This window comes from Lissotriton vulgaris, chromosome 1_1 (genome assembly GCF_964263255.1).
Source record: "Lissotriton vulgaris chromosome 1_1, aLisVul1.2, whole genome shotgun sequence".
Taxonomy (NCBI): Eukaryota; Metazoa; Chordata; class Amphibia; order Caudata; family Salamandridae; genus Lissotriton; species Lissotriton vulgaris.
The window spans coordinates 738,382,279-738,454,367 of record NC_141685.1 but is presented as its reverse complement, the minus strand read 5'-3'; the positions used below and the strand labels follow the sequence as shown (position 1 = coordinate 738,454,367).

Below are 72,089 nucleotides of genomic sequence, written 5' to 3'. Positions count from 1 at the left end.
AGTAGGCTGGGCAAGCCGTTGTTGTCGTAGCATGAAGAGTTTACGTTGATACTCTGCCTCATGCAGTGAGCATCAACATGAAGCTCCAGTCAAGGCCTGTTCTTCGTGCTACAGTGACCACCAGCGACGACCGCTAATGCAAGATTTGCACTTCACTCTACAGCAACAACAGCCTGTGGTGACTGCCGGCGCAAGGCTCCAGCAAAGACCATCCATGGTGACTGACCAACTCTTCGAGCTACAGTGGAAAAGAAGACTGAGAGATCTGTGGAGGAGAGACAACTCTTATTGGCTCATGAAGCGAGTCTTGAAGAGCTGGGCCCAAAGACCAATCAGCACACAGAGTCCAGCAGTAATGGTGGTAGCAACAGCACAGTATCCAGTATAGAAAGGAAAGTCTACATCCCTAAATAGCTGGTGCCTATCTATGTGGTGGGGGTTGACATTAATACATTGTTTTTAGCCTATGAGGTAACTCTAAGGATGCACAGGGTCCCAGAGGAGAATTGGGCGGGGTCTGGCGAGTCTCTGGTAACACATGCCTACAGTGGAGAGGGACACCCTGCTGACAGAAGTTGAGAACCAGATGCTATATGGCCCAATTAAAGCCATTATTGTCACCAAATTTGGGCTCGCCCAAGAGAGTTCAAGTTCAAGTTCAAAGATTTGTATAGCGCACTACTCACCCAGAGGGTCTCAAGGCGCTTGGGGCGGGGGGGGGGGGTGCTTTATTTGTCGAATAACCAGGATTTTAGCTGCTTTCTGAAGGAGAGGTGGTTCTGTGTAAAGCGGAGGTGGGTGGGGAGAGAATTCCAGGTTTTGGCTGCTAAGTAGGAGAAGGATCTTCCCCCCCCATGGTGGATCTATGGATGCGCGGAATTGTGGCGAGGGCTTGATTGGACGATTGTAATTGGCGGGTGGGGGTGTAGAAGGATAATCGAGTGTTGAGGCATTCGGGTCCTAGGTCGTAGAGGGCCTTGTGTGCGTGGGTGAGGAGACGGAACGTTATTCTCTTGTTGACGGGGAGCCAGTGGAGGTCTTTCAGGTGACCGGAAATGTGAGATTGACAGGGGATGTCTAGTATGAGTCTGGCTGAGGCGTTTTGGATGCGTTGGATTTTTTTCTGTAGTTTGGCTGTGGTGCCGGCGTAAAGGGTATTTCCGTAATCCAGTTGGCTTGTGACCATTGCATGGGTGACCGTCTTTCTTGTTTCCGTGGGGATCCAACAGAAGATTTTTTTGAGCATGCATAGGATGTTGAAGCATGATGATGAGACGGCGTTGACTTGTCTGGTCATCGAGAGGGAGGAGTCCAGGATGAAGCCCAGGTTGCGTGCATGATCTGTAGGTATGGGTGCTGTACCCAGGGCCAGTGGCCACCATCAGTCGTCCCAGGCAGAGGGGGATGATCCTAAGATGAGGACTTCCGTTTTGTCCGAGTTCAGTTTTAAACGGCTGTTCTTCATCCATTCGGCTACTTCTTTCATTCCTTCGTGTAGATTGGTTTTGGCGGTGTTTGGGTCTTTAGTGAGGGAGAGGATCAGCTGGGTGTCGTCTGCGTAGGAGATGATGTTGAGGTTGTGTTGTCGTGCGATGGATACGAGGGGACTCATGTAAACGTTGAAGAGGGTGGGACTGAGTGATGATCCTTGTGGAACGCCGCAGATGACTTCGGTGGCCTTTGATTTGAATGGGGGGAGGCGGACTCTCTGGGTTCTTCCGGCGAGGAATGAGATGATCCAGTCCAAGGCTTTTCCTTGTATTCCGACGTTGCTGAGGCGTTGTATAAGGGTGTTATGACAGACAGTGTCGAAGGCGGCGGAGAGGTCAAGTAGGATGAGGGCAGCTGTTTCTCCGTTGTCCAGAAGCGTTTGGATGTCGTCTGTAGCTGTGATGAGGGCGGTTTCGGTGCTGTGTTTGGCTCGGAAGCCGGACTGTGAGGGGTCGAGGGATTTGTTGCATTCAAGGAAGGCGGCGAGCTGATTGTTGACGGCTTTCACGATGACTTTGGCAGGGAATGGGAGGAGCGAGATGGGGCGGTAGTTCTTGAGTTCAGAGGGGTCCGCTGTGGGTTTCTTCAGAAGGGCGCTGAGTTCGGCATGTTTCCAGATTTACGGGAAGGTAGCGGAGTTGAAGGAACAGTTGATGACATCGGGGAGATGGGGTGCTATGATGGAGTCTGCTTTGTTGAAGATGTGGTGGGGGCACGGGTCGGTTGGCGATCCTGAGTGGATGGAGTTCATCAGGCGGATGGTGTCTTCAGTAGTGATTGGGTTCCAGTCGCAAAGGATGTTAGAGGGCGGTTTATGTTCGGGGGTGGGTGGAGTTGGCTGGTCTTCTGACTGGTTTTCAAAGCTGTTATGTATGTCGGCGATTTTGTTGTGGAAGAATGAGGATAATGAGTCGCAGAGTTCTTGGGAGGGAGTGATGTCGTTGGTGCCGGCGGTGGGGTTGGTAAAATCTTTAACGATGTTGAATAGTTCCTTGTTGTTTTGGGCGTTGTTGTCAAGTCGATCTTTGAGTGCTGATTTCTTGGTGGATCGGATCAGTTGGTGGTGTTTGCGGTTGGCGTTCTTGAAGATGGCTAGGTTGTCAGTGGTTGGGTTTTTTCTCCAGGATTTCTCGAGGGTGCGGCAGAGTTTCTTGAATTTCTTAAGGTCATCGTTGAACCAGGGGGCTTTATTGCTGCCTTGCTTGATTTGATGGTTTTTCAAGGGTGCTAGTTCGTCGGCGCAGAGGGTGATCCATTGTGTGAGTTTGGTGGCTGCTTGGTTTGGGTCCGATGATTTGGCAGGAGGGTTTAGGTGAAGCGAAGAGGAGAGCTGGGCGGTGGTGATTTGTTCCAATTTCTTCGGGGGATAGGTTGTGGGGGGTTGTGGGTCGTGGTCTTTTTGTAGTTGAAGTGTATGCAGCTGTGGTCCGTCCAATGGAGAGCTGTGGTGTGGTCGAAGGAGATGTGTTTGCTGGAGGTGAAGATTGGGTCGAGCGTGTGTCCGGCAATGTGGGTCGGGGTGTCCACAAGTTGTTTGAGTCCGAGATTGGCCAGGTTGTCTAGAAGGGTGGTGGTGTTGTTGTCGTTATTCTTTTCCAGGTGGAAGTTGAGGTCTCCCAGTAGTATGTACCAAAGGAGATTTATTGTCAGCCAGGAGCTGTCAACCCAGTTTTGGATGGATTTCCTTGATGGCTCCAGTAAGGCACTGAGTGGTTGGGTGAGGGGAAGTAAAGTGAATGTTTTTATTGGGCTGTATGATCTGATTTTGAGGGGCGCATATGCTCATTACTTGCTTTACAGAGTTGTGCCAATTCCTGATTGATAGCAATCTCACTTCACCTGCTGGTGTTACGCCGATCGGATGCTCGGACACTGAAGGACTGGAAACACAACAGGATCTATATGCTTCCAGGAGATTGTTGGTCCTGCAGTTGAGATCTTGGTAAATCCACTCATAAGGAGGGAGTATAAACAGATTGACCTGGAATCGTTGGGCACAATTTAATAGAACATTCACGACTGGATTTTCTATTTGGAGTGATGGTATCACTATAGTAAAGGGTGGACCCACTTCCCCACAAGGACTATTTACGCCTTTAGGACACTCACCACAGTTGCTTGGGTATTTGTCTGAAGATTTTAAAAGGAGAGGCACATTATATTTGTCTTGACAAAGGTGGCCATTACTCTGCGAACACCACCGAAACGCGTCAACGCTTGGGATAAACTAAATCCAGTGTACCAGCCAGTCATTGTGACAAAAACACTTGGACTGCATATATGTCTGGCATTTGAGTTTTCAAGCTGTATTAGTCCACAAACCACTTAATAAGTGTACTGTCGTATTTGTTCTCAGTCTCTCTCTTTTTCAGTTTTATTTTTCTTTATAATTTTTTTTTTTAATTGTTAATACATGGTTACGGTGTACGTATTATTTGCAGGATTTATATATGTGATACAATATTTGGTTTGAAACTTGATGAATTTTTGAATCATCCTCTTCATTAATTGATAGGCTGTCTATGTAATATATGAAATTGAATAATGATATATGTTTTTTAATAATATTTAGATTTATGAACTCTGCATGATGAACAATTTCTAATGGTTTTAACATTTTTAATAAAATACAGGTGGCATTTCCTTATCTTTCAGTGGCTGTCTTGTGGCATTACAAATATCGGCATGTGGATTCTTTTTGTATAATTGATATGAATGGTTTGTGGTATATTTGAGATGAATGGTTGAAAAATTATCTTTATTTGGTTACCAAAGGAATTTTATATTCTTCTTTGGCTAAGGAACTCCATCCCAGCCTTAAGGCTGAAAGTGAGGCCTACCAAAGGCCCCCGCCAAGAGCCTCCACCTGGCAATGAATGGCCTGGACCTGGCTCTTCACGCTGACAGTTGTCAGTGGCTTCTGCTGGTTGTTGTCCTTATGGGTAGAATTTTCCCTGGGTTGGGGACAGAAGACTGATCCCAAGCGCGGAATCAGCCACATCACTTTGTTGGCCATAGTGGTACTGTCTGCCTACTGGGATGCATCTGTGAGTAAATTAAGATTTGGAGAGTCACATATGGAGTCCTCCGGTAAGGAGAAGGGTTCCCAGTGGGTCAGTCCAGTGACTCAGGAAAGTGTTGACAGAGGGATACAGCTGGGTTAAGAGGGGCACAGTACTAACAAGTACCACAGCAAAAAAAGGGCCATGTCCATGTTCTATCGCCTAAGCAGGTAAACTTATCAAGTTATTGATAAGTCTACTCTAGCTTTTGGCTGGAGGAGGTAATGCTTGACCTGGTCCTCTCTGAATGTCACCCCACACATTTTGCCTCTGCCATACTGTTTTTGTGAATTTGTTTTTGTTGGACTTAGGACTTAGTGCACGTTATCACTGCTAACCAGTGCCAACGAGTGTGTGCTCTTCTCCCAAAACATGGTAAAATTGGCCAAACCCCGATTGGCACATTTGATTTACTTTTAGCTCCCTAGTAGATGGTACTATTTCTACCCAGGGCATGTAAATTACATTCTACTAGTGGGCCTGTAGCACTCATTGTGCCAGCTGCTCAAGAAATACTTTGAAACATCTCAGGCCTGCTATTGCAGCCTGTAGTGCTGTTTTAAACTGTACTAACAGTTTTAGGACACCCCCGCGCCGCACGGCCACCAGCTGCGGCGTGTGCCTCCCCGTCCTCTCTGCCTCGCTGCCTCGCTGCCCCGGCTGCCGGCGAGTGACCACGCCCCCTGCATCTCGCAGCGCGATCCGTGGCCGCCCGACCTGCCCCTGCTGGTTATATCTTGGTCTTGACCTTGCTTAAGGTTTTGTACTGCCTGGTTGTTGTATTTTGTATTTTATTTCTGTTTTACTGCTGTTTTAAACCCCCTTCGTCATCCCTCCCCGCTCCCCGCTTCCCGCCACCGCCGCTAAACCCCGCCCATTTTCTCTTCTGTACCCTCCCCGCCTCCCAGCTGCTCCGCCCCCCCGCGCACTTGGCCATATATGGCGACCGTGCGACGCGGGTGAGTGTGACCTAGTTTTAGGACACCCCCGCGCCGCACGGCCACCAGCTGCGGCGTGTGCCTCCCCGTCCTCTCTGCCTCGCTGCCTCGCTGCCCCGGCTGCCGGCGAGTGACCACGCCCCCTGCATCTCGCAGCGCGATCCGTGGCCGCCTGACCTGCCCCTGCTGGTTATATCTTGGTCTTGACCTTGCTTAAGGTTCTGTACTGCCTGGTTGTTGTATTTTGTATTTTATTTCTGTTTTTCTGCTGTTTTAAACCCCCTTCGTCATCCCTCCCCGCTCCCCGCCACCGCCGCTAAACCCCGCCCATTTTCTCTTTTGTACCCTCCCCGCTCCCGCCTCCCAGCTGCTCCGCCCCCCCGCGCACTTGGCCATATATGGCGACCGTGCGACGCGGGTGAGTGTGACCTAGTTTTAGGACACCCCCGCGCCGCACGGCCACCAGCTGCGGCGTGTGCCTCCCCGTCCTCTCTGCCTCGCTGCCTCGCTGCCCCGGCTGCCGGCGAGTGACCACGCCCCCTGCATCTCGCAGCGCGATCCGTGGCCGCCCGACCTGCCCCTGCTGGTTATATCTTGGTCTTGACCTTGCTTAAGGTTCTGTACTGCCTGGTTGTTGTATTTTGTATTTTATTTCATTTTTCTGCTGTTTTAAACCCCCTTCGTCATCCCTCCCCGCTTCCCGCCACCGCCGCTAAACCCCGCCCATTTTCTCTTCTGTACCCTCCCCGCTCCCGCCTCCCAGCTGCTCCGCCCCCCCCCGCGCACTTCGCCATATATGGCGACCGTGCGAACGCGCAGCGGTCACGTGCAGCGGGCGCGCCGATGGCGCGCCAAAGGGAAGCCCGTCTACGCCCGTCCGCGCCTAGACCGCGCCCAGTGCCAGGACCCCTGGCCCCCGAGGACCCCGACCGACCCGCCTGACGTACACCGCCGCCACCCTCATCGCACTCAACACCGGCCGAGTCCCGGGATGCTGCAGAGCCACCCCACGACGCGTCCACGGACCCTTCAGCTGCAACACCTGCAAGTTCACCTGCATCCGGACCTGCCCGACACCAGGACCTGCACCCGCCAAGCCGAACACCAGCAGCAACCACCTCAAGTGCATCCTGCTCAACACCCGCTCCGTCCACAGACACGCCATCGAACTCTGGAACCTCCTAGACGCCACAGCCCCTGACGTTGCCTTCATCACGGAGACCTGGATGAACGCCTCCTCAGCGCCCGACATCGCCATCCCAGAAGGCTACAAGATCACCCGGAGGGACCGCAACGCCAACCAGGTGGGAGGAGGCATCGCCATCATCCACAAGAACACCATCCGCATCACGACCAGCACCGACAACACCCCACCCTCCGCCGAACACCTGCATTTCCAGATCCACACCGACCCGAATACCACCCTCAGAGGCACCCTGATCTACCGACCTCCGGGACCACGCACTCAATTCAGCGAGGACATCGCCGACTTCGTCAGCCTGCACGCCCTCCCCTCTGCTGACTACATCCTCCTGGGGGACTTCAACTTCCACCTGGAGAACAACAACGACTACAACACCAGCACCCTGCTCGACAACCTCGACAACCTTGGACTCAAGCAGCTGGTGCCCACCCCCACCCACCTCGCCGGACACACACTCGACGCCATCTTCTCATCCAGCAAAGACATCGCCTTCAGCCACGCCACAGAACTCGACTGGACGGACCACAGATGCATCCACGTCACCTTCAGAAGAACGACGATCCACCACCACCACCAACAGGTTGCTCGAAGAAGCTGGACCAAGATCACAGCAGACCAGCTCGCCGCTTCCCTGAGCCAGCACCCTCCGGCCAGCTCAGCAAACCCCAGCCAGGCCGCCGACAACCTCACAAAGTGGATCAGCAACTGCGCGGACGAACTCGCCCCTCTGAGGATCCCGCCCAGCAGACCCGGCAACAAGAGAGCCCCATGGTTCACCGACGAACTCAAGAGCTCCAAGAAGAAATGCCGCGCCCTCGAGAAAGCCTGGAGAAAGGAACCCACGCCGGACAACAGGACCACCCTGAAGCTCGCCACCCGGAAACACCACCAACTAATCCACACCGCCAAGAAAACGGCTTTCAAGAACCGACTGGACAACAACGCACACAACTGCAAGGAACTCTTCAACATCGTGAAAGAGCTCTCCAACCCCAACGCCGGAAACAACGACATCACCCCATCACAAGACCTCTGCAACTCCCTCGCCTCCTACTTCCACAACAAGATCGCGGACATACACAACAGCTTCAGCACCCAACCGACGCACGCCACGACCGCAGCAACGCCACCCACCACCACCCTCCGCGCCTGGACCCCGGTCAACACCGAAGACACCGTCCGCATGATGAACTCCGTCCACTCCGGATCTCCGACCGACCCCTGCCCTCACCACGTCTTCAACAAAGCCGACGCTGTCATCGCACCCCACCTGCGGGACATCATCAACACCTCATTCGACACCGCCACCTTCCCCGAGAGCTGGAAGCACGCCGAACTCAGCGCTCTACTCAAGAAACCTACAGCAGACCCCACCGAACTCAAGAATTACCGCCCCATCTCTCTACTCCCGTTTCCAGCCAAAGTCATCGAAAAGACCGTCAACAAACAGCTGGCCGCCTTCCTCGAGACGAATGGATCCCTCGACCCATCACAGTCCGGATTCCGTGCCAACCACAGCACCGAGACAGCCCTCATCGCCGCCACTGACGACATCCGAGCCCTGATGGACAACGGAGAAACAGCGGCCCTCATCCTCCTAGACCTCTCCGCGGCTTTCGACACGGTCTGCCACCGCACCCTAGTGCAGCGCCTCAGCAACGTCGGAATCCAGGAGAAGGCACTAGAATGGATCGTCTCCTTCCTCGACGGAAGAACACAAAGAGTCCGCCTACCACCATACAAGTCAGAGGCCACCGAAGTCATCTGCGGCGTCCCTCAAGGATCATCGCTGAGCCCTACTCTCTTCAACGTCTACATGAGCCCCCTCGCGGCCATCGCACGCCAACACAACCTCAACATAATCTCCTACGCCGACGACACCCAGCTGATCCTCTCCCTGACCAACGACCCCGCCGCCGCCAGAGCCAACCTGCACGAAGGGATGAAAGAGGTAGCCGAGTGGATGACGACGAGCCGCCTGAAACTGAACTCAGATAAGACGGAGGACCTCATCCTGGGCTCCTCGCCCTCCGCCTGGGACGACTCCTGGTGGCCCCCCGCCCTGGGCACCGCACCCAAACCGACGGACCACGCACGCAACCTGGGGTTCATCCTGGACTCCTCCCTCTCCATGACCAGGCAAGTCAACGCCGTCTCCTCGTCGTGTTTCAACATCCTGCGCATGCTGCGGAAGATCTTCTGGTGGATCCCCACTGAGACCAGGAAGACCGTCACCCAGGCCCTCGTCACCAGCCGACTGGACTACGGCAACGCACTCTACGCCGGAACCACCGCCAAAATCCAGAAGAGACTCCAGCGCATCCAGAACGCCTCAGCCAGACTCATCCTCGACATCCCACGACACAGCCACATCTCCGGACACCTTAGAGACCTACACTGGCTCCCGGTCAACAAGAGAATCACCTTCTGCCTCCTTACCCACGCACACAAAGCTCTCCACGATCAAGGCCCGAGCTACCTCAACAACCGCATCAACTTCTACGCTCCCAAACGCCACCTCCGATCTGCCAGCCACGCCCTCGCCGCCGTCCCACGCATCTGCAGAGCCACCACAGGAGGAAGGTCCTTCTCCTACCTGGCCGCCAAGACCTGGAACTCCCTCCCGGCCGACCTGCGCCTGACCCAAGACCACCTCTCCTTCAGGAAGAAGCTCAAGACCTGGCTGTTCGAGCAGTAGCGGCACCCCCCACCCCCCAAGCGCCTCGAGACCCTACGGGTAGGTAGTGCGCTCTATAAATGTCTTTGATTGATTGATTGATTTTAGCCTGGCCAAATAAACCTTTTGCCTGTCCTAAACCTTTCTGTTTAATACATATGAGTCACCCCTAAGGTGGCCCTAAATGCTCATAGGGCAGGGTGCATTCTATTTATAAAGTAGGACATGTGGTTTCAAATGTCATATGTCTCGAGTAAGCATAATTTTAAATCTCGTCTTCTAAGTGCGGTGCAGTAGATGAGGGGAAAAAACACCCTAAGCCCTCTGGGTGGACACCAAAAGCCCACATTTCTAATCTACACACTGGTCTAAGCACACGCTATTCACATTTCAACTTATTTTTAGTATAAATTTGTTCATTAGTATACACAATAAAAGAACATGGTTAAATGAGCTCTTCAAATAATCAAAAGTCACTTCTGATGTTCTTGTGTTCTTTTATTCTAACGATTTTGCCCAGCCAACACGTGTTTCGTCATGGGGAAACATACTTGACTTCTTCAGAGCTATAAAAATAATAATCATATGCAAGGAATCAGTCAATCCAGCATTTCTACCAAGGTAACCACCAATTTCACCCAATTGTGCACATTGCGTGACTGCCCAAACTCGACAAGGATTACCCTGCTGCCAGAGGAATGCCCTGCAGTTAAACGACTGCCTTACTGTCTGAAAAGGAAGACTGATCCTGCTTACTTCCATTCTAGGATAACCTGAGTGACTCCAAGGGTCAATTGACTGACCTCCTGTTTGAGCTGTAGGGATATAACATGCTCCAAAGGCATCTCTTCAAATGCCTAGCTGACCTGCTGAAACTAGACCTTCTTTGGACCTGCTTGAGCTCTTCTGCCTCGGCTGGAGTGAGTTCCTGATCCACAAAAGATGACCATTCCTCCTTCCTGTCCCCCCTCCCACCAGGTCTTGGAACTTTGCTTGGCATTAGTCTGAACTCCTCCCAAAGAAGTGAAATGGCAAAATTCTGAAGTTTAGGCTCATTGAACCGCTAACTGGCTCATTCGTGCCAAGACCATGCCAGCTGCAATGATCTCTAAGGTGAAGCTCCGGTGAAAACCTGCTCTTTGTGCTCCAGCGATCGCCAGCAACACAAGTTCTGCACATTCGCGCTAGAGCCTGCAGTGACTGCCAACCTGAAGCTCCACCAACAACAGTACACAATGGCCAACCAGCTCTTCGCACTACAGCGAAGACAGTGCATGCCGCCCAGCCTGCTCTTCACACTACATCAATGACCATCTGTGACGTTCTCCTCGCTCCTCGCGGCCTACTCCACCATAAACTGAACTCTTTGCTCCGGTCTTTGAGAATGTGGCTCTTTCTGCTGGATTAACCTGGTCCTGGAATCAAACCCATGCTCCATTGTGGTAGGACTAACCTTGTGACTTTTCCCTGGTCTATTACAACCAGATGACTGCGAGTGTCGCTTTGTGCTTTTAGGCACTATATGTACTGGTATCAATTTATTTATTAAAATGTACTCTTTTTTTCTAAATTGGTTTAGGATTTTTCTTGTATTGTGTTGTCACTTTACTGCTGTTTTTGTGCTGCATAAATACGTTACACATTGCCTCCAAGTTAAACCTGACTGCTTTTGTGTCAAGCTACCAGAGGGTTAAGGGGGGCGTGGCTACTGACCGTTGATGGCGGACGCGAGTTAGAGCCGCTCCGTCTCAAGCCCTGAACACAATCTGAATATCCTAGGACACCGGCGCTGAACCCCCCACAATCACATGCATGCAGGAGGCGGAAGACCCGGGCTGAGGTAGGAGGAAACTGTGAGCACGGAGGACGGCGGCTACTGCCAACCGGAACACCGGAGGGAGAGGCCTACCACCCTGAGCGCAGCCGGGGCCCGCAGTGAGTGTCGAGCCGAGCGCTGCGAACTTCCGGGCGGCCGCGGCCCACTTCCGGGCACCGCTCGAGGGACGCAGGGAGGCGGTGGAAGTAACGGCCGCGGAGACCCTGGCCAGACTCTCCCGTAATTACAGAGGGACCCGCCCAGACCACGGATCGAAACGGGACGGGATCGGGGGCAGGCGGAAGGGCTCGAGGAAGGCTTGAGGAGGGAAGTGAAACGCGCAGGAGGAGTGACCACCGAGGCAGGGGGAGAGACACCCAGGACAACTGCCGTGAACAAAAATCACTCTAAGGGCCCGCCTGGACAGGCGCCATTCACCTGCGACCCTACAGCACACACCAGCCAGCTTTAGGCGCTACATGCGCATGAAAGTGGGTTCACCGGCGGACTGGGGCTGAGACCTGCGTTGTGAGACACTGCCTGTAACCGAATACGAAGCGATTCTGTGGTAGCCTTCTTCGGCTGGGGTCGGGATTGGGGTGCGACTGCCTGACGGTCCACACAAGCGGCGATCGTGCACTGTGGAAAGCCCAGGTGCGAGTCTCCTCATATCTGCAGCACAGCGAAACCTCGGAACTGTGAGGTGATACTAGGAGCACTGCTGAAACGAGTCCAAGTGGGGGTACACTGAACCGCTGCGGAAGGAACCATCAAGAACGGCGCAGAGAGGCACACCATGGTGAAGAAAAACCGGCAGCCGGACTCGGCGGTGCACGCTACATTGCGCTCAGCCGGCCCCGAAGACCCATTGGCATCCTCTAATAACAAAGTAATTCCACCAACGGGGAATGGGTCACAGGAGGCCAAACTGAACCTAATCCTGACCGAAATAAGGGCCTCGAGGGAAGCACTGGAGGCCAGGATGGACACGATTTCAACTGGTTTATCTCTGTTGAAGGCCGACCACAAAAAACTGTCGGACAAAGTCACGGAACATAAGTTGGCACTAGATGATCTGGTCCCACAATCCACGGAGCACTCCACGGAAATAGAGTCCCTGGAACGTCAGCTGAAGGGATTACGGGACAGGGTGGATGATGCGGAAGGACGCTCGCGCCGCAATAATGTGCGCATTCTCGGAATTCAGGAACGACGCGAAGGGACTAACCCGACGCAGTTTATGGAGGACTGGCTAAAGACGGTGGTGGCTCCAGAGGATCTCACCCCGATGTTCAGTGTGGAGCGAGCGCATAGAATACCACCGAGGCCGCCAAAGCCGGGAGCCCCGCCGCGCCCGCTAATAGCCCGTCTTCTACACTACAAAGACAGGGACACTGTCCTGAGGGCAGCAAGAGAAAAGGCGCCGATAAGGTTCGAAAATAAAACGATCTCGATATATCCGGACTTCACCCCGGCAGTACAGAAAGCAAGGTCCTCTTTTCTGGGCGTGAAACGTACCCTCCGAGAGCGCAACTTGAAATATGTCCTGTTCTTCCCAGGCACGTCTCAAAGTTATACACGGGCACAAGACCTACTTTTTTGACACACTGGAGCAAGCATCGGAATGGATTGAAGTGGCGCTCACACCGGACGCATCTCAAGATCCTATGGAACACGTGATGAGAGAGGAGGAGCGGGCGGATTTGAAGACGAGGTCAGAAACGGGGAAACAGAAGGACACGGAGTCTGGAGGGCCTGGAACACGCTCACCGAGTGGAGGGGAAGGAGGGACGGAGACGGTACCGCTGACGACGGACGCACTAGCAGCACACGACGCCAGGAATGACGCAGACACACTAAGCAAGGGGAGCTCACGTACACTGGCTTCGGAATCGGACACTAGCCTCCAGCTGTTTCCTCGCATCACAGCGCAGATGACTCACAACTTTTGATCAGCTACTCGAGAGCCATGGGGTGGTAATGTATGCCTACGCCTAAGCACTCTTTTTCTTCTGACATGGGGGAGTGAAGCATGGGACCCATGTAGCTATCAGGGCGAAAAGCAGAGAGACCTTTGACCGAGACTCTGAGACAGTATGGAGGGGCACGCCCCCCAGGGGAAGGCAATCTGAAAAAGTGGTTTTACCCCTGTTGGGTTTTGTTGTTTGGTCCCGGACAGTTAGAAGAAAGGGACCTTATAGTTGGGAAATTACGCACCAAGACAGCACACGAAATGTGCCACACAATGTCACACAGGCTGATCACACTGGCGAGACAGCAAGAAACACTAAATCAATGTAATGGCGACAACTACCAGATATAAACTCTGCACGTGGAATGTAAGGGGTATTGGGTCGGTACATAAGCGACATAGGATATTAGCTCAGCTACACAGAAGACAGATAGTAATTGCATGCCTGCAGGAAACACACTTAAACAGCGCGGAAGAAGCCAAGGTGGCCAAGAAATGGAAGGGGCAATTTTATGCCACTGAATACTCTGCATTTTCCCGGGGGGTGGCTATCTGGATAAAAAATACGGTCCTGTTTAAAGAACTGGAACACCGAATCGACAGGGAGGGAAGATACGTATTTGTTAAGGGATTGCTGGACGGAGCTATGGTAGTTCTGGGCTGTATCTACGCCCCCAATACAGAGCAGTCAAAGTTCTTTGATGCAGTCAGTGGGGTGTTAGCAGAGTGGGCTGAACATGTCGGGGTGCTTGGTGGCGACTGTAATGCAGTACTGGATCTGGAACTTGACAGGTCACATCCCCCGTTGCACGCAGCAGAGAGCAAAAAACAAGCAGAAGCGTTAGCAAGGTGGGCGTCTGGCTGGGACTTGGTTGATCCATGGCGCATCAAAAACACGCATCACAGGGAATACACGTTCTACTCCCCAGCACATAAATTACACACGAGAATCGATCGTTTCCTATGCTTTGCTACATTGGCAGGGTCCGTAGAGCTGATTACACACATGGGCAAAACACTGTCAGACCACGCCTCAGTGGAGCTCTCACTACTTAGGGGAAAAATCCCTACCCCGATTCCGACCTGGCGATTATCCCCTGAACTACTAGAAGACTCTGTTTTCAAGGAGACATTGCAGACCGCCATTTCCAGATATTTCATTGAGAACCACAACACAGCAGGGTCCCGTCAGATAGAATGGGATGCCTTTAAGGCGACCATACAGGGTGTAGCAATGAGCACAAGAGTGGGCATCAAATACTTGGTAATAGACAAGCTTAAGGAAGTGGAAGGCACACTAGCTATGCTTGAAAATGAGGCAGCAGGGGCAGGTGGCAATCTGACGCAACTGCAGGAAGCTCACATACGGCACGCAGAGTTGCTGGAGGAATTGCGCGTAATAGACTATAGGGAATTTACATGCAGGCAACACACACAGGCGGATAGATCCGGTCCCCTACTGGCCAGACTGGTGCGTAACGCCCCGCCGGCGGCCCCAATAGTGGAAGTGAGGGACAGGATGGGGGAAATAGTCCAGACACAAATGGACATCAACGACACGTTCAAGGAATACTACAAGGAGTTGTATAGCTCACATGCACCGTTGTCAGACGCAGACTTGGAGTCCTTCCTGACGGATGTACCCATCTCACAACTCACGGACGCCCAGCGGAAACAACTGGCTGGCAAAGTAACCCTGGCCGAAATTAGACAGGCCATCAAGGGGCTGCCTAGGAACAAGGCCCCAGGGACTGACGGCCTACCGGCCGAGTTCTACATGACGTACATTGACACATTGGCCCAGCGACTGCATACGCTATACACCGTATCGATGGAATCTCACACACTACCTTCTACCACATTACAGGCGCTAATAGACTCCCTCCTCAAACCTGGTAGGGATGCACTGCAGCTGGAAAACTATAGGCCTTTGTCCCTGTTAAACACGGACTACAAAATCCTTAGCAAGATTTTGGCTTCGAGATTGTCCCAGTATATCCCGGACTTGATACATTCCGACCAATGTGGTTTTGTACCAGACAGGAGCACTGCCCTGAACCTCAGGAGACTGAGCCAGTAATGAATCTTGAGGGTACCAGAAATAACAATGAAGGGTGCATCTCCCTAGACCTCAAGCAGGCGTTTGATTCCCTGAGGTGGGATTACATGTTTAGGATACTGGGCAAATTTGGCATTCCCCAGGAATACATTGATTGGGTAACACTACTGTACCTACACCCCACGGCGCATGTTCGAACTAACCGGTGTATATCAGCGCAAATAGAAATACAGAAAGGGACACGACAGGGATGCCCATTATTGCCGTTACTATTCATAATCGCCCTAGAGCCTTTGCTGAGTGAGGTGCTAGCGCAAGCGAAAGGGATATCGAGACACTCCACATCCCATGTAGTTTCGGCCTATGCTGTCAACATTATTTTATACATTAAGGACATGACGGAAGGCCTAGAGCCACTCCCAGTAATATTTGAAGACTTCCGGGTAATATCTGGACTAATGATTAAGGAATTTAAGTCATACGGTTACGGCTTTAACACCTCCTTAGACACCACACATAATAGGTTTCTACCGCACTCTTTCAAGGTGGCACCTACGACTTTTAAATACTTAGGCATACAGGTGTATCGGAACACCCAGGACCTTTTGGATGGTAACTTGGGTAAAGCGATTACTGCGCTTAAAATGCAAATAAAATTCTGGAACACACTACCCCTGTCAATAGCCGGAAAGGTGGCAATTACCAAAATGGTGGTGCTACCTAGACTGCTGTACTTCTTCACTAATCTGCCTATCGTAGTTTCATTGTCCTGTTTCAGATCTCTGAACACACTTGTGACGGAATTGATCTGGGGGAATGGTAGGCGCCGGATCAGTCTGGCTAAACTCTAGCTCCCCACAGACAGGGGCGGTATGGGGGTGCCAGATGTAATGGCTTACGGTTACACCTGTCAACTCCAGTGGCTAGCCTACTGGCTAGCGGGACGTAACCTACATGAAATAGGCATGACTGACATGGACAGGAATAGGGGCACTCTACATAGACTGCTGTTGCCAGACGCCAAGACACCGGCCACGACGCCATACCTCCTGACACTAGCTCTTAAGCATTGGAAGAAAGCGGTCAAATACACTAACGCAGCGACATCCTATGCTCCCTCTATCCCACTGCTGGGGCTACCAAGGGGAAAAGGTGTCCTAACGGAACGAGCGCTCCAGGGATGGCAGCAGGCGGGAGTCACCCAGGTAGGGGACTTCTTCGCGAAGAACATTATAATGACACACACAGACTTCACTCACCTGCATCATACCCCCGATACGTTCTTCCTGTTGCACACATAGGTCACACGTTACATTATCTCGACATGGGCACGGGATGGGGCGGAACCACCCACGAACTCGCTTATCACAATGCAGTATTTGATGGGCACGGGTAGCCATCTGACGAGGTGGCTATCGGCTGGCATCAGAGATGGAAGGGCGATCACACTGCAACCTACTCGAACACGGTGGGAGGGGTATATAGGACGTGCAATGGGAGACAAGGAATGGGAAAGTATACTTAAGTTCCCCAAAAAAGTATTCCGCAACCCACAATTCAAATGTATTCAATTGATGATAGTGCACAGGGCGTACCTCACCCCCCATGCTTTGCGTGCCATGTTCCCAGACGCTGTGGATTCCTGCTCCAGGTGCAAGGTGAATGATGCTAGACTGCTTCACATGTTATGGGACTGCCCCAAGCTAGGTTATTATTGGACAACTATCCACACAATTCTGGCGAAGGTGGCCCCGGCCAGACCGTACTCAACGCCATTATACAGTCTGCTAGGTATCGGACACAGGGAAAGGAAGAGAAGCGCAGCCTCCCGCTTTGCTGATCTGGCGCTCTTACTAGGGAAAAGATTGATAACAATGCGCTGGAAATCGCTCAGGCCACCGGACCCAGAGGGATGGTACAATGAGGTGCTGAGATGGAGCAAGGCAGAGGGTACGGAACTGAGGCGGGAGGAACGCAGAGGGCTGAGGAAAACATATATATCATTAGAATGGGAGGCGATATTAATAGAATTTGAGGCTTGTGCGGGCTCACTAGTAGACTTGGAAAGTGGGGAATAGGCCCTTGTATACGGAACTACTGGATTCCTACTATTATAGAAGTAATGTGTCAGCGGGATGGAAAGGAGGGTTGTAGGGAAGTGGTATGTCACATGATCAGGCGAAAGTACACACGTGAACAGAGAGGACGGATGTTAATGAGCAAAATATGCGACGCAAATTCTTGATTATGTTTGAATTGTAATGCAGAAACGGAGTTGTGTGGACAACGAAATGCTAAGTGTGCAAGAAGGGGGGGGGTTAAGTCTTTGTTTTGGGGAGTTCGAGAACAAAAATCAGAAAATTGTAAAATGTTATAATAAATGCGCAGAGGGCACAGAGATGTAAATATATTCAATGTATATGTGAGACCTATCAGCTTCTCTGTACTATGCATTAGCACAATAAAGAAATTTTCAACAAAAAAAAAAGCCACCAGAGGGTTAAGAACAGGTTATTTTGGCGACTTTTCTGGTTCGCCCTGACAAGGATCGAGGCTGTTGCTTGAGTAGGGCTTCCCTCCTCCCCCCAACCAATAATCTAATTTCTTACGTACGCCAACGTGTTATATGTAAACACAGCAGACCTGTCATGCAGGAATTGACATACAAGTAGGATCTGACACTGTAATGTCAAAAAGGATGCTCGTAGCCCTAACCTGCATATTCTGTCAGGTTCAAGGGAGTTATCTCTGCCTTTACAAGTCAGCCTACGTTTTACTCCTCTGAGGCACTTTGCACCATTTTGAGACCTATTCAAATGCTAATTCCTGGCTGGCAGAAGTGGGAGAGCAAATGCAAGTTTAGACTCCAGGAACTTCAAGCAAGGAAAAATTTACTTTCTAAAAGTTACTTTTCTGTAACATTTGTTAAAACCCCGACTTCGCCATTGAATTGGATTTTTAAAAACATTAGAAATAATGATTTAACTATTTTTCTAGCTAGTCCCATTCCCAAGATCCAGTATTAGGATTTTAATTTGCACTCTGGTTTTCTACATAGGACAACTAGGCCTGCCAGTGAAAATAGCTTTTGGGTGCTAGTCTCTGTAGGGACATATTAAAGTTACATTTCTACATGTCCTATTTGTAAATACCATGCACCCTTTTGTGTGGGAGATGTAGTGGTAGCTTTGTAATATTGAAAAGGGAGGTTTTGACCCTACAAAGCATTTATTTTTACAGGTTGAAATGCAGTTTTTGTATTGCCACAGTCAGGCTACACTGCTACACTGTTACATCTGAAGACTTGTTGAACCATGTTACTGTAGTGGACAATAGGTATATGCAGTCTACTAATCACATTTAACTTGAAGGTCCTGGGTACATTTCTTGTACCATATACTAGCGAGTTCTCAGTAAGCTAAATATACCAATGAGGAATTTGCCAATTCGATCATGTTTAAAGGGGTAGCACAGACACTTTACCACTGGTTAGTAGGGTTAAATTGCACGGAGCTTTAACACCACCAAAAAGTATAGGGTTCATCAAAAGGCGAAAAATATGGATGAGACTACCACTCAGAAAACGGGGATTTCCTACAGCCACCAGGGTAGAAAGAATTTTCATATCAGACCTAACGTGTTGTTAAGGTTGGTGGAACGGTCACACTAGAGTGTTAAGCATTACCATGATGGAAAATTGGGTTGCATCACAGTTTTGATGAATGCCATGGTAGAAAGAGCGGTCACATCAGAGTTGAAAACGCCTTTGAGGTAGATGCAGTGGTTGCATCAGAGTGGTAAACATCACTGTGCTAGAAAAATTGTTTATATTAACCTTTTGAAGAATGGTGGCAACAGAGATGAAAAGACTACCCTGATATGGACTGTGATTGCATTGCAGATATATTTTCATGCTACTAGTGCTACCCTAGGCAACTCACCCAATATCACAATGGACTGTCCTCCGTCCCACTTACTCCTCATCTACCACTCCTGAATTTCTTTCTGTATAATTCCAAGATAGTTCAGGGGATCAAACTCAGCATAGATTGCACTTGGTGAACAGACTAGGAACTGTTCTCACTGTAGAGATGCACCGTTTCTTGTAATAATTTATACTAAAGGAGAAGTACCCGCAGAAATTGCGCTGTTGGTCTTGCAGAGACCTTATGAACTGATCAGCTGATATACCTCAGACGCAGAGGTCAAGTGCATACTCGACTAATGTTTTTGGAAGCGTCCTATTGAAGACCATTACAGAGCCTCGAACTTGGCTCCAGGGTCGTTTACACTACTTAGTACATTTCAAAAGTCTCACATGAGAAACTTTTTGGGATGAATGAGATTCAAGCATATTTTACAGCAGCTTGAGAGTGGAATCAAATAATGTGTTGTAACACTTTAACTAGAGGTGTGCGGTGTTGGAGGCCATCATATAGGTATCATTATCGTCCTTTGTGCCCTATGTCATGCAACAAATATTTATTTCTGCCTTGTAAACAAATTCTCTTAGTGAAATCTTAAATCTTTCTTTCTTATGAATCATATTTTCAGCTGTGTCTTGTTTTGTCTGGTTTCTAAGGTCTGGGTTGAATATATTTTATTTATGTAGTGTGAGATTGGAAATCTTTGGTGTTCCTGCCCTTGTCGTAAAAAACATTATTCATTGCTTATGGCTCCTGTTTGTAAGCAGTGTTTTTGTTTGCTACTTTTTTTGTGAAGCCTCTGTTAGTGTGTGGAAGGAAGGTGATGAATTGCATACTCTTGGGGCTTCTGTTTAGAGGGGCAATCTGTGACGTATGCACTAGCCTTTTATAGCCTATGTCCTTGTTTCTGTTTGGAAGGAGAGGGCTCATTGTCGATTCATGGTTGGAAAGGTATCGGAGTATTGCGTGCTAGTTAGTCTGTTTGGTGGTGCTGCTGTTCTTGATTGGGAGTTCAACAGTGTATTGTGTGCTAGCTGTGTTGCGGGCTGTATTCCCGATCCATGAACCAAACCTAAATCGGTTGTAAGAATGTGAGGTGGCCTGAACCATTTCTATCTATGGTATCCTTGTTCTTGGTTGGAAAGAGTGTTTTTTTTCTTATTGTGTCTGGTTGAAAATGTGTTTTGGTATGAGTCTGGTGTAATTGTGAAGGAAAAGTTTGTTGTGTCCTGTGCTTTGTGTTTCTGAAGAGGGGTGTGTATTTTACTGCTTTTTGGGAGGTCAGAGTGAGTGGATGTTTTGTGATGTAAGAGAGTACTTTAAGAAGAAATGATGAACTTGGAGTAAGCAGGATTCTGAAGTTGCAGTTAGTCTTTGTGTCTAGTTGATCATCAGTTTACCATTTTACGCGATCCATAACTGGAACAAATGAAAAAACTGCCTTACTCTGCACCCTCTCAAGCCAGGTATCTTAGGCGACGGAAGGCCTTCATTTTGCTTCCCCCTTATACCTTTAATTGCAGAGTATAGTTCTACCCAAAATCCTGAATGTGGACATGTTTCTCCAAAAAACACTGTTAATTTCAGAAATCCCCTCTTGGAGCCTACCTTGTGACGAGTAACTCACAACCTCTTCTTTCTGCATTTCCCTACAGTCCTATTCGACTGCTTTGTTTTGCAGACCCTAAGTACATCAAAAGTATGGGTCTTACTGTGTATGTTGTTTTCTTGCCGTTCAGACAGGTGCTGGTGGTTAAATTGCCCAATGGAAATGTGCACTTCAGTTTCTGCGGCGCTGTTATCCGCTGGCCATGCTGCCAAGGTTCTCAATACCGTCACAGTTTGCATCTTGACACTTCTCTTTAGATAAAAGGCATTGTGCAGTGGTGTCCTTTTTCTACTTCATGTAGCCCAGATTTCTCCAGGCATGATGGGGAGGGATCCATCCTCCATCATCTGTTGCTCTACAGAGCCATTATTTACTAAATATTGAGCAGGTGTCTACGTGATGCAACGTAATTTAGTAGTGCACATGCAAACCTTTAAAAATCGTTGGTAAATGTACGATGCTTTTTGCGTCACCTAAGTGCCTGCTCAGCGTTTTAGTAAATAATCTGCCATATATTCCAAGTTTTGACGAGATGAATTGTAGTCCTTTGCCTTGTTATGTGTTCCATGAAAGCTCATGCATTATACCCTGTCTGTTATTACTCAAAAGAAGTGCAGAGCTAGAAAGCTGATTAAATAACCCCCAGCACCCGGAAATGTACAAAGTAGGTTCCATATTTATTTCATGTAGAGTTTTGTAACCATATAACACATCTCATGCGAGTGCACAGGAGCTGCTGCAAACACAACGGTCACCGTGACCAAGTTTTATTTTCAAAGACACATGGCAATAAATAGACAATTCATTTCAATATTTATCCAGGAAACAAGACGCTGACTTTTTGTCCGACTGTACAAAATTTACACAAGGAATAGTGCGGGGAGGGACGGCTGGGGTTGGGAGAGTGCTTGTGACTGTTTCGTACAATAGGGTGACCATGTGGATTAAACAGGGCTCACTTGAGCTACGGCCTGAAAGGTGCATAACAGAGTACTCAAGCTGGCCAGTGCAAATTCAGGATCTGATGTAGACATAGTTTCCCTTTTGTGTCTCACTTCAAAAATCGTCCAGATCTGTCTCTACGTTTAGTTCCATCAGAGGCCATATCACATTGCACATAGTCCTTTTCTATGTGGCACAATATTATGACATTTCTGCAAGTTGTCCCCAATCATCTGATATATAATGTAGTATACAATTTGAAGGTTTTGCTTGGTGGCTGTTTTCATGGTCGTATTAACCTGCTTAGAGTAGAACGCTTTGGCAGGTTCCAGATTCGTCCTAAGAAGATCGAACAGTTCGTGTTTGGGCTGCTTTACCTCTCAAAACTATCCCAGTGCCAAGAAGCTCAGGCCAGTATGGCGATTTATACTCTCCAGTGGAAATGATTATGGTTGATTGGGAAAATCTCTTAGAGAGTCACTGGCCTATGGTATTCTATCCTTACATGTAGGCCTCTTGTCTCTTTCTAGAGATGGCTAGAGTTTTTGAGGTGCGATGCAGATTAGAGATGGGTCCCGTATCTCTATTCAATAGCCATGACAGTTGGCACTCGAGCTATAAGAGATGTCTCTAAACGCTCTGTTAGAAAGGCAGTGGGATCTGTAGCATATCAACTCAATGTATGATGTGCTTCATGTGTCATCACTGGGACTTGGAAAACCCAGCACAACTTGTGAATGTTTCATTTGTATACCAGCGAATGTGGGGATGAGGTTGGAATTCTAGGTTTTCTTAGTAATGCCTCATGCCTCTTTATGCATATTTAGATTTCTTTATGCCTTACATCGGCAGAGAGTAGAGGGGCCTGTGGAATTGAGGTAAATTTTGTGAATGTGCCTTATGTGTGGTTGTGGCCACCAGCGATCTAACTGTATTTGTGAATTTGTAATTTGGTGACCCTGCCAGAGCTCATCAAGCCTTGGGTAGAAATAAGCTTCATTCTCCCAAGTCATAGTGATTGTAGACTGTAGAGATTTGCAGTCTTAAATTAATCTGTCGCCATGTTGTGGGACAGCCTGTCAGGGAAAGATCTTGTGCTAAGTTGTGGTTAATGCCTTGAGAACTGTGCCAAGGTTGGCTCGATTAACAAATATGTTGCCAATATGACACTGTGCCCACTAAGGATGAGCCTGGCCATCTGGAGAGGCAAGCAGCTAGATTGTATTTGACATACAGTCAAAGAGATCAGGTAGTCCTCATGGAGCTGCAGTCATGCAAACATTTGTTTAAATGTGAAAGATTACTAGCTCCAAAGACAACATGCTTATTATGTCAGTATGTATGTTTTACTACAGAAATCAAGTTAAGTAGTGTGCTTTTTTGATGATCTAGTACTCTATATGTGGAATGCATTTCCATTTGCTGCCTATAGTGAACCACCAATTCAATATGTTAAAGTGCATGTGTTTCACGTAAGCCATCCTGTTCCATGGTTCTCCCAAATAATTCACATCAGCAAACAGTCTATTTAACTGCTCACCCATTATCTTAAAACTTTTTATTTGTCTTCAGTAGTCTCAGCATCCCCCTTCTCATCTGTAACTCTCACTTGTTCTACTGTTGTAGCCTCAGCAACACCATTTTTACAGACTTGAAAATTACCACTGCCATTGGTCACAACCAATTATTCATGGATTTACTTGTCTACACTCCCCTTCGTGCTCCTCACCATCTCCACTTGATGTTCTCACAATCCCTTCCCCTGCCTCCACTCCACTCAGAATCCTTCTCTTTATCAGTGCTTATGAATCCTTATCTTTGGTGGTCATCTCTAACCTTCAGTGAGCCATTACCAACTACTCCCCTACATTGTGGGCCTCCTCATCACTACTTCAGTAGTCCTTACTAGCCAGCTTCTTCAGTACACCTCACCTTTCTTCCCTCTTAAGTAGACCTCAATAGTCCTGCTACTTGTCCCTAAGTAACATCCTCAATAGCATTTCTTTTTGGCATCTTTCTCCATCATTTTCCCTGATCATCCTTTTGCATATACATCTTCTTACCTGGTCCTCTCACAAAGACAACCCACTGACCACCATCTTGTCTGTTTTTGTGGATCTCACATGTACTTTCCTCTATGACTGTCAACTGTTAACCAACAACCTCATACCACTCAGGAGGGAGTATGTGATCGCAAACTTCCCCTTGACACTCTAAAGAAGATATTTAAGAACTTTACCATGAAAGTTCGTCAGAGGTACCAAACTTTCCTATTGCTTGCTGCAGTGGGTGAAGATGATGTACCATCAAACTCTGCTGTGATAACAGGAAATCTCATTGACAGCTGTAAGGGTAACACAAAGTATGTCATGAGCTCAGTGAGCTTGAGCTAATCCCAGGCTTCTATCCTCCTTATTCGGATTAAACTGCTTTTATGATGAGGAAACTTGTATGATTATGCCTATATTAATGTACCTACAGAAACTCAAGTTCATGAACACACTTAAAACTCCATCTAATGCTTAGCATGTGCCTTCAAGATTGGATCCCTCCTATTTATACATCATTGGAAGATCATTTTCTTGAAACCATTGACAGGAGACTTTCTGTATATATGTACGAAAGGCGGGTCCCTTCTCTGGAATGATAAAAGGAACAGTTCCTACAATAAGACACAATTAATAGAAGTCCCAGTGGATTGTCACCTATCCGATATCTTTCTTACGGGATCATTTGTAAATAATCCTGTGTACGGATTTTCTTATGAGAGATCTAATTTTTAAGATGTTGCTGTGAGAGAGGCTTCTTTGGATTAACTAGTTTGGGATTGATTTGGCGACTGTGTCTCTGTGCTTTCTCTCAAGTAGAAGGGTCTTTGTTGAAATTATCCCTCAAGTGATCCTTCCTTATTACATCAAAAATGACCCTGTAGATGGACTGTTCCTATGCAGTTCTAAGATTATGCATTTGTGAACACCAGTTAGAGTTCCCTCTTTTGTATATGGGATGATTCAGCCTCAGTGTGGAATAGTGGCAAATCCTGCTTAAAATTGGTGGTCTATTGGAATGTCTTTTTTTATATCCCATTGTAAGAAACAACCTCTGTTACACTTGTGAAAGAGGTTTCGTTTAGATAGATGTCTGTCGTACATCCTTTGTATTCTCCTGCAAGAGCCATGCTCATGTCTAAATATGTAGTGTATCCCTTTTATTCGTAGACCTATGACTGCTTCTTCCTGTAGACTGTCCTATAGTTGAAGTCTCCTTTGGATGAACTTGCAGTAGACCCCTACTCTTGATTTAGAGATATGTGTAGATTATTCTTGTGGATGTGCAGGTAGGGGATAACATATTTCTTAGATAAGCATGTGGGACTTTCCTCAAATGACCTTTTGATTGAATTTGTCTTTGAGGAAAAGTGTCTGTGTGGTGGAATCTTGCAGTGATGTTACATGTAGTTTTTGCCTCTGAGACAAAATGCAAACTGCTTTTGAGTGTGCCTTGCACTATGGGCCACTACTCTCTACGTCACGCACATCCATGTGTCTAACATTTACTGGTGTTGTAAAATGGCCAACACAGTAATGCAGCTCATTGTAGACCCTCAGATATACAGAAGAATTGAGTGAATTTATGTGCCATCATATTTTAGCGGATATATTATTGGCACCAAAAAAAGGGAATATAATGTTAATGTTAGACATGTTCATAGAGTGCTCATACGCCAGAAAGGCCTCCCATGTTCTCTGCCCTTCTAGTGTAAGACTGTCGGTCTTACAAGCCATGAAAGAGACATGCTTTTGAGCATCTTCCAGTCCTCCAGTAGATGTTGTGAACAGATTATAGAAGCTTGTTGTAAAGTGTACATGCCCAGTAAAGCTGGGTTTGTCCACATGCTTTACTGTTTTTTGTATGCGTGGTACCTGTAGCGCCTATTTGATTGAGGAACTTAAGCTCAGTGAAGAGATGTTTGCAATAACTCAGTCTTGTAGGAAGAGTGGAGCCCTGCCACATGGTGCCTTGTGTGAGAAACGTAAACTTTATTCACTTAAAAACAGGTAGCCAGTGCAGTCCTATATGACCGGGATCAATTTTGGACCCTTCTGCATGTGCATGTGTGGTGCAGATCCTAGCAGCAGAGTTATACAACTTCCCACTTTATTATTGGTGGTGCTACAATAGAGAAAATAGCAGCTGTGTTCTCCAATCTAAAAAAATGCTGCAGGTTATCTCAGGCCTGTTGCTTCATCAAAGATCATGTCAAAAGCCAGAGGGTACAACTGGAAATTGCAGGAAAGGGGTTAACTGATGTGATTGTCCAAGACCCTTATCTTGCATCTTCCATTTTGGAGTACTGGCATTATCATCACGGATAGCTCTTATGAAAAGCAACCATGCTTTTTAGAGACCTAGGAATCCTCAAGTGCTCAGACAGTGTTCCCAAGCTCCAGAACCCATGACTGGTGTCAGATGTCTCAGAAGCGGTTTTCTTGGTATTAACAGTGTTAGGTGAAAGGTCAATATAGTCCTTGAGCTGAGATGGTTCGGTGCAGGTGTGTGGGCAGTGTGCAGTGCTCACAGCAGACTCGCCTCTCACACAGGTTGATTGAAAACACCTTCATGCGTGGAAACTGCTTAGCAGAGAAAGTGGGCCGGTAGCTGGGACTTTGAGCCTCGTAGGGTTCTCCAAGGCCGTTTGTGGTCTAGTGACTAGTGTCTCTCTGTTGACTCCTGAAGCCAAGAAAGCGAAGGAGAAAGCAGCTTTTAAAAAGGAGTGTGGTCCATGTCATCAAGCCAGGAGGCTGGGCTCGTGGGGAAGTCCGGATAGCCAACACTACTCCCTGTGGAGAGATCAGAGGTGGGGCCACCCGCCAAGGCACGCAGTGTCTGGCCCATTGCCTGTCCTCCGTGTGCATGTACTCCCACTGAGCTGTCCATGGAGTATGCCAGTCCATTTAGTAAAGGGGTGTGTGGAGGAAGGGAAGATATGGAGGAGGGAGACTGGGGGATCCCATAGGGGCTGCTGTCCCTAAGATCCTGGTAGGATTGTCCTGTTCCATCCAGTGAGAAGCTTCCATTGATCAGCTGACCACCTGAGATGTCTCCAACACTGCCATATATTCCATTGGTGTGGCCCAGTTCAGAGAGAATCTGGTCTTCTGTGGAAGGAAGGAAAAGAGGTATGAAGGTGAAGCTCGTAACCAGCCACCACAACAAGAAGGTTTTTCAGTTAATACTGCTAGGGTGCCAAAGGACATCATGCAATCAGTGATTTAATGTAGTCATTACCTAACCTGAGTCGAGGCTAGAGCAAGACAAAAAAGGCAGGGGAGCAATTGGAGAAAAGAAGAATTGAGACGAAGCGAGAGTAGACTTGACAGTGAGATGGTAAGAGGGAGAGGAAAAACTGGTAAGAGTAAGGGGTGTGGTAACAGAGGGTGAGATGCAAGGATAGAAAGAAAGGTGGCAGGGGCACAGCAAAATGGCTTGACTTACAAATGCGTAATAGAAGTGAGGAAGGCAACATGCTCACAGAAACATGGATCAATGCTTTATAAAATACTGCTGCAGGCACGAATAGAGGAAACATAGTATTTGTCATTATCACTCCAGCCTAGTTATACATATAGTAAATGGAATGTTTGTACTCCAGGTTTAGGCGCACATTTAACATATCAACAACATCACGTCCAGTCCCAATTCAGGACACAACACAACTAATGTAAAAACCCATGGGCTCCATTCTGCCCCACGAGGGAGGGTCACTGCAAGCAGGTAATGGAACTTACATTCTTGGTTTCATAGCTTGGTGTCTTTGGTAAATGGAACCTCTAAGGAATTCAGCAAGTACTGATCATACAGCCCCTGTTATCAACCCAACAGGCATTGGTGATGCAGGTCGTACTATCAGCTCTTGTTTTGTGTGCTTGAAAAAAACACTCTGGCATGATCGCAAAGGATCATGCCAAATCACATGATCACAGTGGTCGCAAAGGAGGATCTACACACCGAAACACTTAATCTTACCACATTCCCTCCCTTCGTCCTGTCACACACTGTAGGTTTATTTCCAAGGCATACAGCTTCTCTTCCTAAATCATCTTGCTGTGTCCCCCTCTGTGATCTCTCCTGTCCTCTCTTTAGCTTCTCCTCATTCCCGCCAAAGTATCATCCGCCATCTACCATCTCTTGCAACTTAGTCTCTATCACCATCACTTTGGCCTCCTCCATCATGTTCTCTCTCATCTCCTTCTTTTGCATCACCTCCATTTCTCTTTATCTCCATTATGCCCTCTCTTCATTCTACTGCCAGTTAATCTGTTCCCCTTTCCTCTGTGATGATTTCCCAATCTGCTCCTCTCCTTATTCTACCTGTCATCCTCCTCCCATCCAGTCTCTTCCTTTATTCTCCATAGTCTCCACTCTTACTGCTTCAGCTTTATAATGTCCCTGTTCCCTAATATTCTTACTTTCATTTTTCCCTTTGGTCTCTTTCATTTCTCCAGTCTCCTCCAATTCCTTGCCCATGATCTTGTCCCTTCCTCACGGTAGTCTCATGCTCCCTGCATTTACACATTCTCTGCTCCCATACTCATGTTTTCTCTCCTTATCCATCTAATTTCTCTTACATGGCCATTTCCCATTCTTTTAGTATCTCTCTGCTCCATTATAATGTTTGACTTTCTCTTCCATGGCCTCATACCCATACTTTTCCACCTCTGCCACCCTAAATGTTCTTGCTTCTCCTCATGGCTTTGTTTCCAGTACAGTTTCTCCATTCACCATATAACCTTTCTCCTCCTACCTGTATAGTCAGTGCCATTCTTCCACAATAGGCTGTCTCCCTCCTGCTCCAACATCTCTTCTTCGCTCTCTAAAATCTCTGATCCCTCTACCATCATTCCTTCCCCTAGTCAACCCCCTTCTACCCGAGGCTGTCTATTAAGTATTTCCTTCCCATTCTAAAATACCTACTCCATTTTGTTTCCTTCATTATGTATACTATAATATCTGCATATTCTGTGTCCTTGCTCTCTTTTTCCATTCCAGTTCCACTTCCCCAATCCATAGACCTCTTCCCTTGCCATGGTCTTTCTCCTTCCCTATTCATAAATAATCTCTCTTCTTCGCCCATACATTCTTTGCTACTAGCTAAGAGGCTGTCTGCTCTCACTTCATTCACTGTTTTTGCAAAAAACGTTTCTAGTTGTTTCCAGATGAGATGCATCTTTCCCTCTTATTTCTTTTTAACCCCTCAGACCCATATACGGGCTTTAAACCCAAACCTAGGGCTTACCTCGGAAGCTCAGCTCACTGTCGCTCACTCCGCAGTCCTCTGCTGAGCTCTCCTTCTCATGCTTGCTCACCCCACGGCTCCTCTTCACACTCTTGTAGAACTGCCCCCAACGGTGGCGCCCTGCGTCCTTCTTTAGACGTTTTTCTTTTGCCCGACGGTTCTGGAACCAGACCTGTAGCACAAGATATAAACATGAAAGCCCCTCCAAGGAATTCTTCCCCAGGTGATCTGATGCGACCAAGAACTACACCCTTATGGTCGGGACTCACTGTTAAGCGGAGTACTGCATTGCAGTGCTAAAGATTTGGTTTAAGAAACCATAATGCATGCTAATAATACCCTGCCTATGAGCTATATCCCTTATTCCACAGGTACTATGTAATTCCTAGAATTCATATGATTAATGTATTTTGAAACGTAGCAAGCACTGCAGAAATGGCACAAATCTAATGGTTATAATTCTGGTAGTAATAATACCGATATCGCCAGTTGTTACACCAGTAGAAGTACCAATAATACAGGTATGGTCATAGCTGTTGCAACTTGAAGTAGTAGAACTTGTATTTGTCCCACTAATAGGTTTAGGAATAATAATAATAACTGTAGCAATAATGCTGGTAGCAATGGGGCTGCTGGCAGATGTAGTTGTACAATTAGCGCTGGTGGTAGCAAAGGCTCTGGTGGAGATGTGGGAGGGAGTAAGGGGCAGGAGTGAATTTATTGATAACCCTGACAGGAGGTGATTTAATTAGATTTTCGACTGGAGTGTATTTATAGGAATTTTTAGGACCTCCTTTGATTGCAATGGAACAGTCCCTTAATTCATCACATAACCTAAATATGCACTATACAGCCATGTGAATACGTGAAAACAACTCAACATAAAATGTGTTTTATATATCTCCCATTGTAGAGCTGAAATGATGAACTATTTTTCGTTTGTAACCTAGTGAAATCATCTCCATATGTTGTTTTTCCAGCTCTGCCAATTGCTTTGTTTCAGAATATATGATACAAAGCTGATGGTCTCTCCTCTTACTCCCGCTTTTAATGCATCCTAGACTACCCCTCTTGATACGTGAAGTCTGTTAATTTCCAGGAAATCCGTTATCCACTTTCTCATGTGGGCGGCATACTGGACGTTGAAAAACAGCTTCCTATCAAAGGTCCACTTACCCTGGCTCCTAGTTATCCATAAGCCAAATATTTCTTAAATTAAGGGGTTGTGGTCAGAATGGAGTTGGGGGGGGGGGGGGGGTCTCCTAATATCAGCCTTCCCCAGTAGCCAAGAAGATATAAAAAAAATACTCCACCGGTCATACTTTTCATGCCTCGATAAATCATAAAAATGTTACTAGACTTGCAGGTCTAGTGACTTAAATGATCTATTCAACCAAATTATAATGCTCTTGACCCCTAAACTGGTTTCAAATGATCTGATTATGTGCAAATATTTTAATCACGGAGCTGCCATTTTCTTTATCACATATAAGAGCACCTTCAAATGTGCGAGTTCAGGATGTCTGCTGTACAAATAACACTTTTGTTTGATTTAGTCGACAAATGTTTGCTCCATATATAATACAAATCTAGCCACATATAGGATACACCTGATCGCTGACTTGCATCTTAGTTCATTAACAGAAATATCAGGACAGGCAGGAATGTTCCTCAAATCATGTTTAAAAACTATCACTCTTTAATAAATATATACCTGAAGTGGTAGCACATTTATTTGCAATCAGCAGGTTTTACATTGAATTGGACACAACACTTTCCACTGACATGTAGTTTTACTGATAAAGCTATATAGTCAAACTATTCTCTGATCCCTTGTACCTAAGATCTTTGGTGTCTCCCTGTACACCTTAACGATCTCTGCGTCCAAGTCATCTGGCCCTAGCTGCAGTCCCTAGAGATAGGAGATCAAGCCAAGGAGACTGAGCCTTTTATTTCTTGGGCCCAAAGCTTTGAAACTCTCTCCCCCCAGATCTGAGAGCATGTTGATGACTCTCAACTTTCTGTAAGAGGCTTAAAGCATGGCTGCTTTAACCACGTACCTCAGGATTGGCTATTAGAACATTCTCTGGGTATCTATGCTGTTGAAACAGTGCTGGGAAACCGTTGATTAGGTAGCAATGCGCTCTATAAATGTGGTTGTTAATAATAATAAAATGGGAAGCATCTGAACAGAGTACAGTTGCTTTATTACACATTGTTCTCGCATACTGTTTTATTGCTTATATTTATCATGTATATCACACCAAAAAGATTTTCAAGGATAATGAATTAACCAAGAGTTCAAATTGGCAGTTGGCAAATTGGCAGGGTATGCCCAGATGTGGGTCCCTTACTCACTTTGCCACTGGATTCAAGCTAGCCTGGCTTATGAGGGGTGTTACCCTGAAACCGGCCCCAGGATATTTTGTTTTCTGTCCAAGGAAGACCTGGCTTGGCAGTTCGGGCTGGGCTATTCTCATAAAGCACAGGGTCAAGACTGATTTGCATATAGCTAGGTCTGAACTGGGGTGGCAAAGTGAGGTAAAGAACGGTGATGGATTCAACCCAGGTCTGTGACTGGTGGTGAGTGTCTGAAAAGTTTCAGCGCTCCGTCCATCATCATCACCACAACATGGAAGTATCCAAACACATACATCATATGCAATAAAAAATATTCTGTAACGTATTTCTAAGCAGTAGTGCTACCTTTTTTAAATACATACCTGAAGAAGTGTTTTGAAAATTGCGTAAATTAAACGTTGCACATGTTTAACTTCTACAAATTGCAGCAATATGATCAGGCTCGCACTTTGGACCTGATTATGATATAGGGTGGATTGCCACCAACAGGCTGTCGGTGGAGGTTTGCCCAACATCCAGGGTATTGGTCCGACCGCCGGATTACAATACCAGTGGTCAGAGCGATTTGGGCGGAGGGGAAGACCGCCACCTCCGACAAGCTCAAGGAACCCATCGGGGCGACGGGCAGAGCCTAATCCCTACAATGGAGGCAGTGCCTGCATAGACCCTGCCATAGGGATTAGGATGTCAGTTTACGACAGCCTTTTCATGGCGGTCCCAGCACCATGAAAATGTTGCCAGAAAGGGTCTTTGGAGGCCCCCAGCAATGCCCCCGTCCCTCGTGGGCTACCGCTAAGTGTCGAGGCAGGCACATGTGATGCCCCCCCAACACCAATTCACTGTGTGCCAGGCACACTTGGTGCCTGGCACACAGTGCATGGATTTTGAAAATTGCTTTATACTCTTGCGGATTGTGCAGCAGCCCTTTTCCTGGGCCACTGCACAAGCTGCCATAGTAAAAAGCATTTTACTAGTGCCTGAACGTCGGTCGCATTGACTCCTTGTCGTACAGTCTCGTGACTGAAACGACAGCAGTTGGACGCTTTTCTGACCACCATTGCAATGATGCCCTTTGTGAGGGACCCAGGCAGCAAGTTAACTGTACCAAGAGCAAGAAACTACCTGCCCCGTACTTTCAAACAAGGCTATATGTATATATATATATATATATATATATATATATATATATATATATATATATATATATATGTATATATATATATATATATATATATATATATATATATATATATATATATATTTTCTCCAATCCTGACGATCACATTAGCAATCAGGCGCTGACTCCGTGGGGTCTTATTCAGAAACAAGTATTTATTTTTCTTAGTGCTTTAGGATTGACGCGTTTCGACGGTCACAGCCGCCTTGCTCACAACACAGAGCTAACATTGAGTCATTGCTTTTAACATGTCAACATGTGATTGGATCTCAGAATGGTTTCCCCGTAGTCATGACTACCAGTTACAAAACTCACTGGAAATTTACAGCGTTCTTTGTAGTACAACTGCTGCTACATTGGAACAACAACCTAAGAGTTAAACTACATATTATTCATTCTGTGTAAATAATAGACAATTAATGTCATTGTCGATTATGAATTAAACCAAAAAAGCATTGCACAATTTACAAGTTTCATAATGGATTACATGTAAAGCCGTTTTTTCGCAATGTGTTTAAATTAAATAAACCAGATAAATCTGCCGTATAAGTACAAATATCAGTGTTGCACTTAAAATTTGCAAAATACTGGGTCTAGTGCCCGATTTATAATCATGAACCTATTAAAATTTCGCGGTTCATTGTGTGAACCCACACATGATTATTTTTGATCAATTTCTGAATTGAGCCCAAGTGGGCAATGATAACACATCGCACAATTATTTGTCCATAACCGTTAAATTATTAAGCTATTCATTATATGCATACTCTATAATGCTTTGACAGTGAGATATCATGTTTTTAGAGGAAAACCATAAAATAAATTCTGTGAGCATATATACTGCAGTTTCAGATAGATGACATATATCTTGTACATATGATTACATTCTAATCTCTGTTATCGGAGGAACGGTTTGGGAGCTTACAGGATCAATATTCATTATTGTGTTTTTTATTATTAGTCTATGGGAATCATAAATGTACACTAAGTGCTTCGTCTGCATTAAGACCCTGCGGCGTCTTGCTGTCTAGAAGAATGATATACCTTGATTCCAATCTTCTAAGGGCTAGTTGTCTGTTTCCCCCTCTGACGCTTTTTTTCACATGGTCTATTACGAAGTATTTGATGTTATCTGCATTGCCTTCATGTGTCATGTTTATATGCCTCGCCACTGGATACGTAGGGTCATTGTTTTTTATGGCCCTGAGATGCTGAAGCACTCTTACGTGGACCGGGTGTATTGTGCTCCCCACGTATTTTTTATTGCAGCTACATTGCAAGACATAGACTGCGAAGTCTGTTTTGCAGGTGTAATTCGCTCGTATCTCTAGTGGGGTTTTTCTGTATGGGACATTTACCTTGGTAACATTGGTACCATACTGACACGCTTTGCATTTAGTGCATTTAAAAAAAACATTTTTAGTTTTTAACCATGGCTGCTCTTTCTTTTTCAACACTGGGGCATTGTCTACTAGCTCTTCCCTCATACTTTTCGCTTTCCTGAAAGTGTGTTGTGGGTTTTTGGTACAACATTTGCCTATTATCGGATCATTCCGAACTATAGGCCAATGTCTGTAAATTATATTTCTCACTTGTTTGTGGTATGCATTGTACCCTGTGATGAGACGTGGGATTCCTGTGTTGTGTTCAGATTTAGGTTTTGCAGTTTTGGCAGTGAACAATAGTTCTTTTCTATCTTTAAGGTCACATTTTTGTTCTGCCTTTTCAAGTATTTGTTCTGAATACCCCCTGAGTTTTAATCTGCTGAACAATTTTGTTTTTGAATTTTTGTAGCTTGTGGTTGTGCTACAATTTCTTTTCATACGGAGACATTCTGCATATGGTATGCTGTCAATTAAGTTTGGAGGGTGAAAACTAGAGGCATGCAAGATAGTGTTTCCTGCAGTGGGTTTGCGATAGGTGTTGGTTTCGATTTCATTGTCTACGACCAACAGTTCCAGGTCTAAGAAATGTATCCTGCTGTTACTTGTTTCGCAGGTAAATTTTAGGTTTAGACTATTTTCATTAAGCCTTTCTGCAAACTCCCTGGCACTAGATTCGCTACCTTTCCAAATTAAGAAGATATCGTCTATATAACGACAATAAAATGTTACATTTTTTGTCATTTCCTCCATATGTTTCACCCTGAGTACTTGCTCCTCCCATCAGCCCATATGCAAATTAGCATATATATATGTTTTTATTTTTTTGTCCACTGAAAAACACAAAGGTTACAGGGACGTTATTGTTAGGCTCAGATTTCACTCAAACCACTCAAATTCAGCAGTTATAGTTATCTGAGCTAACTGAGCTTATCTGAGCTAACTATAATTTACGCCCCGCAATGCGACTTCTTATGACCTGACAAATTACATCACTCATGGCATGATCAGTGACATCACTCATAACATCTTAAATGACCACACTGATTATATCATCCACAGAACCACTCACACAACCACATAAACACTCATACAGGCACTCACACACCCATACAACCACTCACACACACACTCACTCATCCATAAAGCCACTCACACTATTCACTTACCCTTACAGCCACTCACTTACCCAAGGGGCCTGGCCAAAATTCGAGGGGGCCCCTCCCCGGCTAGATTTAGGCTCCTGGGACCCTATTCCCCAGGGCTTGGCCTTTTGCTTCTGGGTGCCCTGGAGCCCACCCAATGCCCCCATTGTCCATGCTGGCACCCAACCCCCAACGTGAGCCAGCATTGCTCCCAAACGTAGGGACCAGCCAAAAGTTTTATTCCCTGTGCGTGGGAGCCATCCTGTCATCTGTTTCCCTGCCCGCTTGACAGCAAATAAACTCCCAACAAGCGGGAACAGTTTGACAGCTCCTGCTTGCTGGGAGCAGAATTTGTGTTTGCTCTGCCAAGCGAAAGCAAACTATCTCCCAAGGATGGGCATGTTGGGAGATAGGGAGCCGTCCCTGGGGGTGGGGGGAAGGGGAGTTTGACGGCACCCAGTGCCATTAATGGTCCCCGAGGACCCCCTACCAGTACTATTTTTAATAGGCCCCGGGGAGGTGGTGGTCGCAGGAGACGGAGTCCATGTGCTCCCCCTTAACTATTTTATTTTAGCTCCGGGGAGGTGGTGGTCCTAAGGGCTTCAAAGTTCAAACAGCCCCAGGAAGTGGGGGGGTCCACGTAGCACCCTCATTTTTTTTTTACATCGGGACCCCCGGAGGTGGGTGTCCCAAGGGCTCAAATGATCCCAAGGAGGGGGGTGCTTGTGGCCCCCCTCCAATTTATTAATAAAGCCCTGGGGAGGTGGTGGCCCCTGAGGCTCAATAGAGTCTTAGGAGGGGGGCCCTTTGTGCCCCCTGCTTTTCTTTTCTGTGACTGGGGATGAGTGTTTGAAAAGTTTCAGCACTCCGTCCATCATCTCCTTGTGTTTGCTCTGTTTTCTTTTCTATTACCCTCATGCCCCCGGGACATGGTACACCCAGGGGGCTTTACTGTGAAGAAGCGCAGTAGACCGCAATCGTTTTTTATTTTTTTATTTTGCTGATAATTTGTTGCAATGTTTGATTCAAAAATTTGAAAAAATGCATTTTGGCCATGGCGGGGACCTGGAAGATTCCCAGCCCCAAGGCTAGGGGGCCATGGTATTCCTACCCTGCCCCCTTTCTTTATTTTTACGTTTTTTTCCAGGTTGAAGTGTTGGCAGCCAATCCGATCTCTTCACGAGATCGGCAAGATTCGCAGAGGGTCCGCGTCTCTAGATATACATATCTGGTTTTCATTTAATAACTCAAAAACTACTGAATGGATTTACACCAAATAACAAAAAGCACTCTTTCTGGACCAAGAGCTTGCTTTATGTTAAATTTGGTGGAATTCTGTCCAGCAGTTTAGGCTTAAGTTGTGTTCAAAATCCCTGTGGGAATTAACATGGGAAACACTTTTTTTACCCCCTGCCCCCCCCCCCCGCTTTTTTTTCTCGTCCCTCCGCTGGGCGGATCACTCTGAAACTTTCCATGCACAACTAGAATCAACTGCGCACTTTTTGGGAACGTTTATTGAAGATTCGTCAACTGGCGCCGAAGATATAGACAAGTCAAAAAATGCTTTTCCTTTGGGAAACTAGATCCTAATAAATGTATATATATATATTTCAATGAAAAAAAGGTTAAAGGTAAGCTATAGTTAGAAAAACTTTATTTGTTATTTACATGCAAAGCCAACCTAAACTATACAAACTTTAGAAATTCTAAAGTTATAGTTCCGTCTTAAATTTATAATTTACACCTGTTATAATTTAAACTTATGTTGTATGCATCACCTTCAATTTAGTATAAGTTGCGCACCTCCATACACTATCTTGTCACCTCTCTCGCCACACTACATTAACTATAACTCGCTCTTTCTCCATGCACTGGTTATACCCTTGCATATTATATAACTTATAGAATGTGAAATCATAGCATTCACAAAACTTATGACATCTTAAGTGACATTATTTTTGAGAACACAGTGCATGGTATAGTGGCGAGTGATAGTTAATGTAGGGTAGCTACTGAGGTGACAAGGTTGTGAGTGGAGTTGTGTGACTTAGAGTTAATTGAAGGTGGTGCATACATTATGAATTTAAGTGATAACTGGTGGTGAGTAAATTATAATTTTAAGTTGGAACTATAACTTTCGAATTTCTAAAGTTTGTATAGGTTAAGTTGAGTTTTGGGTTTATATAGAAAGGATACATAAATGTTCTTAACTATAGCTTACCTTTGACCTTTGGTTTTTAATAAAATGTGTTTGAAAGTATAGTGTTGATATTCATTCATTTGAGTGTTTGTAGGTGGAGCGTCATAGAGTACAGTGGAGGGCAGTGTAATGGAGTGTACTGTATTAGAGTGTAGTGTTCTACAGTGGAATAGAGTGGAGTGGTATAGCATGCAGTGGTGTGGCATGTCATATATTAAAGTGGAGTCTAGTAGAGAGATTTGTTGTATAGTGGAGGGGCTTCTCTACAGTGCTGGGTTGTCTACTGCAGTGTCGCAGAGTCTAGTTTTGTGGAGGGGAGTGCCGTCTAGTAGTGTCGTACAGTGTCTTTGAGGGTTGTACAATGTAATGGCATGGAGTGGACTTCAGTGGAGTACAGTGTTGTATAGTTTAGTGTTTTCGAGTGGAGTGTCATACAGTTGAGTGGCGGAGAGTCTCGTACACTGTGGTGTTGTATAGTGGAGTGTCGTAGAGTGGTCTGTTGTATAGTGGGCTGTGGTCCAGTGTCATACAGTGGAGTGCTGTATCACATAGTGGTGCGGCGTGTCGCAGAGAGGAGTGGGGTGACGTATCCTATAGTGTCATACAGTGTCGTACAGTGGTGTAGAGTGGAAGGGCATACAGTAGAGCAGCGTCACTGAGTGGCATACTGTGTAGTAGAGTCTTGTAGAGTGGAAATGCATAGAGTAGGGTGTCATACAGTGGAACAGTGAAGAGTGGATTGTTAGACAGTGGCTCAGAGTAAGGTAAGGTGTTGTGCAGTGGAGCAGACTTGACTGGAGTGGCATAAGGTAGCGTGGAGTGAAGTATACTAGAGTGGATTTGCGTGTCCTAGAGTAGAGTGACATGGAGTAGAGTGGCGTGGTATTGCGTAGAGTCGATTAAAGTGTCATAAATTGGAGTGTTGTCTCAGACAGTAGAGTGCTGTGCCGGAGAATTTTGGAAAGTCTCTTAGAGTGTTTACAGTGGCATAGTGTAGTAGAGTGGACTTGAATAGAGTTGAGTGTTGTGGAGTGGAGCAGCATAGAGTGGACTGTCGTACAGCAACATAGAGTGAGGTAAAATGTCATAAAGTGTAGTTGACTAGTATAGAGAAAAGTATCATAGAGTGTTGTGCTATGTGGTACAGTATAGTGCCATTAAGTGGAGTAGAGTGGAGTGGTATTGCATGCCTTAGAGTGTGGGAAACTGTCATAGAGTTGAGCACAATGGAGTGGCATAGAGTGGAGTACAATGCTGTAGAGTGAGTAGGAGTGTAGTGAAGTACATCAAGGCCCAATTTGAGTTTCCATTTTAGTTTTACTTTTTAGCTTGGCTTCTTTTTTAATGGTGACTATTTACATGCCTTACACTTAGACGATAATGTACTGAGAAGCTATTGTACATCCAGTTCGCAAACAAAATATTCTTTTTTCTTTTTTCAAGCATAAAACCATAAAAGATACATACATTAAAATCATGGAGAATTGCGACTAAAAGTACTCTCATGACTACATTACAGTGGGTCAGACCAAAATATCTTGACACACAAATGTATATGCAAACAATGTTTTTGTAAAAGTCAATGTAAAGGTGGAACCACAAAGTGGTGTTTTCCAGCCATTCAATAAAAACAAATATAAAATCAAAGTATACAGGCCCGACCTATGGATGTATACCCCATTTGCAAAGTGCCTTATGCTTGTGCAAACAGATATCACAGAGTGCTTGTATGATCCTAAAGCATATTTCATGAACTCTCTCCTCATACTATGTCTTTGTAGGCAGAGTAATAAAGTGTCTTATGTATTGTGCTATTATAATCCCAAGAATCTCACCATATAAATGGCATCTATTTGCTTATTTCCCATCTAAATTTCCCAAGTGAACAGTAGAAGAAACTAATTCGTAGACCATTTATGATAGAAAGATTATCATGTTTTGCGCCAGTAGAGCCTGGTTGGACATAAATCAATCCCACAATTGGTTCAATCCTGTATAGCGTATTCAATTACGTGATCTAGTAATTGCAACAGGTTCCCCATTTCCAATAGCAATTGGGCATTGATAGTAAGTAACCAGTCGTAAAGAACTGCATGCTGGTTGCGGTGCCTGTGAAAAGATATCTCATGCGGTCTGTTTCAGGATTGCTGGTACTCCGAATAGTTACAAAGCTTGTTATATTTAGGTTTATGGACTTTTGCCGAGTCAGAGTCATTTATAATCCATGAAAACGTTATCATAATCAGGCTGGGCATAGGACAGAGATAACAAGTGAACAGCCCATTGATTTTACTCTGTCACCAACGTAGCTGTATCTATGAATGTTTGTATGTGGTATTTGTTTAGAAGGAACCTAGTCAAGAGGCAGTGGAGTACTGAATATGGTCATGGGCTATTAAATTGAGGCTACTGTCTTGACATGTCACATATCGAGATTCACAGAACATGACTTTCACCGGGTAGGCAGTGCACATTAAAATGTTAATTTGACAAACTGGATTCTGTGTAGACAGATGCACAATGATTATAATAATCTTAGGCAAATACACATAAGAGTGAGCTATCATGTGAATCACCAACGGTGTTGAGCCCCTTTTATGTCTCAGAAAATCACCTATCTTGTTTTTTGACTGGCAAATATTCGTGTCCAGTAATTTAAAAAGCAAGGATTTCACTAACGAAAATGTGACATGTGGAAACATACATCCACTGGGTTTTCGAAAGTTTGTCAAATAATTTGTGTTCTTTTATTCGTGGCAACTGGCAAACCCTCCCTCAGAATCTTAGTGTCAAGACTTTATCAGTTTGTTCGGCAGAGAGGAGATCAGCCTGACTTTTCTTAACTTTGTTAACTAGTGTTTTCTCATTCACGTTTGCTATTGCTAATTGAACATTCAACTTTGGCAGCTCAAAAGGCCACAGGACATGATCTTTCAGTAAAACCTCAAAGCATTTACTTCCCAACCATTCAAGGAGCCAGTTATTATGTGGATATCTCATTTTCTTAAGATTAAAATACATTGTGGTATTCTATCATTTTTTTAACATAACGTTTCACAATTATGCCAGACCTTGCTTCCATTTGCTTTCACTTCTTAAGTTACTCACCAGGTTGATCAAGGACGCTCTTCCACATACTTGCAATACTTCAGATTCCATATTGAGCCTTCGTCTGGACACTATCAGTCTCATTCAGCAGAGACATTGATTTGAAGTTCATTTCCCTATTTATGCACCTTCTTCTTAGAGATGGTAAAAGGCATCCCCCGTCAAAGCCTTAGACTTCTTCCTGTCTTCGAAGTTCTCACTTTAATACATGGTCCTGTATAGCTACTGCTTTACATCACCTCTAATGCCCAAATGGTTCCATTTTCTTTCATGATGGCTGAGGGCTTCATTGAATCACATTCAATTTAGAGGCCCCCTTCCACCATAGATCATAGAGAGTTACTTTGCTGGGAGACATGGAGTGGACTATACCAAAAGTAGATGCTACTCCCCAGACACCCCTAATTCTACTCCTTCAATTTTCAGAAGGGACTCATACCTCACATTTAGTCCATTACCTAGACCGATTTTTAATTGTTTATTTACATTGCCCTGTTCAGTAAAAAAGATGTCTTGCCACTGTGATATATGTTCACTCGTTTTTGATACTCATGTGTTTTTTCTCCTTGCAGTTGACGAGTGCAGATATTATGAAGTATTTAAGCACCATGTGAATTGTTTTTAAACTTTTTATATTGGGCAATTAATAAGGTATGTAAACTTTTGTAAACTTTTTATTTTGGGCAATTGATAATGTATCAGTCTTTGTGTCGAACAATGTAAGGTATTAAACGCACTATGCATTGCTAAAACTATTTAAATATTAGCTAGTGTATTGAATACTACGACTGTGGACCACGACTAATCCAAGTTCTCTAGCAAAGTAACGCTATGTCTATGATGGAAGGGGGTCCTCATCCATAAATGCTCAATATTACAGGCCATACACCCAAATGCCTTACTATGCCCACTTAATTTTGCTTATTTATCGACAAACTGGAGCAAGGCCCACCAAGAGCTTTTCTCTTGAGTAAGAGATATCAAGCTCTCTGGCTCGATTGCTGCAGTTTAGGAATTTTGCAGGATTCCAGGATCACACCCTGCTGAATTCTACACTGAGGGGAATGCCAATTGTTATGAGGCTTTAACTTCTCCTCAAATTTAAATCATTTTTTCAATTGATTGTTTTTACACAACACATTTAATATACATCATTCTCTTGTTGCCCTGCAGAAGTAGCATGTATAACTCATAGTCAGAAACCACTGGACCTTGGCAAAAGTGTGCTACATACCCACCAAACATGATCAAGTACTCCTTCAGGTTTGAGACCAGAAGTAGCAGGATTTGGCTCTATCAAAATGTTGTGGGCCTCTTCCACTCACCAAGAGCCACCTCTAATGTCCATGCCTAACCAGCATATCACACTGTATCAATTATGTGTGATGATAGACAGCACGCTGATAAGCTTAATTTGATTATGCAAATACCCTAAAAGAGACCAAAGAGCATGTCTCTGGATGTTACAACAGTAGTTTTTGTGCATGCCTTGCATCAAGGCCAACCACTTCATGTGCACAGCTGATGCCGGTTTCAGCATCCTGCAACAGGAGTGTATGTTCCAGTTGAAGGACAGATGTTAGACTTAACTTGAAATGATGTGATAAGGTGCATCTTGTATTCAATGACACTGGTTCACACTGATTTGTGCATGGACCTAGAACAAGAGGTAAAAAGGAGGGAAGTTTGGTCTAGCAGCAAAGTTAGGAATATTGATCAATAATTCCCCTTCATCATTGACAGAGTGTCATCATGAGCAACTTATCAGCAGTTGCTGGGCTGTAGAATTCACAAGATTGTAAATGGTCAAGTAGTTTAGAAATATTGGGCTGTACTCACCTGCACAACTCTCATGTCTAGGCCAGTCTCCGATGACAGTTGCTCCCTTACATGACGGGCAGGCTTGGGGGAGTTCTTGTATGCATTCTTTAGAGTCTCCAGCTGTTTGGCTGTGATTGTAGTGCGCGGTCTCTTTGCTCCAGTCTCAGAATCATCTTTTTTTAAAAAAAGGAAAGCATATAGTGTTTACTCTTGTGGGCCGAAACAAAGATGGGTAGTAGTACACAATTGAAACAAGGTAGTGTGTCAAACTCGAGTGTCAGGAAGAAGAATATTTGTCTGCACCCTGAAAGCAAAGAGGTGTTCAGTCTTCCTTTCCTCTGTTCCCACCATATTTAGGCGCTTTCTAACTCCTATTCGATCCACAGACCATCCATTCTTTGGCGAACTCTCTTTGCCTGACCTCCTCGTCCGTCAGGCTTGTGGAGATCTCTTGATCCGTAGTTGACACCCTCTTTTCTTTTCTCTTCTTCCTGTGGTAACCCTGTGTCTGTACCTCGCTTCCTCTTTCCTACAGCCTTGAGAAATCCCTTTGTACCAACCTGACCTCTTTCTCTCAAGCCTTGACCAGTGACATAACGAAGCTTGAGCGCACCCCCCACCCCTGCAGAGTGCATGGAGGGAGGCCCTATGCCCTGGAACCAGTCAGGAGCTCTTAGGCCTGCCTTGCATGGTACTTTGAAGTGGCCCCCTGGAGATAGGCCCCCGCACCGGGGCGACTGTGGGAGCTATTGTTACGCCACTGGCCTTGACAGCTGACTCTTTGCCTAGAAGACTCCCTCCTCATTCCAGCATTGGGAGAACCATCATGTTAGATCTCCTCTTCCATCCATTCTTGGAGACTCCATTAACCGTGATAGACCCCCTCCCATGCCACCAGGTTGGAAGCGCTCTCCCTTTTTTAAATATTTTTAGATAGACCTCTCTTTCATTGCCTGATGGGTGCATTGCGCCCAAAGATGTTGGCATCTACAGTAACAGTACTCTCCAGTAAACATATGTAGGAGAAAAGAGAAATAACCAGTGGATATTGGATGCAGTTTCCTGATTTCCATGAGTAACCTTTTAATTCCTACTTTCTAATGGGCTAAATGCCAGGGAAATCAGAATGAGGCCTAAAGGGAACCTCCCTTGGAGCTTTGGTTACCCAAGAGCTCATTTGCCAGGATCATATCTGCGTACCCAGTGGAAGGACTCCTTCAGATGGCACACTTTCGTACACCCGAGCTATGAAACTCATTCCAATGTCAACTCTTTCCTCTTAGCTCAATGGCACCCAACGCATCCTCATCCAAGAGTTAATTAGTTTAGCTTCGGAAAACTCCATAATTCTTGAGTGTTCCTGGTGGTATCACTTCACATTCCTAACCCCCCAAAAAGCTGACCCCTTATCACCCGCAAAACATAGCATACTGATCCCTAATCGCTCCACTCCAGGTTCTGCAAAATCCTGTCTGTCTCACCGCTTCCTGTGCTTTACCCTGGTTCTGTAACTCAATCTATCCTGCCTGTGATCCTCGGTCTTGGCCCACTCTTAAGGCACCAGTGGGGTCTACACCAGCTCCATAGGGCCTACTTTGTGCTGTTACTTTTAAGACTGCAAGAAAGCAGGTCTGTGCTTCTCTTTCCTGCTCTTTTCATTTCCTTTGGTAGCCCTCTTCTGCCATTCCCCCTTGTCCTGTTACAACAGATCCATGGGAAATAGTCTATCTTCTTCTGCGGTCATCTGCCTTTACTTTTCGTCAATGGAGCCTTGTTTGCTCTGCTCTATTTATTCATTTACTCTCTTTTGTCCTTCACTGTCCTTTCACCTTTAATCTTCGCAAATTTTCAGAGAAGGTAAGTTGAAAAAGTATTTTAAAACTTGATAGTCTTCCCAGGGTTTCCAAAGTTTAAAAATACGAATGCCAAGGGAAACGTCCACTAATGGTATGTTTAATAGAACAAAATTAGAAAAAAACATTGTTAATGAGAAAAGCCTATTGCAAAAAGATTTTTGCTATAAAAAAAATGTCTCATGCAACGTTTTAGTTGTTGTTGCAGACTTATCCTGCAAGCTAAGCTCGGTGAATTGGGAATTCAGCTAACTTCTCAGACTGCAACGTTCGTTATTTCTGCCCAGATGTGGTGGAGGAGTTTAACATTTTGCACACACCTATTGTTTTTTCCTCTTTCCCTTTTATGCATTCTCTGGCCTTTACTCTTCTTTGCTGTACTATGTCCATCACCAGTCATTTGACTCACCGTTCTGCTTGGCCGTCTCGTAGTCCTCCTTGCACACGAGCCGGCCGTCCTCCATGAGGTAGAACTCGTCACCGGTGGCCAGCTGTCGGCTGCAGATGACGCAGGCGAAACAGTGCAGGTGATAGACAAAGTCCTGAGCCTTCCGCACCACCTGCGTAGGGGGGATGCCCTGCTGGCAGGCTGTGCACTTGGTGCCATAGCGCCTGCAAGAAAGAGAAACAGCTGGTCAGGTACCAATAGGTGAGACAAGGGTTAAGGGCTCATCCACCAACTACACTCAGTTGCGTGACTGTCTCAGGGCCTACCCCAGTTCTCAATTTCTTTCCTTCCCCAGGGATTCTTTTCTGTTGCTTCCTCTCTTCCTCTGACGGTCACCCTTTTTCTTCCCTACTTCACATTTCTCATCCATCTCTTCTTGTTCTAACAATTAATCAGCCTCTACATTCCTTCCTACCAAATTACTGCTCACCATAAATGTTCTCTTTTTTGTCATCCCTTGTCTTTTCTGCTCCTATACCGTTTACTTATACTGATTTTCTCAGTGTATCTCCCTCCAGATTTCTGTTCGGAGACATGTTTTACCCGAGTGAAATCTCCTTTCTTGCGTATATTTATTGACCAGACTCTGTGGACACACTGGGACATTTAGCCATCTAGCAATATCGCTTACAAGTCTGTCATCTTTCAAAAAGAAACTGAAAACTTGCATCTTCTAGAAAGTGTTCCCACCTTCATCGAAATGCCTTGAACTGCGCTCTCCCTCTCTCCTCTATATTAGGGCAGGATAAGTGTGACTTCAGAATGACCTCGGGGGTATACTGATTCTATTACAGGACCGGAGGCTTCGTATTATGCTTTCTCTTTCATTTATTGCTACACACAGCAGCCAATGAAATGTAACTTTGTATATAAAAAAACGACATTTCCCATGATGCACACAACACATCACAGCCTGTCCAAGCCCATAAGAGCCAGTCCATACCGGATATCCTCCTCTTTTTTTGCTGCTCACGCAGCCAGTTAAGTGTTTTTCTCCTATTATCCCTATAATGCTTATTTACTGCATTGTTGATAGATTGTTGAGATTGCCGATTAGCGTGCTTGTGCTTATTGCCTTGTTGCCTTTATTTGTTCTTGTGACTCTCTCTCGCATTTGATATGGTGCGCAACTCCCCCCCCCCCCCCCCCCCCCCCCGGGTCTAAAGAGGCACGTGCAGGGTTGCTGTTGTCCCGACTCGGGACAGTGTTGAAAGGACAAGCGCTACACTTGCACTGGTGTTTTTGACCCCCCCGCCTCTACCGCTTGTATCGAGAAGGCGTAGCTGCCTTGGAGCAGCTGTCAGCATTGTATCTTCCCTCTCGGCAGGCTGGGGGCATATCGGCCGCTCGCGGTCGAGTCAGTTACATTTAATAATCTTACCGGTACCGCCTCGCCGACGGCGGAGGTTTCTTTATGTTGAATTTGTGCGCGGAGGCTCCCCTCATCAGCCGAGAGCGCAGGGAACAAACTCCTTTCACTTTCCCTTTGGTTTCGACGTGCGCAGCCCAATTGGGCTATATTTGGTAGGATTGGGCTGCGCATGTCGCTACTGCCCGTTTCCAGCTCGTTGTTTTCCTCGAGCAGCACCCCTACGCCTGGCAGGCTGGAAGAATAGTTGGACCTGGAGGGAGCACACCTCCTAAGTATCATAAACTGCTCTTTTTGCTCCATTTACGCCCTGTGGGCCGCAAGAACTCTGCTACAGCCTTTGCTGAGGAGCTAGGTACCTGGTAATTGTTTCTGTGCTGTGGGTTCCCTCCCCCATCTACTCCCCTCTGTATGGCTGTATTGCTGTCTCATGAGTAAATCCATGTATAAATTTGGCGCAACCATGGTTGATTGGGTTACCTATGAGGCGGATGATAACCTATAGGAGGAGGAAGTGACTAATCCTTCCATTGAAGATAATATTGTGGAGGCCCTGGACGCATCGGTTCAGGACTCGGTTAACAAGGCCCTTGAGAAGGTAGTTCCGGGAACTGTGCAACAGGCGCTATCAACTGCACTTAAGCCTATCACTAAGCAGTTGGAAAGGTTCGCTAAGCGTCACGGTTTCACCTCACCGACAGTCTCTTCTAAGGATGTGGCACCCTCTGATTCCCAGTCCATGTCTTGGCCACATTCCTACACCTTGTCCTCTCTGCCTGCCCCTGACACCAGCAAGTCCAAGGCTCCAGAAACTGATACTGATACAGACACCACTTCTACGGACACCCCAGATGAGTCTCCTCCTAAGAAGAAGACCAGGAATTCCAAAAATGTGGAGGCTTCACTGCCTGTTCTTAACCCCTTTACCTTCAATCCTGCTGATATTGTTCATCCCAGATCTTCCGATTGGCTTCCTGCTCCTGAAGTTGCTGCATACCTGCATGACAACCTCTGTAAAAGCTTTGACAAGGAGGTTAGAAATGAGCTCCGTTCCGAGTGTCCTAGGCCGGACATCGCAGATAAGGTCGCAGAGACCCCGGACATAGACTCTAGCCTGCTGACTTTTCTAAAAAAGTTTGCCAAAGACCCTAGGAAGGGCATTGATCGTGCCTGGGGGGGTTGCCAGGACAAACTCCCGGATGTGGTGGGGCCCCTAGTGAAAATTCTGGAGATGGCTTTGGAAGCGCAGGAATCTGGTGTCGCAAGGGATCCCCATGTCTTGGCAGGATGGACCCAGAGGGCGATATGCCAATTGGGTAATGCGAATTGTGCCATATCCACGGAACGCAGGAAGTCCCTCCTTATGAGGATGGACTCTAACCGTACCGAGTTGGCAGAGATGGAACCAGGCGGACGGTAATTTGTTTTGGTGAACGTTTTGTAAAGAATGTGACCAAATATGTGGGCACCTTCACAACGCTAGATAAGGCCCAGTCAGGGATCAAAAGAGTCTTTCAGGCTGGGGTTTTCAACAGGGCCGGACGAGGTCGGGACGCTCATTTGGCCATCAGCATTCCCAAGGTCCCCAGAGAGGTGACTTTGGTCGAGGCCGAGGTAATTGGGACTTCACCGGTGGGGGGACGTTCTACCCCACCAGACAACGTTTCAACAAAAGACGCTTCGACAGGGGAGCGTACCGCGGTGGCTTCCAGGCCACAGAATCTTCAGGTGAGTGCTCCAAACACCTCCCCACTTCCCTTGGGGGGGTCGTATTCAATTTTTCTTTCACAATTGGGTTCAATTGTCTCAGGATGCTTGGATATTATAGACATTTCAGGGTTTTCATCTAGATTTCTTTCAAGCTCCTTACCAGGACAGACATACCAAACAGCTGTCTTTTTCCCAAATAGAGTGCGTTTTTATAGATTCAGAAATCGAAGAATTGCTGCAGAAACACGCAATAGCACATTGCAACGAGGGCCCTTGCGGTTTCTGCAGCAATATGTTTCTGGTTTAGAAGAGAGGCGGAGGTTACAGGTTGGTACTCAATTTAAAAGATTTCAATCACTTTCTGGTCTACAAGCATATCAAGATGGAGGGTATCCATCTTTTGGCGGATCTCCTGAAACAAGGAGATTGGATGGTCCGTTTGGATCTGAAAGACGCCTACCTATCCATTCCGATTTTTCCTCCACATCGGAGATTTCTACAATTCCAGTGGAGAGACCGATGGTACGAATATTTGGTCCTGCCTTTCGGACTTTCCTTGGCACCATGGTGTTTCACCAAGGTGTTGAAATCAGTGGTAGCCTACCTCATAGAGCAAGGGGTTCGCATGATAGTATACTTAGACGATATACTAATCATGGCACAGACGCCGGAGATGGCGGTGCATCATCTGCGCATGACCATTGCTATGCTGCAAGATTTCGGGTTTGTGGTCAACGAGGCCAAATCCGTACTTTGTCCATCACAACAGATAGACTTTCTGGGTTTCGTCATCAATTCCCACACAGCCAAGTTGAGTCTCCCCCGTTCCAAACTTCGGGACATACAAAAGGAACTACGTTCTCCGTTGTCCAAACAGACGGTCTCCCTGCGAGACATTGCCAGGATAGTGGGTCTCGTAGCATCGTCTATTCAGGCGATATTCCCAGGTCCCCTTCATTATTGAGCCCTGAAGAGATTAAAAATTCAACATCTACAGAAGGGTCTCTCCTACGCGGACCTGGTTCCTCTGTCGTCAGAGGTTTGAGAGAAACTTCAGTGGTGGCTTGCGCACGTGGAAGCATGGAACGGTCGAGCCATTTTTGGCTCTCTTCCAGAAGTTGGCATAGAATCCGATGCCAGCCGCTGGGGCTCGGTAGTGCGATGCGGAAATATTTCCACCGGAGGGCGATGGTCCCTTCAGGAACTAAATCTACACATCAATTGCCGGAGCTGCTCGCCGGCTCATTCGCAATCAGGTCTCTGTCACCCAAGAAAGTCTTGTGTTGCATCCTGCTGAAGATGGACACATATCGTCGGTTTGCTACATCAACAAACTGGGAGGCACGAGATCCTCCATGTTGGTAGAGATAGCGAAGGACTTTTAGCACTATTGCCTAAGTCATCAGATATCGGTCATAGCCGAATATATTCCGGGCCAGTCGAACATAGTGGCGGACTGGCACTCACGTCATCTCAAGGACTACAGCGATTGGCAACTCCAGCCTCAGGTAGTCCAGTCGTTGCAGGCAATCTGGGGACCATGCCAGATTGACCTCTTTGCGTCTCGATTGAATCAGCAGGTTCCACAATTCTTCAGCTGGAGACAGGATCCGTTAGCTCTGGCAACGGATACCTTCACTCAGGACTGGTCCCAGTCTCTGAATTATTCCTTTCCCCCGTTCATATTGATCCCTCGAGTGTTCACACAGATAATGCGTCAGTCAGCGGAAGTGATCTTAGTGACGCCCTTGTGGAAGTCACAGCCTTGGTTCCCGAGTCTCCTGGAGGTGAGCTGCGAATTCCCCAGGAGGATTCCGGAGTCCCCGATGTTGCTCCAGGGCCCTCAGGGAGAGATGCACCCGATGGCGGTATCGGGGCAGTTGTCACTCATGGCCTGGAGACTTTCCGGCAGCGTTGGCAAATGCCAGGTTTTTCGGAGCAAGCTTCAGCCTTCATCAACCAAGCTTGGGCTCCTTTCACCAGGAAGAGGTATACTTCAGCCTGGAAGGGCTGGGTTCGTTGGTGCATGGAACAACACGTGGATCCGATGGGGGCGGGATTACCCTGCATTGTGAATTTTCTCTCTCAGAAAGCTTTGGAGGGATTGGCGAATCGATACGTTATTAATTTCCGTTCCGCTATCTTGGCGGGTCATTCCCAAATCGACGGCAAGCCTGTAGGTATGCATCCGCTCTTAGAGTGGGGAATCTGCCCAAACCTAAGTATACTTCCTTATGGGATGTCTCTCTAGTTTTTTCCCTGTTCAATGGCCTCAGAATGATATGATAACAAGGAAACAACTTTCGGCCAAATTTGCCATGCTTTTATGCTATGTGGCATGTAGATGTTCATCTGATGTTAATGCTTTGGACATTACAGGTAGAGTATACACTCCGGAGGGAGTTTCCTTTAACATTACTTCCAGACCAAGACGATGTCCAGAAGTGTTGATTACCATGCTTTTCCTAGTAATGCTAAGCTTTGTGTAGTGCAATGTCTCAAGGCCTATGAGGAATGCACAAGTTCTATTCGGCCTGACGGTATAGCGCAATTATTGATTGCTTTGCTGAAACCGTACAAGCCTGTTACTGCAGCTACAATAGCCAGATGGTTAAAATATGTTATGCAAAAGGTGGGTATTGACACCCAAGTGTTTGGGGAGCATTCTGTTTGTGGCCCCATCGCCTCAAAAAGTTTCATGTTGGGTTCTGCTGTTCAGGACATTATGCATTCTGCTGACTGGTCTTCAAAATCTACCTTTAAACAGTTTTATTATAAACCGGTGGGTGATATTTCCTCTTTAGTGTTTCATCAGCGTTAAACTAGCATAATACGAAGCCTCCGGTCCTGTAATAGAATAAAAAATTAGCTAGCTATCGCGCCAAGAATTTTCAATTCTATTAAGGACATGGAGGCGAGGATTATCCCACCCGGTTATATTACACAAGTTGTAATGTTTGCCCACCCGTGTGTTTATCATCTGTTTTTTAAACAGAAATTAGGGGTTTCTATCTTTTATTCTTACAGGTTCTGAGAAGAAGATGGACTAAGCATGCTTCCTGTTGAGAAGGAGTTGTTTTCCAGTTGGATGGTTCTTCCACATTGGAGGATGTTATTGTTGGACTTCAATTGTTTTAATGGACTTTGATGTTCGAAGCAAAGAAAGAGGAGGATATCCGGTATGGACTGGCTCTTATGGGCTTGTACAGGATGTGATGTGATGTGTTGTGTGCATCATGGGAAATGTAGTTTTTTGATATACAAAGTTAAATTTCATTGGCTGCTGTGTGTAGCAATAAATGAAAGAGAAAGCATAATCCTAGCCTCCGTGTCCTTAATAGAATTGAAAATTCCTGGCACGATAGCTAGCTAATTTTTTATCCTGGATTAAAGTCCAGGAGACCACCAAGCCACCACAGGCACGATCCTGCGCTCCCTCGTTAGCTACAGCAGCGCTACACAAAGGTCTATGTCACAAGGCAGCGCCTGAAAAAGCAATTGTATAAATAAATTAAGAAACTTCAATAAATAATTCCACATCACCTGTGTTCAATTCTGTAGTTTGCCAGTAGAGTGAAGCAGCATAATTACTCAAATCTGCATAACGTCGGACGAGAATTTGTTAATGTTGATGGTTGCCTTTTCTAATGAATGATGCAAACAGTTCTACAGGAGAATATCGAACACACCTGGGATTTGATCTCTCAGAGTCTATTATCTATTTTCAGTTTGGGCTATGAAATATTTTTTTCTCTGCTATCTGGGTGTTAATGACCATTTTTTTATTTTTTATTTTATGGTACGAAGATTATACCCTTTAACCCTTTCGATGCTGATGACGAGCTCAGCTCGTCATCACCCACGGGTGTCGTGTGCTGATGACGAGCTGAGCTCGTCATGGTGCCACTAAAATGGCATTTTCCAGCACAGGGGGGGGGGGGGAAACGCCCAGCAACCATGTGGTTAAATTTGGATGTATAGGGAAGACTGAATGACACTTCTTAAAAGCAAATGATGGGTGAAATGTGTTTTTTTATTGTTAAAAAGTCTTCTGAAATGGCCAATGGTACTACCCAGGTTTAGTATTATCTTTTCTATTCAACTGTATCACTGTTTTTGCAGGTTGGAGGCAAGATGGCGTGCGCACGACGGACGTGTGTGTGAGGGGCTCCTAACTCTGCTTTCCCGGTGATTTTACGGAGACGGATATAGCAGCGATTATTGTTGGATTATTGCTGGTGAGCATAGGCTGGAGCATGTCTTGATGCTTATGAAGCTTTCTCGCTGCTGGATAACGTGAAAAGACTCTCTTTCGGCGAGGGGGAGAGCCGCTGTAGTCGCTGGCGGAGCGCGGAGGTGCGACGTTTGCTGAATGCCAGCTGGGCGTGTTACAGCTCACGACTCACCTGCCTGCGGTCGTTAGGAAGCCGGATCTGATGGTTTGTTTGTGGAGCAGGAGGAGCGCTCTGCAAGTCAGACTTGGAAAGGCTTGGATAGTTAAACACACGGCAAGCACTTTCTACGTTGTGGCATAAGAATTGGAAGAAGAATCGTTTTGAAAAGCTTTGTTTAAACACACTGTGAGCCCTGGAGCATAACGCATTGTAGTGGGTTAAAAAGATTTTGGGAAAAGACTTGGAAGAAGAACCATTCGAGACATTATTGCTAATTTTGTTGCTGACTTGGTATGAGCTTGCAGGCGACAGATTAACAAAGAAATTAACCAAGAGCACCTGAGACTTTGTTGGTGAGTTTGTGACTGCTTCTCTGAGGCAATTTAATACTTGGGACTTTTTACTCCTGTTTACCGCTGGAGCTCACTAAAGTTTCTGTATTAGGGCAGTGGGTGCTATATTGTGTGTTCTACCTTGAGACATTGTTTAGAGGCTTGCCTTGTCACCTAGGGTCGCTGGTGGAGGGAAAACCAGAGGTACAGGGCAAGGTGTGGTAGGAACACGCACCGCACTTGCCGCAAAACTGTTTAAAGAAATGCTGGGTGCTGAGGACTTGGAAAGCACTGGGCAGGGCAAAGACTTCGTTCAAGGAACTCCTAAGATTTCTCAAATGTTTCAGCCAGTTACTGGGAAAAAAGCTGGCTTGTCTGCAGCTAAATATGGTAATTTCGATGCCCAGTTAGCGGGAAGTGAAGCGATTGCTGGACCTTCGGTGCAGAGACAGCTATCTCCAGTGCATGTGCAGGTTGTGGCTCAGATTGTGGCTGACGGCAATGAGTGTACTTTAACGGACGACGACCATGACATTATTAGTGAAGATGTTAACGAGCCTTTAAGTAGTAAAGGTAGCGAGTTTTACCCGCTCTCAGAGCATTCAGAAGGATCTGATTTGGAAGGAGATCTCCTATTACAGGAAGATGGATCTGGAGCTATTAACCCCACTATGATGGATGACAGTCATAGTAAAAATGCCTCCCTGGGGGATGTATCTGCAGAGACATCTACGGTTCGGAAGAAAGATAGGGAAGGAATTGTGGGACCAGTTACTGCAGAAACGCCTGACTGGGATCTCTCCAGTGGGGAACAGGTATTAGAGAGACTGGACTTATCTTGCCAAGCTAGTGGAGGTTCAGTCGTGGAGATACCAAGTCCGGTGTCTTTGGAGGAAATTTACAGATCCATCTCAGAACATAGGCTGGAGGCTCGAGCAGAGAATTTAAAAATGCACACTGCTTGCATGAAATTGCAAAATACTGTTAGACGCTTGGCAAAAACATGTAACGACTTTACTGACAGGATGGTGGAAGCAGAGACCTGCATATCATCATTAGAGGACCAGATGGTGACCCAAAAAGAAGTTGTTGCAGACTTGAAGGCGCATAAGGATGATATACATGATAAGCTTGCCGACTTAGAAAATCGACTACGGCGTAATAATTTACTTATTCTCGGGGTCCTGTAAGGTCTTGAGGAGCACGATATCCGTAAATTTGTAGCTGAGCTGTTTGAGGAAGCACTTCCAGAGGTGAAAGAATGGAACTGAGTCCTTGAAATCCAACGAGCTCATAGATTTCCATTTCGGCAACGACCTGCAAGGAGTCGGCAAGCAGTGCAGCAACCGCGGGCCATATTGATTTCTCTGAATAATTTCCTGGCTAGGCAGACACTGTATGACTTAGCCAGACCAGATAAGAAGAGATCTGGCAAAGGGATACAATTTTTTGTGAGGCCTGACTACTGCCACTCCATAGTGGAAAAGAGATGGCAGTTACGTCAGTTGATTACCCCGTTTCAAACACAGGGCCTGCTAGTTTTTCTACTGTAACCAGCTACTTTAAAGACCGTTAATAAAGGACAGACACAATTTTTTACGTCGGAAGCTACTGCTAAAGAATATCTTCACTCTTTGGTTTGAATGATTAGTGTATTGGCATGGATGCTAAATATCTGTAATGAGACATTTTAAGTTGTGGCTATGTGTACTAAAAATGTTTTTATTTTGTTTTGATGTCACTAGCCTTATATATTTAAGATCACGGGAGGGCCGAGTACCAAACGAGCCATTCACCGGGCATCAAAAGGGCGATTGGCCCTATTGCCTCATTGAAGGGGGAAGGTCACGTGCAGGGTGGGAGGGGGGGTTCTGTTAGGTGGGGGAAGGGGGTTCAGAGGGACACTTGTGGTGGAGTGGGTTGGGTGGGCATTTGTTAAAGGGTAAAAAGGGTAAAATGCCAGTTCATAGTATGTGTTGTAGGAACTTCGGAGTATATCTGTTTCTTTTTCTGCATGTTAATGGCCAGCGATATTTAAGTTTAAATGACAGATAGGGGTCTACGCATATGTTCATTCAATGTTTGTGGGCTGAATAATATCCTCAAGAGGAAACGGGTGATAGCTGACCTGCGGTTAATTAATCCCGCCATTCTTTGTTTACAGGAAACGCACATTCCTTGGTCCAATCGTAGGATATTATCGGAGTTGGGACTTATTATACTATCGACATCTAGACTATCTTACTATGAATAGGGGGGTGGCAATTCTGGGGCGTCGTGGGGTAATCGGTACGGGTAGAGAGAGGGCCGATAACTTAGGGAGATGGGCGATCACCGAGTGTATTATAGAGGACACTAAGACCACAATTTGTACAGTATATCGGTCAAATTTTGATGAAGCAGAGATCTTGGAGTCTTTGAATGTTGAGTTAGCATTGTGGGGGACCCCGCTGTTGTTACTTGGGGATTTTAATCTACATGAGGATTCTCAGATATGGGAAGGTCAATTTGCTGACTACAAAGGTCGTAAGCTGAAAGTATTCAGGGCTCTGCATCAGTTATTACAGCAACATGGTCTTGTGGATGGGTGGACGGTGGTGAATCATGGAGATCCAGGGTATACGTTTTTCTCCTCTCCACATAATAAGTTTGTTAGGTTAGATTATATTTTTTACCCCGATTTTTAACTGTTGTTGCAAAGATGCAGGTAATGCCCCGTATTACGTCGGACCACTGCCCTGTGGTTATGGATTTGGCTTGCTTTAACATTATGAGGGAACAGCGATCATTCACAGTTAGTAAAAAGCTTCTAAGCGAAGAGGAATATATATATATTGAACTTTTGGGCTACGCGGTTTTTAGAACATAATAGAGGAACAGCTACCCAACCAATGATTTGGGACTCTTTCAAGGCCGGACTAAGGGTTGAAACTTTTAGTTACGGCTGGGTTAAACAGAAGAAACAGAAAGCATTAATAGTCAAATTACTTGAGGATTTAGGAAAGGCTGAGTGCGAGCTTATCTCAGTGATTAGTGCCAATATGGACAGTAAATAGCACAAACTACCGTAGCTTGTAGTAAGGCGAGGAATAATGGGGTCTGGAGTCAAGAAATAGCAATCCAGTTCAAAATTCATAAAGCTGAAAGATACCAATATGGAGAAACAACCGGTAGATGTTTAGCTCAAAGACTGCGGGGTAGGCAAGCATCACAATAAATTGAAATCTTGGAGAACGATAGAGGGGGTAAAGCTGAGACTATGGAAGACATAATGGAGGTATTTCATTCATACTATAAAGAACTATATACTCAAGATCCTGTTGCTCAGGGTCAGATTGAGAAATACCTCTGTGAATTTAACTTATCTGAGCTAGGGTCTACTGAAAGAGAAGAGCTGGAAGCACCAATTTCTATGCAAGAATTACAGACTGCATTAGATGTCTTAGCGCTAGGGAAAGCAGCTGGACCGGATAAACTTCCTTTGGAGGTTTATTGGATGCTATTTCCTATTATAAAGGATGATATGCTTGCTACTTTTACATCTGCTCAATGTGGAAATCCCCCTCCATCTTGGCATGACGCAAATATAGTGGTCTTTAAGAAGAAAGATAAGTCCCCCAGACTTCCTGGGTCATATAGACCTATATCATTAATACATGCGGATGACAAAGTATATTCAAAAATACTTGCAACTCGACTAGTAAAGTCCTTCCACCACTGGTATCTCGGTATCAGCATGGCTTCATGCCTGGCAGGAGCACGGTCAATCATTTGCATAGGGTCATAGCGTTGCTGGATTATGCCACTTCACTACAAAAAAACATAGGCATCATTTTTTTAGATGCTGAAAAAGCATTTGACCGTGTATCATGGGCATTTCTATGGGCTACATGCGCAAGATGGGGCTTGGGCCCCAGTTTTTGCTAGCATTACAGACCATGTACAAACGCCCTCGGGCTAAGGTCTGTACAATGGGGCAAGAATCATCTTTTGTATATATAACCCGGGGCACACGGCAAGGATGCCCATGCTCGCCCTTACTTTTTGCCATTTATATCGATCCATTGCTGCAAATACTGGAGACCACTAATGGTATACAGTCAATGGTAGCGGGGCCAGCATCAAGTGCGTGTGCTAGCCTACTCTGATGACACAGCGGTTGTAACATTGGACCCAGAGCAAGCACTAAGAGAGATTGAGCATTTGACCCAGCAGTTTGGGAAGGCCGCTGGATACAAGCGAAACATCTCAAAAACCCAGGTCGTTTGAACTGAGGGGCTTTGTCCTGGAGAGGCGCGAGTGACACAAGAAGCAAGGTACTTGGGGATTAAAATTAGGATGTCACTCCAGGAGATAGTCGATGTAAACTGGGCAGATATACTAGGGTCGGTTAAAAGACAGTTGGAAAAGGTGGAATGCCTACACTTATCAATGGTTGGTTGACGGAATGTTTTAAAGATGTGTATACTTCCCAGGGTGCTCTACTATTTTCAGACGGTACCATTGGAGCTGACACAAACTCAATTAATGCAGTTGCAATCGGTTGCAGATAGGTTTATTTGGGGCTGGAAGAAGGCCCGGCGTGCTTCAAAATATATGATGTTACCATTGGCATGTGGAGGGTAGGTAGTACCGAATTTTACTTTCTACTTTTTGGTTTGCTTTTTGCAAAATATGAAATATTTAGTTATTGGGGGAGAAACAAAGCTGTTTGAATACCCAAACATTTATCAGATGCTATTAGGAGTTCAGGCGCCAGAAGTCTTGCTTAAGTTTTTTGAACCAAGCTATTTGAAAAGAACACGATTTAAAACTGTATGTGCAGCATATAAAGCTTGGAAATTGACGCGTAAAATGATATCAATAAACCGGATAAATTACTATACGCCTCTCGACTCCAAAGAAATATTCTCTTTGATATTCTGGGATACAAAGATGACGACATGGCTGGAGAAGGGGATTCGTCGCCTAGGGGATATCTATAGTGCTGGGGCAATTGTTTCTTTTGCGGAACTAGTTGAACAATTTACAATATCTAAGAATGATTTTTTAAAGTATTTACAGATACGGGACTTTATTTATAAACACTGTAGACATCAACCTATTCTCACTAATGAACTTCTAGAAGCTTTGACTAAAAGGGCTAAGATCGGGACTCTGAATGATATTTATTGACAATGCAGCGTGATGATATAGAGATTCAACATAAGAAGTGGAGGGATAGACTTGGTAATTCTGGTTCATTTGTGCAGGAATCAATCGACATGGCTTGTAAAGTTATATTGTCGGCAAATGTGCGCACCCAACATTCTAAAACTTTGTTTAATCTATACTATACACCTGTTAAATTGATGAAGTGGGGTGCTGTTCATGATGGGAAATGTTTTAGGTGTCAGTCGGATGCTGCAGATATTGTACATCTATTTTTTACTGTATCGTGTTGAGACAATTTTTTATATATTGCACAGTTTCTGTCTCAAACGACGAGGGTTAATGTTTCTATATCTAGGGAGAAGATGTTACTAGGGGTGTGTGAGGACAGGGAAACTACGTAGACTTGTTACCCTTCTCGATATTTTATTTTTATGGCCATGGCCATTGCTCGACTATGTATTGCTTCGATGTGGTTGCAACCAGAGGTGCTATCATATGAAATGTGGGGCGAGCAAAGTTTTTGAATGTGTTTAATCTTGAATTTAATCTGTATCGTGTCAAATCGCTGAAGAAAAAACAATTTGGGGTAAAAATTTGGCAGCCCATGCTACAACATATAGAGAAGTCGCTTTGAAAATTATGTTTTAGATGATATCCATTCTTGATATTTTTTTTAATGGAATTTAGTAACGCCTCTACAGCATTTTGATCGTTGATCTATGTAGGATTTATAATTACTATATATGCTATGAAGTGAACAATAAACACATTTTTTTCAAAAACAACTGTATCACTGCATAGAATAAATAACACTTAGACATGCCTGCCCTCCTATGTCACCATGCAGAATCAAAAACGCCCGATGTGGTTCCAGCCCTTCTTTTTCACTATGTCACTGTGAGAAGAAAGAAAAGCACAGACCTCTCTAAACCTTGAGTGCCACTGAGTGGAATTAATAACATTTTTCATAAGTCTTTTCTTTGTAACCCACTATGTAACTGCACTGGAATAGGCTCTGCTTCGGTTAAGTACTTTGCTCTTGCCTCGCTTGTCGTTTTGCTGTGACTTATTTAAACACTTTTTTTTACATGGTGTAAACACTTCACCAAATGCTTTTTGATCTTTTCTGTGTTTTAGGATTTTACTCTTGTCAACACGTTTCACTTGTTCACTTCCGCACTTTCCTCTGGTTCATTTCATCATTATCATCATAACTTTATTTCCATCACACAGATCCAAAAAAGTACAAAGCACTAGTATAAAAAAACAGAAGTGTAAAAACATTATCAGATAAATATGTTAAAAAACCAGTTCCATAAAATAGTTGTGCAAAATACAGGGTACAACGACTCTGAAGAGTGTAAAGGGCTTCATGCAAATGATTTCCCACGCCTGATCCACAGTGCATACCATAAACTTGAGAGGCCAAAAACCATCACTCTTAGAGTACCGGTACACAGGAGTCTCATCACCTCGAGATAATGACCGGGACCTGCAAATCTACACAGCAGGAGTATCCATTTTTGCTCAGAGATGAATAGTGTGAGCAGTAAAAAAGTAAATGAACAATGGATTCCGGGCAGGCTTTACACGCAGGGCACAGATAGTCAGTAAAAGCACTACGGCACCACTTTGAACAGAACAGTCTGGTGGGCAAAGTCTTATAACGGAAAGGTAAGAAAAGTTTGCGTGCCAAGGAGGGAACTATTTCATCAATGCTAAACTCGAAACGGGACAGGTTTAAAATTCAAAATTCATTAGACAGACTGGTCACAGGTTTTACCAGGTCCTTTGCAAGTATCAGTTCCCAATACATTTCTTTCAACTTTGCCCTCGGAATTCAGCCATGCTTTCCGGGTTGGATCAGAATGCCTTCATCCCCAACCTCCCCAGTAACTACCGTAAGGAAGTGAACCACCTGATCGATGTAGCCCTAGGAAATTTAAAAATATCAGACAAAGCCTCTCAATAGGTTTCAAGTTCTTCCACTGTCCACAGCCTGTACCAGAACATGAACAGTTTATAATTCAACGTGTTCATTTCAGAATGTTGTGTTTTCCAGACTTCCCTTTCACTAGCATGGTGTCAGAGCTTAGTTGTGATACGATTTATCACATTACTCAGATTCTTATCCGCACTGATTTCATCACATTGTTCTATTTAATTACACCACACAACTCTTATTTTTAGCAAATTGTTCTGGCTTTTTGGTGCACTCCGAAGTACTTTTCAATATGATGTTGACCACAAATTCGCTAGTTGTATATAACATCACAGTTGTACACTTGTCTCCACTGTTTGTACTGGTAATCTGCTGCCTCCAGGTGGACTGAGCCGTCTATAGATGTGTCAGCAGCAAAGTCAAGTCAACAAAAATGTCACTGCATTACAGACACTGAAATGGTGAAAGCGGAGGAAAAAATCTTCGGAATGCAATTTATGAAAATGTGGTCATACCCTTAAACTTGGTAAAAACACATCATAATAAGGTCGGTGCACTATTTATTTTGTGTAGCGTATGCGTTCCTTTTAAATGCAACACACAGTGCAATATAGAGTTGGTGCAGGGCATTCTTGGATACATATGTTTCCTTGTGCTACCCTGATGAGACCCTTAAACAGCAGCCTTCTGAACTATCTGCAGAGCCCTTTTAAAATATGCTAGTGCACCCGGATAAATGACTATGCAAGAATCCAGCCAAGGTAACTGCACAGTAACAACCGAAGCCTCTCAGCAAGGTACAGAAATGATAGGACATTTTTGAGGATTTTCATCCAAAATGACCATGAGTAGACAACAGCATCATCTGGTGACCTAGCAGATTAAACCACACAGCATGTTATAATGCTAGATCTGTGAGGACATAGCGGGTGCTAATGAATTGAGAGAGTGGGAGTTAGCAGGTTGAGAGTCATCGGCCTGTCTGCTAGAGAAACCACTGTTCACCTTATGCCCAATCTTTTTCCAGTCCCAAGTATGTGCCTCCATTGTACTGAGGAAATATGGACTTAACTTTTATGAAAACATAAAGGGTATATTTGCTCAATATTTTCTTCGGGGCTCACTTTGTTCAATGCAACACATTGCAACACAAAAGTAGCATCTATTTATTATACATTAATAAAGTCTGCGAGTGGAGTGGAGCGCAGCACTGCATTCCGCCATGTGAGAGCCTGTCCAAACGTTAGTAAATATACCCTTAAATATCCTTTTTAAGCGAATAGATTCCTGTTTAAGATTTGTGTGCTTACAAATGGAAATACAGAGCCTTTATGCAAAGCTGCATCAATTGGGTGAATGCTAATCTCTGCTTTTGCTGTTTCGAGACCCGTTTGCATACATTGTTTTGTACACACCTATTGTAGGCCCAGTGTACACCTCTCCAAAAACAGGCATAAACTTTTCTTTTACTCTTAGCCGTCATACCCTCCCGAGTGTGTGACTGCAGAAATGCTCACACCACATTTATCCCGGATTATTGCGTGTGCTTGGAGCATTGGATTAGAGTACCATATGATGTGTCATGGCATGCTTAAGTACAAAGCAGAACATCCCCCTGCTTCCCACCCCACTACTTAACTTTCCCTTGGAATTTTTTCTGGTCCCTCACAACTCCCCGGGACCTCTGCTTGATCCGCAGCCCTCCACTATTTCCTGACAATTCAGAACAAGTAAGACACTTACACATTTCTTTGTCATTGGTTTCTCGAGATTAGATTAAACTTTTCCGAACTCTTCAGGCTGAACAGCAGCTGGATACTACTGTGATTTTCTTTGTCATCTCAGTTTTAAACTAAGTGGAAAACATGAATTTGGCTCTTTGTACATCATGGTCAAATCAGTTTAGATCGATAAGAGAGTGAGGCATGGAGAATGAATTGAAAGATGAATGTGACACATACAGTATACAGCCTTTACACTGTGCTGCAGATCGTGGATATACACTGTCCTCCATTAATTCACCTTCGTGACTAATCAGACCATCATATCCCACCGATTGCCTCTTCTACAGTTTAACTTGACTTTACTGAGACATCCCGTTACTTCAGTCAACACATCTGAACCTAATGATATCCCCTTTTTGGTTTTATTTAATATGCATGTGCTTAATCAAGGGCTAGGGTTAGTTTTTATTTAACTTCATGTAATTTAATTAAGCAATCTATAGTTAGACTAATGTAAAATAATGTAATTTATGCTGAGGTTCGCATTAGGATTAGACTAAAGGTACTTGTTTAGTATAAATTAGGATTAGAGCTTGTATTGACTTAATGTACTATTACTTTTAATTGAGGGTATGATTAGCATTGGTATAGATGTCATATTTAATTTTGTATAAATGAGGGCTATGATTACTAATATTTCAGTTATTATAATATAATCTAGTGTACTTTAATTTTGTTTTGTGGTTATTATTCATTCCATTTATTAAAATATAATGTTATTCAGTGTTCTGCCTAGACTAAGTTTAGGTATTTATGTATTCCTTTGATTTTATTCAATGTAATAGTATGTTTAGGGTTTGCATTACTATTCAAATAAAATAATATGTAATTACATTCAGGATAAGGTGACATTAGAGATAGAGTTAGGGATGAGGAGTTGAAGTGTTGGTAGGTTGAAGTGAATGGGCAAATGTTAAGGTATTTGCAGTGTTAGGAAGAGAGAATCGGGGTAATGACCTGGATAAGTAATGGTATTTGAAGTAATGCCATGAAGCCTACAAGCTTTTATTTCTTTTGTGGTAAATAGCTGGAGTGAAGGAAGGGGTACTTACTTGAAGAAGTCTTCTTTGCAGTAGACGCTGCCTGCTCGGGAGAAGCACCTGTCTGCCAGCTGTACCTGGCAGTCTGCACACTTCAGGCAGGATCCGTGCCAGTGTCTGTCCAAGACCTTCAAGATAAACTTGTCCAAGATATGTTGACTGCAGCCGGCACACTGAGGGATCTCTGTACAGACGGATCCAAAGGAGGGAATGAAGGAAGCAAGGGGGAAAGGAGGTACAGAGAAAGAAGCAAAGGTGGAAGATATGCACAGAGAGAGAATGTGTAGAAACATGTACCGAGAGAAAAACAAGTGTGGTGGGGGTTACAACAGAGTATTAGATTGTAGAGAGATGTACCCACAGAGGAAATGGATAGCAGGTACCAAAAGAGAAGTAAGTGTAGAAGGAAGTACAGCGAGAGTGATAAAGTGTAGAGAGATTTACAGAAAGAAGGGAAGCAGAGAGTACATATACAGGAGAACAATACAGTGTGGGTAGGAGGTGAAGAGGGAGCAATGAAGAGAAATGAAAAAAACATCAGCATCAATGTAGGTTCACATAGCCTGCATATACCACCCTCCCAAAAGATTCCGCACACATACTTAAGGAGCACAGCTTTTGAATATCTGATCACCCTCAGCCACTGTGGCAGGGAGCTCGAATATGGAGAATTAACAGAGGAACAGGGATAAATAATCAGTGCTTAACTCATATAAAAAATACAAGAGAAGGGTCACGCTTTTTTTTAGGAGCCCACTCTCAGAGCTATTAAAAGTCAGGTTTCCTGAACATCAAAGCTGCTTAGTCTTAATTCCTCATCATTCCTATTTCTTCTACCAGCCTAAATTCTGTGCATATTTTTCTCGCTCTTGCAGTTTTTTTCATCCCTTGTCCATTTTCATATCTTTCTTTTCCTCCCCCGTTCTTTATTTTTTGCCTTTCTCAATCTTCTGGGTCAAGGCCTGGCAATAAAAAGCCATCAAACACGAGTGGCAGTGCCCACTGCCTGCAACTACTGGAATGAATTAATCACGAGGGTTAATGGGGATACCTGGAGTCATTGAGGGTGAGCTTGAGGGCACTGTATCCTGTCAGTGAAGAGTGCAAAAAGAGATCAATGAGAAAATCCATGGTGATTTCAGTGCTGAAGGTGAGAGGAGCATAGCATTGAGAGGAAATGGGGGAACTGTTGAGTGCAAGTGAAGTGGGCTTAAGTGTCTGCAGCCCACCAGTCTGATAGGCTTTGGGGGACTGCTAACTATTGGTGAAGGAGTGCTGCAGTGAATTGTTCATCATCAGCAAGAAAGCAGCAAAGGACAACTTTTTGCATCAGTGAGAAGGCAGCGAGATGATGGGTGAGTATCACTTGGAGGGCACTGGGGAAACTGAAGATGGAGAATTGGAGGGCTTGCTAGAGAGCGGGCACTGGGGTCTGTGTGATCTCCTTGCTCTCACTGAATCTACTTGACTGTCATTCTAAGCCCAGTGGGTATTCAGCTAAGTCTAGAGTATTAGGGTTTATTTAGAGTTTGGTGAACAGGGTACTTTGCCACAAATGTGGCAGGGTACCCTGTCACCCAAACTTGCAGACCACCTTTTCTATTTAGAGTCAGGTGAGCCACAATATTTATTCAGGCAAAAATTACACTGCCTCTGCCAGCAGCAACCATTCACCAGTGGCCCAACTGAGATTGGACCATTAGTCAAAGTAACTCAGACCATCCGCCCTATTTAGGGTGGACTTTCTGCCATACATTTTCCTTTTCGAACCACCAGGGAAAGCCAAGCAGTGCCAAACAGGAAAGCTAAAAGAAATTGTATCCACACTCTTGGAGACAATTCCCAGCTTGTCATGGATATCTGTTGTAAAGATCTCCGCCGCCTCAAGGATTTACCAAAATAGTGGTCTTCTGCAAGGGCAGCAAGTAAATCCCTTGCCCTGACAGACCAACGGACCAACTGCCAAACCCTACAGAAGGCTCTAACTGATTAAAGTAAGCAAGCTATTTATATTATTCTGGTATCTGGGCCCGCACACAACGTCGTTTCAGAAAAGTGCAATAAAGAAGAAAACAAACAATAAAAGTTAATATAGTTTCAAAAAATATAGTAAACCAGACGGTTTATAAAAAAAGAAACAATAATGTAATGGACTACAAGAATCAGTTTAATGTGTGCCAAGAAACTAACAGGAAGGATTAGAAAACATGCAAAGATGAAGATATTAGAAAATAAAACACTAGGTAGTGAAAGAGCACAAATGTCTCATTATTTACGATATGCATTTCTCCCAGAAAAGTCTTCAGCTTTATAACGTAGTTTAAAATGGTAGCCTCTTTGCTATGAAATATGGAATCCACAATATGGTTTCCCCTTAAAAGAACAGCAACAGAGAAAGCACACAATGGCTTCTCGTTGATGCAACAGAGAAGCTTTCAAGATAGATTCTCCTCGCTAATTTAGCAACCAATAAAAAGTAAGACAAAATACTATGATGGATTTGTAAGTTTTATGAATAAAGCCTGGATATATTTTTCTAGCTCCGGTGTTATAAGTGTTGGCTTCTTATTGGTCATGCAGCAATAGATCCAATGACAGCTTGTAGTACAAAATGATCCAGCAGGCAGCCAACACATTTTTGCCTGGTTAGTGCTTCAGAGGTTCCCATCTCTTTCACTCTTTAAGCTTCACAGACGCCAAGAATAGGCAGAAAGAGCTGAGCTTTTTCAGCTTACATCACTGTGCAGGCCAGGTCAGCTCAATGCACCTTCTCTGCCATATACACCTGCACTTCAGGATCTTACTGACACCAAGCATCAGGCATTTGTGAAAGTCAGCAGTCAATGGTGCATCTTTGCTAGGAATTCAGCAGCTCTAACTAGAGTTCAAATACAGTCATTGACTGATCCTCAGCCTCCAAGTCCGAGGATGTCCTTTATTGTAGTGTGAAGGCTTGTTCAGATGGAAGTCCCATCCTGATTGCAGCCACATTGCAGATAGACTCCTGGCCACCATCTGTCAGTCCTTCAAGGGATGCCACGTAGTAGATGCTGTTGAAGATTTACCACTTGTGCTTCTAGAGCCTAACATATTTATAAGGAATTGAGATTGACTGAATTGGACTATGGGAAGTTTCAAATGCAGATTGCACTTTAAGGAGTTAGACGTGAGCTTGAGAGAGGAAGGATGTGTGTGATAGGATGACGGAGGATGTTCCAAGAGGAACCCAAATTAAATCAACATTGCCAAACCAGTAGTAACTATGTATACAGCCACGGACACAGGTCTAGGATGTTTTGCATGTCACAGTGAAAGAATGAACAGTTGCAGCACTGTATTATCACCATGTGTTCTGGTAAATTTGAGGATGCACTGCGGAGAATGCTGGATATCTGTGAAAAAACACTGAAGAGTTTCTGGGTATCAGATAGAGGCTTTAGAAGAACATTTAAGGGTCCAGTTATAGAATAATAGACACAATTGAATATCTGTCGTAGGTTACTCAAATGATTGTGGTGAATTAATAGAGTCACTGGGGGTTGTACTTGTATGGATTGGGGCTCTGTTTTTCTGCTGTTCTTTCTGGAAGCACCCAGTGTGTTCAAATGGATATCAGAGTTTCCTAGCCATTCGCATGCTCTACGGCTTTGTCAGACCCCAAGTCTAGGCTAAGGTGAGATTTGTAAAAAAACATGCAAAATTTAGAATAAATCCCGATCAATGGGTTATATATATCTCTTAGCTTTTGTTTTCTCCCACTTTCTTAGTTATGCTTAATTTTTGCTTGCAAAGCCAGGTTTTCGCAGGAACTGTGGAACTGGACTTGTGCCATGGCAGACTGTACTGGGTGAACTTTGTTCCCTGTGTTACTTTAGAAATCAATCAGGCGCGTAAGGAAATTACAGTAAGCTTGTATCTCCCGGGACTTTTGTAAGCATAGGCATAACTTGGGTACAGTTTTCACATAGACATCCGCCCATGCAAATACATTTATAATGTTACCATGATTCGCAGTCTTACTACTCATGCATGGTCATACCATTACAGAACTGCACAGAAAAGGCACCTCTGTACACCAGCTCTGTCGCTATGTGTCATTTCTTGTTTACTGCTTGTAAGGATGCCATATAGGACTCCATATTGTTTCTCAAGCTCATCCTCTCGAAAACAGTTTCTTCTTTCACCTTTCTTTGGGTGACTCTCTGGCTTTCGTCTGTCGCTTCTTCGAGTGTTAATTCTCTTTCTTTTCTTTCTTTTTTGGGTAAAATCACTGGATTTCAATGATTCTTCACTGAGTTCTCCAAGCCAAATCAGTAAATTATATCTGGCTATTCTGTTCTTTACGATACCAAAGGGGATGATGGACGGAGCGTTGGAGCACATCAAACACTCACCCCCAGTCAACTGATCTGGGTTTATTGCATCATCATTCTTTAGCTCACTCCACCACCCCAGTTCACACATGGCTGGGCTGGGCTGGACTGTTCCCATGAGGCACAAGGTCAGACTGATTTGCATATGGCCATGTCTGAACTGGGGTGGCGGAGTGAGCTAAAGAATGATGGATTAAACCCAGATCAGTTGACTGGGGGTGAGTGTTTGATTTGCTCAAGCACTCCGTCCATCATACCCTTTGGTATCGCTTTTTTCTGTTCTTTTCATCTTTATCTTCTTCCCCGTCTGGCTTATGTACAACTGCTTGAGCCCTTGTTCTCATCAGGCTGGAGGAGGCAGTGCTATTCTCTTTTCTGTCTGCAGCCTAGGTTTTGCCTCGAAAAACTGTGCTGCTCCTACCTGTGACCTTTTTGGTTCTGAGACCTGAAAATGTTGAGCACATTACAATGATTCCTGCTCACTTCGAAAATGAGGGGTGGAGAAGATATACCCCTAACGTTGCGAAATGTTGCCTCTGCGATGTCATCAAAGTTTCCAGGGTATAGCCGACCTAGCCCATGGAGTAGTTAATGCCATAGGGTCTCTAGTGTACCTGATTTTCTGTCACAATGTCACGCGGGCATAAGAGGTGTATGGAAAAATCAGATAACATTTACTTCAACCATCTGTGCAGGTATGAGGTGCAGGGACGAGGAAGCCAAAAGTGTTGGTAACAAGTTGGCTTGGGGTAGGTCGCAGTCTGGAGCAGCTTGTTCTGTTGCTGCAGGACAGCAGTGTGGGGTTGATACCACCTCAAGCAGGGTTGTGTGTTAAAGGCTTGACTTTGTCTACCCACAGGTACAGGCTTGCAGCAGTGGACTTGGGATTTTTACCAAACGTCAGCAGTGTTCCCACTTCTCTGAGTAGCCCTTTGAGGTAACGGGAAGAACCCGCTTACATTTTTTTTTGAAAGTTTGAGTCTTTGAGATAAACAATGTGAAGTTGTGAGTCAGCACCCTTCAAACCCACTAGGTCTGCATAGCGTTCAAACTCGTCTGCATGACCTACAAAGCAGGTGTCTTTAGTTAACCTTCCTAAACAGCCACAAAATGCTGCCAGCTGGAGCCTCCACCATGACTAGAAGCAAAGATGTTCTTCCTCTTCACTTTGAAATGCTGCCATTTTGCCAAACAAAGCTTTCTGCTCATACACTGTTCGCCGGCTCTTGACTGATAAGGAGCTTGCTTTCCCCTGCCATTAGAATCTGCCCTTCTTTTCTACTTTTTGTGTGCACATTTTGGAAATCCTTGCTCTTCAAACACATTTATCAGACCCATTTCGAACCTTAGCCCTTTATCCTGCTCCCTGTCTACTCTCTTTCTGCATCATTCTGTTTAATTTGATGATATGTGCTTTCTTTCCATCGTAGATCTCTCTCGCTTTCTGGCCTGTGGGATTTTAGGACTCACTTTGTTTAACATTTGTGTGTATATCTTTTGATCTGTGGTGCACGTCCATCATCCTTAGGTTAGGTGCTGCGTTCATATCTTTTTTAATAAATAAAAATACTAAATTTCTGAGTCCCAGCAACAATGTGGTGAAGAGGAACGCACATTAATAGTAGAGGGCAAATTGGGGAGAGCATGGTTACAGGGGGAGGGTACTGGAAGAATTGCACTGGACTAGCTACAGGGTCCTGCAGGTATAACCTAGCATACAGGCACAGGGCGATTTGCATAATACCATCCAGAGAGCAGCTGATGTTTCGGGAGGGTGTCATGAAGCGACTGCATGGAATCAGTAACGTGGTCCTGGATGGGTTAGTAGATTTCTATGAAACCGAGAGTGGGCCCTGAGGGACTGTGTAGTATTAGGGTGCTCAAGGGATTTTTGAGTATCAGGGCGAGGATAGTTTGGTATTCTATAGCACCTCAAAGTCACAGAAGGTGTTTCTGAGTATCATTGAGAGTGCAGGATGGATTACTGAGTATCAGGCAGCTAGTGCTGGATGGAGTTTCACTCTGAAGGTACTGGATATATTATATGGTACTTGTGAAGGGAACAGGGAATTTCTGATTATCAAGAAGAATATAACGAATGGATCATAAATGTATTTTTCTGATTAAATCAGATTGTAATGTCTTTGTAATGCTAAGAGTCAGCAGGATGAGACCAAGTGACAAGGAATCAGGTAGGCTAGCCCAGGACATTGCGGTGAACCTTAAAGCAGTAGAGTGTAGTTTGATTTTTCTGAAAATATGCGTACAGGGTCCCAGGCCCGAGTACTTGGATGAACAAGGCAAGCAGGGCAGACATGAGTTACAGTATTCAGCAGACGCAATCAACACACTTTGCTGTCTTGAGGAGGCATACAGAGAGGTTGAATTAGTAGATGTCTAGAAAAGGAAAACACCCATCGGCCTTTGGATAAAAGCCCTCTTGCTAGAATTAGCGCAGAGCTAATAGCAGGGGAAGGGGAGAGTGGGGAGTGGCCAGACTGAGCAAATCAAAATGAACAGAACCTAGTGGTAACAGATCTAAAAGGTTTTCTTCACAATACTCACAAATCAGAAAAGAGCTGAGCTGAGCATGCCATCCAGCTGTCCTAACCGCTAAAACAATGGCAGCATGGATAGAGTCCTTTCATCACAATGTCTTTTTTTTTACCTTAAAAGGCCATTCACTATTAATAGTGATAATGGATACCATCTCATGTAAACCAGAAAGAGCAAAGGCCTCTGGGATTTAAGAAAAGTATTGGGCTCGTATGGAAGGGGGGGGGGGGTAATGACAGATGGCTAAAATGGGGCAGGCTGTTTTGTTCTTGCTGTCTTGTCAGCGACCTATCATGTGCTTTGTCTTTCACATTTGCAGGATGCCTATTAGTCTAGGTTCTGAGCCACGATCCAAACAGGGCTTCCCTAACTGGGCTTGTCTGCCTTTGGAAGCTGTGAAGGGCTGAGGACACGATTCACTGCCCAAAGTTTTGGTTTCCTTCGGCATATGAGGAGTAGGTGTAATCTGTGCCTTTCAATGATTGTGCAGATTCTGCTCAGGTTGCCAATATTTTGTTTTGCTCTTCTACTGCTTTCCTTATTCATGAGGTGTATTTGTACAACAGTAGGCAGTAGCCCCACCTTTTAACCCCTCCCCTGCTGGTGACGGAACCACTCCGTCATCAGCCGCGGTCGTGCTGTGCTTATGACGGAGCGGTTCCGTCACGGCCCGCTCGGCACGCCGTCGCGGATTGCTCCTGCGCTGAGCGTTCCATTGAGCGGGCGGGGCCGTGACAGAACCGCTCCGTCATGAGCACAGCGCGACCGCGGCTGGTAACGGAGCGGTTCCATCACCAGCATGGGTGCACCGTGCGGCCCCTGCCCCCTTAGCACTGCGGCGGAATAGCCGCCGCAGTGAAGGGGTTAAAAAGGTGCTTAGCTACTGCTTATTCTTGCCCAATTTACAGCATCTCTACTGTGTGCATGCTGCTAAATGGATTACTGGACCTTCTCTATTAATCTCTTCTTGGTGTACAGACACACAGCGTCCCACTGTCCCTCTGGCTAATGTAGCTGCACGTATGTTTTAGTTATAACTATCATAATTATTTGCATGCCTATCTCTCACAGCTCCTTCTCCACAACACTGCTAGATTCTGCACCCCAAGACAAGATAAAATCACCTCTCTGGTCATTCAGGGTTGCATCTAAATAAGTACCACGTAGGATCACAACAAATACAACTCTGCCAAAAAGGTACTCCCCCACAGTGTAGTGTGCTATCTGTCCGAAAGTGTGCTTTAGCTTCACACATAGAGATATGAAGCGCTATACACATTTTACACAGTGAGTGCAATATCTGTCTATTGCTCTTGAGAGCTCTGTCTTCATTTGTCAGGGAGTTCTTGTAATCAATACACAGCTTTGGTGTGATAATAATTTTTACATTCCTTATTGACATGGGTTAAACTTGCCTATTTAGAGATTTACACTTCAGATGAAAAGAGCAAGTCACAAACCTCTGTGTTTCAATAATTGCATTCGTATTGATCAGTGTTAAATGATTATTTCTCAAAACATTTCATCGGCATGTACACAATACATTGTAAAATAATTACCAGAATTTTTAGTGCCGCTTATTACTGTGCGAAAAATGTGACATAATGTTCTTTAAACCAAGTTCTGCCTCATATTTCTGCATAAATGGAGTGTCAATTAAATTGCAGTGAGGCATTTATCAATGTTGTCAACTGGCTTATATGATGGATGGCAATATTGTATTGAGAATACTCTAATTAATTGCAGACAATGCGAGTTACATAGAATTTTCTTTGGGGTTAATGCAACTCGATTTTAGCATAGATCTGTTCACCCACCATAGTCCCCTCTATTGCCCACCATCTCCAAAATCCCTGCTTTTATCACAACCTTCCAAGATCTGATTGTCCCACAGTGACGCATCCTCAAATTCAGCTATTCCTTCTTATCTGGTGGCACCAACAATATTGCTTTATCATTGGCATCTTGCAGCGCTGAAATTTATGGGACTCTACTTAAGTTAATATACTTTGACAAGTCACAAGCCCTGAAAATCTTTGTTTTCTTTTTGCCCTCTCCTGTTGTAGCCATTGCACATCCTGGCACAAATCTTCTTCTAATAGAGACTTTCAACAGCAGATTCCTCATCATTTTGAATATTCCATAGGCAGATTGGATCCGGAAACTTTTTTGCAGTACCTCTGCGCACCGGAAGGCTCCGCCCTGACGCTGTTCCGTTCTGGAAATTATGTTCAGGGCATATATAGGTGTCACTCCTGTGAGCCTGCATCAGTTCCTTTCTTTCCACACCACCAGGTGCTGATCGGACCTGCTTTTGTGTCTCTCAGAGACATTGTACCTCAGAAATTTCCCTGTGTGCAAGGAATGTCACCCCCTAAAACTACAGGTTTCAAGCCCTTTAAAGACGGTCACAGAGAAATGCCTGTGACAGATCCCCACCAGGCATGCTTGTGGTGGCTGGGGTCGAGCCACACTACACTGATTGTGCGTTAATAACCCAAATGCCATCAGCAAACACAAGGGGCCACTTTACATTCCCAAGTTTAATTAGACTCTGTGTCGGGGACGCTCATAGTCGCAGTCCACGTTCAGGCCTGTTCCAGATCTCATTCCTGTTCGTCGGAGCTGCTCAAGTAGCTTGTCTTCATTGCACTCCTAGTCTTCAGGTCAATTTAAAAAGGAACAGTAGAAGTGTAAGTAGGATTCCGCACTCTTGTGGTACTCTCATTCACCTGAGCTGGCATGGGGACAGCCCCACTTTTCTCGATTTTGCTCCTGAAGTCAGCTGACTTTGGAGCCGATCCCACAACTCGTGATGGCACAACCCAAGTTTCCTGGGCCAAACACCATGCCGCTTTGGATCAAAGAATTCCACGAAGCCATGCTCTAGCTCTTAGAAACCCTACTAGCTCTCCCAGGCGTGCCTCCATGCAGCTGCAAAGGTGTC

At 45.1% G+C, this 72,089-nt stretch overlaps 1 protein-coding gene across 1 annotated transcript; it reads right to left on the bottom strand.

Moving 5' to 3' along the window:
• Window positions 1–21,521: 21,521 nt before the first annotated feature.
• On the bottom strand, window positions 21,522–65,187 carry LHX4 (LIM homeobox 4). Its single transcript, XM_086936355.1, has 6 exons — window positions 65,167–65,187; window positions 62,226–62,395; window positions 44,450–44,652; window positions 42,206–42,360; window positions 28,994–29,165; window positions 21,522–26,855 (listed from the first exon to the last, which is right to left on the bottom strand). Exons 1-6 carry the CDS (start codon window positions 65,185–65,187, stop codon window positions 26,461–26,463), a joined length of 1,116 nt encoding a protein of 371 aa, XP_086792481.1. The 3' UTR covers window positions 21,522–26,460.
• Between the last annotated feature and the right edge of the window lie 6,902 nt (window positions 65,188–72,089).

Bases quoted from the DNA above. Each gene is read 5' to 3' on its own strand.
- LHX4 (XM_086936355.1), bottom strand. From the start codon at position 65,187: ATGGGACTTCCATCTGAACAA. The intron at 62,396-65,166 runs GCCTTCACACTA...GTCTGTACAGAG, and splicing joins TGGGACTTCCATCTGAACAA to ATCCCTCAGTGTGCCGGCTG. The intron at 26,856-28,993 runs GTAAGCCCTAGG...TTCCTTCCACAG, and splicing joins CAGTGAGCTGAGCTTCCGAG to AAGACCAGATTCTCTCTGAA.